This window comes from Peromyscus californicus, unplaced genomic scaffold, assembly GCF_007827085.1.
Source record: "Peromyscus californicus insignis strain IS unplaced genomic scaffold, ASM782708v3 Scaffold_5__1_contigs__length_169319896, whole genome shotgun sequence".
In the NCBI taxonomy this organism is placed as follows: Eukaryota; Metazoa; Chordata; class Mammalia; order Rodentia; family Cricetidae; genus Peromyscus; species Peromyscus californicus.
Window position 1 is genome coordinate 135,407,153 of NW_026294573.1, and position 72,089 is coordinate 135,479,241.

General features: G+C 39.9%; 1 protein-coding gene across 1 annotated transcript; it reads right to left on the bottom strand.

Moving 5' to 3' along the window:
• Nucleotides 1-23,518: 23,518 nt before the first annotated feature.
• On the bottom strand, nt 23,519-47,414 carry Alkal1 (ALK and LTK ligand 1). Its single transcript, XM_052718193.1, has 4 exons — nt 47,231-47,414; nt 26,643-26,696; nt 25,094-25,174; nt 23,519-23,583 (listed from the first exon to the last, which is right to left on the bottom strand). The coding sequence occupies exons 1-4, from the start codon at nt 47,412-47,414 to the stop codon at nt 23,519-23,521; spliced, it is 384 nt and encodes a 127-aa protein (XP_052574153.1).
• Between the last annotated feature and the right edge of the window lie 24,675 nt (nt 47,415-72,089).

Here is a 72,089-nt window from a genome sequence, read left to right on the forward strand (position 1 = left end):
CACAGGAGACAGGATGTGGTAAGGTGGGGCAGAGATAGGAAGTGATAAGGCAGGGTGGAGACAGGATCTCGGCCCTTTTTTGGAGGGTCTGGAGAGGTAGAAAGTGACTGTGGCTGTTCCCTTGCTTCTCTGATCTTTCAGATTTTACCCCATATCAGACTGCTGGATTTTACTGATAAGATTAATAAGATTTATGCTTCATCTGGTGCCCAACATGTGGCACAAATTCACAAAAAAAGCTGCTTGTCCATGGCTTTGCAACTACACACACACACATACACCAGAGCTGCATGCGGGGGCTCCCATTGGTGCTACCTCCCTGCCGGCTAGGATTTTTCTTTTTCCCCCTAAGCCCTTTAAGCAAGTTTGGGATTTTTCTGTTGTAGCCTCTCTGCAGCAAACTCAAACTCTTGGGCTCCAAACACCACTGGACTTAGCCCCTCACCACTGGCCAGCTTTGCCTTTAGGCAGCTTGTGCTGCATGTGCTTCTTCCCCACAATCCCCTGTGTGCATTTTTCAGATATTGGGATTCCTCTCCTAGTGGGTTATGGGCTTTCTCTGGACCCCCTCCTCAGACTGCTGCCACACTAGGTAGCTGCCTTGACATCCACTTGGGCTTCTACTATTCTACACAGCAGCAGTCAGCCTCACACTTCACCATCATCTTCACCATCAGCAGCAGCAGATTTGGTGAGACAACTGGGAATTCTTAAAGGGGGAATAAGGAGAGAGAGAGAAAGAGAGAGAGAGAGAGAGAGAGAGAGAGAGAGAGAGAGAGAGAGAGAGAGAGAGAGAGTTTTTTCCCATGTTAAAAATGAAAAATATTATGATCATGGAAGGAGTTAAGTCTCTGTATGATTATAGAATGGATGGTTTAAAAATGAAACAATTAAATGAAGGGATAATCAACTTAACTGGGATTGGCATAATGTTAATTATCATTTTCATAATTCTTGTTTTATCCCTAAAAGAGTTGGTTGACATTAATGCCAAGATACAAGTCTTAGAAAAACTTATTAAAACATATCATTGAGATATTCAGACCCAGACAGAGGAATTTAAAGGAGAATCAACCTCACCATTGCATTATAAAATTAGAGAGGAACAGCCCAAGGTTATCGAACAACCAACCTTAATTTATCCAATTACAATATGGGAACAACTAACTGCCAAACAACAGGTATCCCCAAGGCTATGTAAGAGCTTACTGGACTCCTATGGAAATGTTAGATTTGATAGTCTCAAATGATATGCATTCAACTTTTGTAGGACTAAAGATACTGAAATCTCCCAAGACCAACTTCTTAGAGAGGGTGATTATGTGGATGTACAAAGACAGTCTCTATATGATGACCACACCCTGGCTCTATGCTGGGCAGCATCTTTGAATGCTTGGGACAGAATTGAAGAAGTTAAAAAGAGAACTGAGTTATTTACTAAAGTTATACAGGACCCAAAAGAAACTTTCACTGATTTTTTTTTTTTACAAAGATTGACTTCAGCTGTAAATAAAGTGATACCAAATTCAGAAGGTAGACAAATAATAATTGAGTCTTTTGCTTTTGAAAATGCTAATTCACAATGCAAAATGACATTAGACCTTTAAAGGCAAGATTAGCACCCATAGAGGAATGAATCTTAGATACAGTCAATATTGAATCTCATAACCATGATGATGCTTGGATAGGAGAGGTGATTTCCAGAGGTTTGAAGAAAAATAAAAATGTCAGGTGTTTTAATTGTGATAAACAAGGTCACCTAAAAATGGATTGCAGATAAGGCATTTCTAGAAAGAATGTTTTTTCTAGGAATACTTCAGACAGAAGGTCCTTGCCCTCTGCAGTATGCAGAAGGTGCTGCAAATGTTGACATTGGACCAATGAATGCAAATCAACAAAGGACAGGCAAGGTAACCCTTTGTCATTGGGTAATGCCTTTTGTGGGGGTTTGGTTTAGTCATTCCCTGTTACATTGGAGGAAATACCTCACCAGAACAATTAAAGGACCTAATGCCTATTGTAAAAAACCATACTGCTCCAGATGGTAGAACAGCTTTAAAAGATAAAACAAAAATTTCAGAAGAAACCATAAAGCAAATATTATAAAGACTAGATTTGAACAAGAGAGACCTCTTGATTAGAAGAGGTGATAGTTCATCAACCAATGTGACCATTCAATCTAAACTAACTTATAAGATTAACAAATGCTTTTAATTTGATCAGATATAGCTCGCCAAAAGGGAAACTCCTCAAAGTTAGGGTTGGGGCAGGGTTTTGTTTTTGTCTTTCCAGGAGAATGAAGGCATCTGACTAAGGAATCTGAAGACCATAGGACAAATGAGACATCTGAAGAAAAAGGACAAATTATCCAGAGAAAATGTTCCAAGAAAAAGAGTAAATTGGCCTATTGGTCTATCACATTTCCAACAGAATAAAATTTCGTAAGTCTTCCCAATGTTTGTTTCTGTTGTTCTCTACAGATACTTAACACAAATGGTCTTTAGGTAGTCCCAGTTCAATTAAAAATTAAAGCTGGCTTTGGAGTTGGAATATGACTCTCTCCTTCTCTAAACCCAAGCATGCTTGTTAAAAGGAAAATCCAAGATCTCTGTCTTATGTCAGAAGAGCCACTTGATATGGGACAGAAGGAAAACCAAAATTAAGCAACTATTGTATTGCTACTAATCTCAGGATTCTTTAGTTTTGTTTTGACTCTATAAAACTTTTCTTAAGGTATAGATACTATATCAAAATTTATAAGACTAATATATATTATATTATATATATTTTAATTTTTTGTCATGATATTAATGGTCATATAGAGAACTAATTTGATAAAAAGGCTTCATCTAGCTACCTATACATGATTTTGGGTTTGAGTCTCTATCAGGGAACTAAGAATTAAGTTTTTTGTACTCTGGATGTACATAACAAATTATGGTCTTTTAACCTCTTTGAGATCTGTTGCATATGACATTTAAAATGTTTAAGTTTTCTGCAGTGAAACATGACCATGACTAACAGCAGCCTTTGAAGTCTTCAAAGGGAGGATGGGTTCCTATAATGACAATTCCACCTGGACTATGGTAATGCCATTAAGCTGACAAACACCACCTAAATATTGGTTTGAACTAGAAACTGCTCAGAACAATTTCAAGGTGGCTGTCTGAGATGATCCAGCCTCACAGACTATTCTAGCCAGCACTTAAGACAAGTCCTGCACTTTCCCATTACACAGAGACTAGACAACAAATGATATATAACTAGTTCTCCAAGGACTTGATAATTATTCCAATTTTTTTTAAGTTTCCCTAAAAATGCCATCATTCCAGACAGCAGGAAGTAATTTTAAGAATATGATGTCCATATTTCTAAGAGGTGGGGCGGATAGTTTTTGGTCATTCAGTGGGTTATGAATATTTATCATCATTTAAGGGGATTGGTTACAAGTTGTTGTTTGTAATGGTCAAGAAGAAAGCCAAACAAAGGCTATTAGATCCAGGGATCTTATTCTAAAAAGAAAAGGGGGGATAGTGAAGAAGGATAAAAGGGTAGATTATTGAATCTACTTTTAAACCAAAAAAAGCAACTACTAGTTTTAAATATTTTTAATTGATATAAATTTTTATATATTGATAAAAATTTAAGGTTATTTTGTTTAGAATATACTATGGAAACATACATTTCCACTCTTGTTCAAGGTATTATGTCTATACAGTTCATTTAACAATATAATATAAATTTCTAGTCATTGAAAGTTATTATTACAAACTATTTAGGATAATAAAGAAATGCTGGTGAGTAGTTAGTCACCTATTACAGTCAAACTTGTAGTCATGTTAGGTATGTTTTCAAAGTCAAACAAAGATATAGTTTAGATAGACAGGTGGTCTTCAAACACTTCAGAGAGCTACAGAATATGGCATTTAAGATGTTTTAGTAACATAAAGTTCTTTTTTTATGACAATGAGACATGTCTGCTCCTGGCAGCATGAGTCTACTTCAGAGAAGATGATGGGCACTGAAGAAACTCCATATGGAGTTTACTTTCTTTGTGGCAAAAGTTAGCCACTGGGCAAGGACATGCCTTTGCCTCAGCTGCTGAGAGTATGCTGTCCAAATTGGACAAGCAAGTCACAGAAGAAAGTGGCTGCAGTACTTTGCCATGAAAAGGTGGGACAGTCCTTCAAAAATCCTGCTTCACAAATAAGTCAGATATTCTAGGCCTGAAGGCCAAAGATGGATTCCCCAACATTACAGAGGAACCTTGGGTGACTCTTCAGGCAGCCAGCTGTTTCTGTCATTTCTTATTTTTGGAAGTTGTTTACTCTATACTTCCTGTTTACTCTGGTAATATTATATCCATCTCAGGTCTCTGAAGGAGTTGGAGACTAGCTAGTTATAGCTTTTCTTTTTAAGAAATTCAGAAGAAACATTCACAAAAGAAGTATAAAGTATATGTTTGAGAAACATAAAAATTAGTTTTGGGCTGGTAATGCAAGTTAATATAGAAAGTGAATTAGGTACACTTTGGACTCACCAAGATAGGATATATAATGGAGCATTTTCTCTGAATTTGTCAAGTTCTAATGGACTAGACATTGTTAATGTAATTATTGTCTGTATATATTTATGTATAAGTTATTGGATTTATTATATACAGTTTTTCTGTTGGTTAAAACCTTCACTTTTTATTTAGACAAAAGAGGGAAATTTTGTGTGATATTTTGTTTGTGTTTTGACAAATAAAGCTTGCTTGGAGTCAGAGGGAAGAGCTAGCCACTAGTTAACCATAGAGATCTGGAGTCTGTACAGACAGGAGACAGGAAGTGATAAGGCAGGGTGGAGACAGGATCTTGGCTCTCTTTGGTTGGAGGATCTGGAGAGGTAGGAAGTGACTGTGGCTGCTCCCTTCTTTCTCTTATTGTTCAGGCTTTACCCTGATATCTGACTCCTGGGTTTTTACTGGTAAGATTAATTATATTTATACTTCATTTTTCTTTATAAGAGTTGCTGTGGTCATGATGTCTCTCCACAGCAATAGAAACCTTGAATAAAATACTGCTCTTGAAGCATGGCCTGGCCACTGCCCTCTTCAACTGTCTGTGGCTGTGACTATCTGCAGGACCTGCACAAGATCCTGCCCTCAACCTTCTATCCAGGAGGGGAATGGGGCTTACAAGGCTCTACCCTCACAAAAGATTTATAGATGGGTAATGATTACTGATAGGAATTATTTTTTTTTCCTCTGGTGTCTATGCCCATGTTCCTGTAAGTAATTTCAATTAAATTTGTTGTTTCACTGGGCTACACTTGAGTTGAATCTTTATTTCTGTTTATGCCTTATCTAGGATGAATATCCATTTGTTCACCTTTACCCAGAAAGGGTTCAGGCAGCAAATGCTTTCATCTTTCTGTGCTACATGAGCCTGACTCAGTGGGGAGGACAGTACTGAGCTTGACAGGAACTCAGTCTTTAGCTAATCTGTGGAGTCCTTTTAGGTTTGCCAACTGATATTTTATTTCCTAAACAGACATTTAGAAGAAGTCAGATTATCTTGTTCTGAAGTGCTTTGTAGCAGAAGAGGCTTGTTGTTCAGATCTTTTCTAATTTGGAAGTACTTACATACACATAACACAAAACCTTGCAAATGAGATGATTTGTATACTTGATGCCAATAGTCTAGAAGCAATTTCATATGATTATGGTGGTATTTTATTTGTACTGAAATGTGATTTTAATTGTATGTTAATAAATAAAGTTGCCCGGGGGTCAGAGCTATTAGAGCCATAGCAAAAGCTGGGCAGTGGTAGTGCACGCCTTTAATCCCAGCACTTGGTAGGTAGAGCTAGGTAGATCTCTGTGTGTTCAAGATACAGCCAACAGACAGTGACAAGGCAGTCATGTGGTTGGTTTTACAATCAATGAGAAGACAGAACAGAAAGTCTATATAAAGACAAACAGACAGGAAGTAGGTCTCTTTTGGAGAGGTCTCTTGGCTGAAGAGGTTAGTTACAGCAGGTGGGTAAGGCTCTTAGCTCTGATCTCTTGGCTTTTGCCTTTGCATGGGCTCTGTGTTTCTTATTTAATAAGACAGTTGGTGACATCTACAAATGGTGCCCAACATGTTGGCCAGAGTTTCCACCTAAAACCTGAGTAAAAAGATTCTAAAATGGAGCTAAAAACATTTCCTAGTTGTCTCTCTCAAGTTAGCGGCAGCCTGTGTGTTTGAGCTACTATGGCGGGTTCCTGGCGTGCAGGCTGGACCTGCAGTATGGCAGGAATGAGGCCTCTGCAAGTGGCACATTAAGCTGCATAGTGGATTTAGCCTTTGCTAGTACAAAACAAAAAAAGAGGTTTCTGGGCTACACACTGCTTGGATAAAAGCATAGACCCACTATTTCTGAGAGTTGGTGGCTCCCAGAGCTGGCAGAAAATGTACCACTGCCATGTTGGGAAGCTGAAGTGGGCGGAGCCAGCAGCCACAGCGCTAGCGCTGTTTCAGTCTTAGAATGCTGCAGTTTAAAGCAATAGGCTCAAGGTAATAGAAAAAATAAGCCACGTACGCTTTCTTAGAAAATTGGGAATCAATCTCCCCCAAGATCCAGCTATACCACTCTTGGGCATATACCCAAGAAATGCTCAACCACACCATAAGAGCACTTGTTCAGCTATGTTCATATCAGCATTGTTTGTAATAGCCAGAACATGGAAACAACCCAGATGCCCTTCAACTGAAGAATGGATAAACAAAATGTGGTACATATACACAATGGAATACTACTCAGCAGAGAAAAACAATGGCATCATGAGGTTTGCAGACAAATGGATGGATCTAGAAAAAATCATCCTGAGTGAGGTAACCCAGACTCAGAAAGACAAACATGGTATGTACTCACTCATAGCAGGATACTAGACATGAAACAAGGATGACTTGTCTGCTACTCACATCACCAGGGAGGCTACCTGGAAAACAGGACCCCAAGAAAGACATAGGGATCACCCAATGACAGAGAAATGGAATGAGATCTACATGAACAGCCTGGACATGAGTGGGGGTAATGAAAGGCGAGGGTTGAGGGAAAGAGAGCTTGGGGGAGCAGGAGATCCCAGCTGGATCAACAACAGAGAGGGAGAACAAGGAATAGGAGACCATGGTAAATGAAGACCACATGAGAATAGGAAGAAGCAAAGTGCTAGAGAGGCCCACAGAAATCCACAAAGATACCCACACAACAGACTGCTGGCAATGGTCGAGAGACAGCCCGAACTGACCTACTCTGGTGATGGGATGGCCAAACACCCTAATTGTTGTGCTAGAAACTTCATCCAACTACTGAGGGATCTGGATGCAGAGATCCATGACTAGGCCCTGGGTGGATCTCTGGGAGTCCAATTAGCGAGAATGAGGAGGGTTTATATGAGCGAGAATTGTTGAGACCAAGGTTGGATAAAGCACAGGGACAAATAGCCAAATGAATGGAAACACATGAACTATGAACCAATGGCTGAGGAGTCCCCACTGGATCAGGCCCTCCGAATGGGTGAGACAGTTGATTGGCTTGATCTGTTTGGGAGGCATCCAGGCAGTGGGACCAGATCTTGTGCTCATTGCATGAGTTGGCTGTTTGAAACCTGGGGCCTATGCAGGATTGTTTGGCTCGGTCTGGGAGGAGGGGACTAGACCTACCTGGACTGAGTCTACCAGGTTGACCTCAGTCTGTGGGGAAGGCTTTGCCCTGGAGGAGATGGGAATGGGGGGGGGTTGGGGGGAAGGTGAGGGGGACGGGAGGGGGGGAACAAGGGAATCCGTGGCTGATATGTAGAACTGAATTGTATTGCAAAATAAATTTAAAAAATAAAATAAAAAAAAAAATAAGCCACGTAAAGATGGCTACCACACAGAAAATCTGGATTATGTTGTCTTTGATATTTGTAACTGAAGAAAAACATTTGATTGCAAAAGCTGTTGAGTTATACCAAAATGTATATTTTAAAGATACCTTGACTTCAAAATTTGGATGTAAGGATATGTTTCTTTGGAAAGGAGGTTCTGCTTTTGTTTCCACAGAAAGACAGAGGCTATGGATTTGTTCCAGATTAAGATACATCAGGTTTGACAAGCCAAGACCACCTGAAAGGTCTCTGATGAGACACCATGGCCCAGATGATCCAACATCTGGAATCGTTTCAAGGCAACTGGCTCAGATGATACAGCCTCATGGACTACTCCATGATCCTTAAATTTTCTTTGTGTCCCCATAAGATGCAGCGCCCCCTCTAGCAGGAAGTAGTAAGAGAAGCTATGCCCAAATTCCCAAATATACCAAGCTGACTTTGGAGATGTGAAAAAGTTAATACCTTCCTTTTTAAAAAAGAAAAGGGGAAGTGCTGTGGGATGGTCTGAATGTCAAGTTGCTCTGATTGGTCAATAAATAAAACACAAATTGTCCAGTGGCCAGGCAGGAAGTATAGGTGGGACTAACAGAGAGGAGAATTAAGGGAACAGGAAGGGAAAGGGAGTCACTGCCAGTCGCCGCCATGACAAGCAGCATGTGAAGATGCTGGTAAGCCACGAGCCATGTGGCAAGGTATAGATTTATGGAAATGGATTAATTTAAGCTATAAGAATAGTTAGCAAGAAGCCTGCCATGGCCATACAGTTTGTATGCAATATAAGTCTCTGTGTTTACTTGGTTGGGTCTGAGCAGCTGTGGGACTGGTGGGTGACAAAGATTTGTCCTGACTGTGGGCAAGGCAGGAAAACTATAGCTACATATGATAATTTAGTCTGACTACATTTTGACTGTGACCCACAGGCTAGGTATGGAATTACTTGTGATCATGTCCATGTTGAAAAAGCATTAGCTTTTGGGAGTGTTTAAAGTTTCCAGTTTTCAGATCAGATTGAGCAAGCCTGAGTGCTTTACTTCCAGCATTGCTAGTGACTGCAGACAGGTCAGTATTGCCTCACTTCCAGAATTGCTAGTTATTGTTTGAATCTTAGATGGTCTTTTAATAAAAAAAGAAACCCAGAGCCAGATATCAGGGTGAAAGCTGAAAGATCAGAGAAGCAGAACAGCCAACCACTAGTTCTTACTTCAATAAAACCATCAGCCTAAAGAGAGTGAGTTCCTGTTTACTCACACCTTATATACCTTTCTCTGCCCTGTCATATTACTTTCTGGGATTAAAGGCATATGTGCTTCCCAAGCAAAGGCATGACATCTCAAGTGCTGAGATAAAAGGTGTGTGCCACCACTACCTGGCCCTGTTTTTTCCCTATACTAGATCAATCTCATGTAGCCCACTGTGGCCTTGAATGCACAGAGATCCAGACAAATCTCTGCTCCCTGAGTGATAGGATTAAAGGTGTGTGCCATCACTGCCTGTCCAATCCAGTGGCTGTCTCTGTCCTCTGATCCTCAGGCAAGCTTATTAGGGTATACAATAAATCACCACATTTCCTCTTTTTTGTCTAAAATAATAAAAGGTTATAATTAATATAAGAAAAACTATATACAATAAGTATATACAATATATACAGTCAAGAATTACATTCACAATGTCCAGTCCATTAACATTTGACAGATTCAGAGAAAATACTCCATTAATTATCCTATTTTGATGATTACAAAATGTTGTACATAATTCACTTTCTATCCTAACTTGAATTACCAACAGAAAACTATCTTTTGATGTCTTCCAAACTTATACACTTTATACATCTTTAGTGAATTTCTTTTCTGAATTTGTTAACAAAAAAAAACTATATCTAATCTTCAACTCCCTCAGAGACCTGAGAATGAAATAATATTACCCAAGTAAGCAGTAAGTGCAAACAAGCAACTTCCAAAAAATGTGAGAAATGACAGAAACATCTGGCTGCCTGGACAGTCACTCAAGATTTCTCTGCAACATTGGGGCATCTATCTTTGACCTACAGGTCTAGTGTATCTGATAGACTCGCCTGTGAAGTCATATTTTCTAAATGGCCTTCCTACCTTGTGTTGGCAAGGTTTAGCAGTCCTTTCTTTTGTGCCCTGATTGTTCATTTTTACAGCATACTGTCAATAGTTGAGGCCAGGACATTTTCTTGCCCAGTGGCTAACTTGCCACAAAGAAAGTAAACTCCATATGGAGTTTCTTCAATGCCCATAATATTCTCTGAAGTATATTGGTGCTGCCAAGAGTAGACATGCCTCATTGTCATTAAAAAAAAAAAAGAATCTGTGTTATTAAAACATTTTAAATGATATACTCTGTAGATCTCTGAAGTGTTTGGAGATGACCTGTTTTTGTAAAATATATTTCTGTTTGACCTTGAAAACATACCTACTATGACTACAAGTTCAATTGTAATAACTACTAGCTTTCATTTCTTTATATCCTTGTTGGTTGGTAATAATAACTTTTAAGAATGAGCAATTTTCATTATATTGTTACATGAGCTGTATAGGTACAATATCTTGAACAAGATTAGAAAAGTATGCACAGTATGATCTAACAAAAATAATATCAAATTTGTATTAATATATAAAATTTGTATACAATATATGAAAATCCAATCCAACACAAAATATTTAGAGCTAGTAGTTGCATTTTAAAAGCAGATTCAATGATTTTTATCTTATCATATTTACACTCTCCCATTTTTATTTTCAGAGTAGATTCAATAATCTACTTTTTATCTTATCATATCTATATCCTTTTTCTCTTTTTCTCTTTTTTTCAAGCAAGAGCCATGAATCTAATCTCCTTTGTTTAGCTTTTTTCCTGACCATTATCAATTAACAACTTGTAAACAACCATCCTAAACAATGACAATTGTCCATAACCAATTGAAAGACCTAAAACCACTCACCACATTTTTGGGTATGTGGGCATCTTGCTCTTAAAATTACTTCCTTCTGTCTAGGGGTGAAGCCATCTTTAGAGGATCCTGAAAAAAAATTGGGGGATAATTGTCAAGTCCTGGGAGAGGTAGTTGTATCATTTGTCCAGTCTCTGCATAATGGGAAAGTGAAAGTCTTGTTTCAAGTCCTTACTTAAATAGTCTGTGAGGCTGGATCATCTCAGCTAGCCATCTCAAAATTGTCCTGAGCAGTTTGTAGTCCAAAGCTGCCCCGGCCAGCGGGGTGTCAACGGGGGCGACCCACCTGAGGGAGAGAATGAGAGGGACGGGGGAGACATGAAAGGATGACAGCAAGACAGTGTGTTCTGATCAAGCTGCAAATTTTATTCTCCTCAGCAAGGCTTATATAGCATGAGAGGGGGCAGGAAGGAGGGAAGGGGTGCAAGACATGCTGTACATGCAGGTGAAGGGGGACATGCAGGTGAAGGACTACATGCAAGTCGTGAGGCTGCTAGGTGGTAAGGTCACTGGTCAGGGCCCATTGTTCTGTTGCTATGCTACCTGACCTGCCTGACCTGTTCTTTATCTTTGGGGGCATCTGGTTTAGGGGAGGGGCTTGTTCTCTGACCTAACTAGTACTTTTCCATGGTCCATGTTTTGTCCCTGACACAAAGCCAATCTTTGGTGGTTTTTGTCACCTTTGTGGTATTATCATCATCCTGATGGAATTGTTGTTGTGGGGTCCCACCATCTTTTGTGAGACCTCAAAGTTACTTTTAGGCATGGTCATGGTTCACTGCAGAAAACTGATAGAGACTCAAGCTTGAATTCATGTACAGGAAACTAAATAAAGCCATTTTTCTGTAATTAGTTATTACTCTATATGACCATTAATAGCATGACAAATATTTTAAATATATGTATAAATCTTGTCAATTTTTATATAAATTCATACCTTAAGAAAAGTTTTAAAGAGTCAAAATAAAAGCAAAGAATTATGAGATTAGTGGCAATAGAATAGTCCCTTAATTTTGATTTTTATTCTGTCCCATATCGGATGGCTTTTTTGACCTGACACAGAGATTTTTCATTTTCTTTTAACAAGCATGCTTAGGTTTACAGAAAGAGTTGGAGCATGCATGCTCCAGCTCCAAAGCCAGCTTTAATCTTTAATTGAACTGGGACTACATAAAGACCACTTGCATTATGTATCTGTATAAAACAAAAGAAACAAACATTTAAGAAGACTTATGAAATTTTATCCTGTTGGAAATGTGATAGACCAATAAGCCAATTTACTCTTTTTCCTGGGATAATTTCTGTTGATGATTTGTCTTTTTTCTTCAGATGTCTCATTTGTCCAGTGTTCATTCTCCTAAAAGACAAAAGCAAAAATCCTTCCCCAACCATAACATTAGGGAGGTTGCCTTTTGGCAAATTATATCTGATTAAATGAGAAGCATTTGCTAGTTGTACAAGTTAATTTAAACTGAATTGTCATGCTGATTGATGAACTATCACCTCTTCTAATTAAGAGGTTTCTCTTATTCAAATCAAACCTTTATCAATTTTGATGGTATCCTTAGCTTTTCTTCTCCTGTGGAAACAAAAGCAAAACCTTGTCCCAAATGTAACACATATCCTGGTTTCCATTCTGAATCTTTAAAGTATATAGGCTTATTTAATTCTGTAGTTTTTTCTATTATCTAATGTCTCTCTGCAGCCATTTTTCCTTTCTTGTTAGCATTGAGAAAATTCAAAGTTAATAAAGCATTATGTAATCTATTTCTTGGGGATTTGTTACCCCTTTCTGTTTATTTAGCATATCCTTTAGAGTTTGATTTGATCTTTCTATGACTGCTTGTCTGTAGGATTGTGTGGTATACCTGTAAAATGCTTTATATTGTAATAAGTAAAAAAAAAAAAAAAAAACTTTTTTATTTTACCAGAGATATACACTGGAGCACTGTCAGTTTTAATTTGTACAGGTATACCCATGATGATCATAACTTCTAGCAAATGCATGATTACAGAATCAGCCATTTCAGAACTCAGAGCAGTTGCCCATTGAAATGCTCAATAGGTATCAATGGCGTGATGTACATATTTCAATTTTCCAAATTCTACAAAATGAAACACATCCATCTGCCACATTTCATTCCTCTGAGTACCCTTTAGGATACATCGTGCTAATAGTGGAGTTTGATTGTAAAAAGAACAAGTAAGAAATATTCTTATAATTTCCTTGGCTTTTTGCCAGGTAATGGAAAAATCCTTTTTTAAACACTTAATATTAACATGATGTATTTTATGAAACTCTGAGGTCTCTAGTGCATTTCCTATCAAGAGTTGATTGATCTTGTCATTGCCTTGTGCTAGAGGACCTGTCAGACCCGTATAGGATCAGATGTGAGTTGTATGTAAGGGGTGATTTCTATTCCTAATTATTTCTTGTAACTGAATACATAACAAAGTTAGTTCTGATTCATCAAGGATAAATTCAGCAGTTTCAATATGTAAGACCACTCTTTCAGCATACTGAAAGTCAGAAACTGTTGAGAGGTTCTGGAAAATCCAATACCATCAGAATAGCATTTAGTTCCAATTTTTGGACTGAATTATAAGGCCTTTGTACCACTTTACTTGAATTTTCTAATTTGTAACCTGCCTTTCCTTATTTGTTTGTATCTGTATAAAATGTAGGGGCTCCAGATATTGGTCTTTCCCATACAATGTGAGGTAGGATCCAGTTAGCTCTCTTTGTGAATTGAATTCTATCACTTTGGGGATGTTTTTTGTTAATCTCTCACAAAAAATTACTGCAAGCTCTTTGCCAAGGTTCACATTCTGCCTATAATTTGTCAGTTTCATCATTAGTTAAAAGTATGACAATTTCTGCTGGGTCTATGCCTACTAATTGATGAAGTCTCAATTTTCCTTTTAAAATCAACTCAGAGATGTTTTTCCACATAGGTTTTTAATTTTTTACTCTGTTTATTTGGTAGAAATATTCATTCCAATATAATATCTTCTCTCTGCATTAAAATTCCTGTAGAAGAATGCTAAGAGGATAAAATAACCAAAATTCAATGAAGCTCTGGATCCAAATGAGCCACATGTGCATCCTGTATTTTCTTTTCCATCAAAGCCAATTCTCTCTCAGCTTCAGCTGATAATTCTCTTGGACTATTTAAGTCCTTGTCACCCTCTACAGTTTTGAACGAATTACTCAGTTCATCGTACTTTACCCCAATAGTGGTCCATAGACTGGAAATGTCTCCTAATACTCCTTGAAAGTCATTAAGAGTCCATAATCATTCTCTCTTAGTTTGAACCTTTTAGGGTTGAATTTTTGTAGACCCACTTTATATTCTAAATAATTAGTAGAATCTCCTCTTTGTATCTTTTCAGGAGCAATTTGTAACCTCCAAGAAGGCAATGGTTTTTTTGTTTGTTTGTTTTTTTACTTCTTCAAACATTCTTTCTAAAGTATCTACAGTTGAATCAGCTAGTAAAATGTCATCCATGTAATGGTAAATTATAGAGTTAGGAAATTGTTTATGTATTACTTCCAATGGCTATAGTACAAAAAAATCAACATTGGCACAGGGTTGGGCTATTTAACATTCCCTGTGGGAAAACTATTCATTGATATCTCTTGACTGGCTGGGAATTATTGTAAGTAGATACTTAGAAGGCAAGTTTTTCTCTGTCTCTTTCTTGCAAGGGTATTGAGCAGAAACAATCTTTGAAATCAATAACTATAAGAGGCTGTCCTTTTGGTAATAGAGTAGGTAAAGGAATTCCAGATTGTAGAGAGCCCATTGGCTGAACTACCTTGTTAATTGCTATTAGCTATGTTACCATTCTCCATTTACCAGATTTCTTTTTAATAACAAATATAGGAGACTCCCAAGGGCTAGTTGATTCTTCAATATGTTGAGCATTTAACTGTTCTTGTACCAGCTGTTCTAAGGCCTGCAGTTTCTCTGTTGTTAAAGCCCATTGCTGAACCCATACAGTATTGTCTGTTAACCATATTAAAGGTAGAGCTGTTGGTGTCTTTAAAAGATCAGTAGCTGTTGTGCCCTGTTCTTGTACAATCTGGGTGGTTGGTGACTGTTCTTTATAATACATTCTAATATTTTTCTCAGAATGTGCTAGTTTATGCTTTGTTTCTGAGATTGGAGGAATGTTAATCTGGGTATTCCATTGTTTTAATAAATTGTGTCCCCATAGATTCATATTAATGTTAGTCACATATGGCTTTAATTTTCCTATCTTTCTGGCCCTATACAATTGACCCATTTTGCATTCTGTTTCACTTGAGATAATTTTCCAGTCCCTAAAAGCTGAACATTTACCTCCTGAAGAGGCCAATTTGGATGCCAAGATTCTGTTGCAATTATTGTTATGTCTTCACCTGTGTCTACAAGACCTTCAATGAGAATGCCATTTGTTCATATTTTTAATTTTGGTCTTTGTTCATTTATAGAAGTTTGCTCAAAAAATTCACTTTATGGTTTCTCCCAATTTTTTTTCTCTCTTCTATAACTATTCTATCACCCAGAGCAGTATGGTTTTTTTACAATAGACATAAGGTTCTTTAATTGCTCTGAGAAGGGGTTCTTTTATGATTGCAGGAAAGGATTGAACCAAATTTTTCAGGGAGTTTCCCAATGGCAAAGGCAAAGGATTACTTTGTCTGTCCCTTGTTGATCCACATTCATTAGACCAATGTTTGCCTTTACCATACCTTCTGCATATTCCAGAAGGGAGGAGTGTTCTCTTGGGTTTATTCCTTGAAAAACACATTGTTTCTAGGATTGCCATGTTTACAGTCCCTTTTTAGGTGACCTTGTTTACCACAATTGAAACACATGACATTATATTTTTTTTCTAAACCTCTGGAAATCACCTCTCCTATCCAAGTATCATCATGGTCATGAGATCCAGTATTAATTATATCTGGGATCCATTCCTCCAAGGGTGCTGATCTTGCCTTTAACAGCCTAATTATCCTTTTGCATTGTGCATTAGTATTTTCAAAAGACAGAGATTCAAATGCTATTATATTCAATTAGGTTGTGAATTTGCTATCCTACTTTTTACTGCTGAAGTCAGCCTTTGGAAGAAATCTGTGAAGGTTTCTTTTGGGCCCTGTATAACTTTTGTAAATGACTCAATTTCTTTTCCTACTTCTTCAATTCTGTCCCAAGCCTTCAAGGCTGCCATTCAGCATAAAATTAAGGTGTGGTCATCATATAAAGATTGCCTTTGTATATCAGTGTAATTTCCTTCTCTAAGAAGTTGGTCTTGGGAAATTTCCATACCTCTAGTCCTACATCATTGTTCAATTGTCTCTTAGCTTCACCTTTCTACCATGTCCTCCACTATGTCTGGGGAAAAGCTTCTAGGACAGCTGTAACCAAATCTTACCAGTCTTGAGAGATAATACAAGTTGACCATGAGTTTAACATCTGCTTTACAAAAAGAGAATGCATACTATATGAGACTATAGCTTCCTTGACTCTCCTCAAATCTAACATATGCACAGGAGTCCATTCAGCTCATACACAGCCTTCTGCATTTGGCAGTTCCTGTGCTGGATAGATTAAGGTTGGCTGTTAGAAAGCCTTAGGCTATTTCTCTGTAACCATATAATGCAATGCTGAGATAAGTTCATCTTTAAATTCCTCTGTCTGGATCTGAATCTTTCTATGATCTGTTTTAACAAGTTTTTCTAAAACTTTTATCTTGGCACTCATATTAACCAATGTTTTAGTGATAAAACAAAAATTATCAGACAAATAATGTTTATAATTAACATTATGTAAATCCCATCAGCATTAATTATCCTCTCATTTAATTGTTCCATTTTCAGACTGCCTAATGTGTTATCAAACAGAGACCAGATTCCCTCCATTGTAAAAATGTTTCCTGGTTTTTAATGTGGGAAAAAATTCTCTTTTAACTAATTCCTCCCTTTAAAAAATTTTTATTGACTCACCAAATTTGCTGATAATGTTGATTCAGATTATGGTGTGGCAGCAGCCTGGGGGGGGGGCAAGGAACCCACCAGGAGAGGAAAGAACCAAAAAAAAACCAGCTAATGTGTGAAAGCATCTAATTCTGGGGTGTTTGGGGCTTGATCCTGGGGAGTTTGCTGCAGAGAGGCTGCAACAGAAACTTAGCCAGTGGGTTAGGTACTCCCAGCCCAGGTGGAGTGGAGATTCCAGCCATGTGTAGCTTTGGCCTGAGCCTTGGGCAAGCAGCTTTTTTCCTGAATTTGTGACACAAACTTTAGGGTACCAAATGTAACATGAATCTTAAAAGGTCTTATTAATAAAAAAAAAAAAAAACCTGGAGCCAGATATTTGGGTGAAAGCTGAAAGATCAGAGAAACAGAACAAGCCAGCCTTGTTCTTACCTCTACAAAATCCTCAGCCTCAAGAGAGAGACTTCCTGTTTACTCATACTCATATACCTTTCTGTGCCCTGCCATCTCACTTCCTTTCCAGTGCTGGGACTACAGACATGTGCCACCATGTCTGACTCTGTTCCCAGTGTGGCCTTAAACTCGTAGAGATCTGGATGGATCTCTGTCTCCAGAATACTAGGATTAAAGGCATGTGCTACCACTGCCTGATCTCTATGTTTAATATAGTGGCTATCTTTGTCCTTTGATCCCCAGGCATGCTTTATTGGGGTACACAATATATCACCACAATAATTTGTCTATGAAATCAACTCTTTTTTAAAAATTGCTCCCAAATTTAATATTGTTGACATGCAAATTTGTTTTTACTAATTCAGATACCTAAGATGAATCTGAGTTTTTTCATCCTTGTTCTAGAATTCAACCTTCTCCACTCCTCAGAAAATACCCTGACTGCTTTGTATTTCTCTCATTAGTACCAAAAAATCTACCAAGACGTCTCTGAGCTGTGCCTTTAACTCAGCCCCACAGCCTCCTCTCTATCTTATTTACTCAGTTCCTACTTCCTAACCAACAACTTGTGCCCACAACCCACTTCTTATCCCTACTCATTCCTCAGCTCCACTACCCTGGAACCCTTGCTAAACTCATTGCAATTGCTTGCTCCTGACCTGTCTATGTTGAAGTCCATACAACAAGAAACTGTGTATCATAAAGTAAAATAAATAGCATCTTAACAGGTATTTTTAATTACCTGAGTAGATTTTTTAAGTATATAGCTTAGAATAAATATTTGAAGTATACTAGTCATCTATGAGAATGTTCAAAATCTAATCTCATAGACTAACATCTCAAGTAACTTACCACTTGAAACTATACTAATCACAAAGCCCTTTGGACTACTTTCTGTCTCTGTCAGCTACATCCCATCAATAAGCTCCTATTTTTCATTATCCAATAGCCTCTTCATTTCTCCAGATAGTTATATGCTGCAGGCCACAGGATTATATCATAAGGACTCAGCTGGTTATGGTAAAGTCACTACCTTGAGGGATCAAGGATTTCCTCCAGAGGAAGCCAAATTCCAAGGAGCTTTTGGTGTTATTTGGCTTGTTATATATCAGCTGTCTTCTGTTATGAAAATCATGTGTTTTCCATAGTTTTCCCAATTGAGTTTTCCCTAAGAAGGGCTAACAGTGTGGACTGATCACTCTCTGGACATACACATTCCAGATATTTTGAGAACAGCCTCAGGAAAGGCTATCTCTGGAATCAGATATCTCCCTTAGCCACTTTCAAGGACTAGCAGTAACAACAGTCCACATGAAAGTCTCCTGATTTAAGGTAAATTCCACAAGAAGACACCACCTAGGCCAGGTGGATGTTAAATAATAGCTTTACACAATTTAGCTCAGATCCTCATTTCTTACAGCCTTACTAACTTTATAGACCTTTATCTCCTTACCGTTAACCAGTTTTAGGAATATTTAGATAACTTTTGTGCTGACAGCTATGCTCAGGCAGAACCCCAGTTCATCATTGGCAGCATCCGACCAGGTCCATCCCCATATGGAGGAAAGTACCTTATCAGAAATAACTGTACTCTCTGAGAACAGACTTAAGCATCCAGGTTACCTGTTTGAGAAAGCCTGGCAGATGTGCCAATTAAGCTTTACTTCCTCCTTTCCCAAACCTTACCTCTAGTTCCAGATGTCCCTTTAACTATCACCAGAGGCATCTAGCTGTACACAGGTTGCCTAGCGACCAAGCACACTTTCCCCCACCCTGCAGAAAAAAACGACAGATAGATTGGAAAGATAGGAGCCACAGGAAAAAAGAAGACAGTTTTATTTTCTCCCATTGACCTAGCAACTTACAGATTCTTAACGTTTTCTACCAATTATGTTTAAGACTATAGTTGAACACATAAGATCCCTCTTCTTAGATATTACCTGAATTTAGCCTTTAGTTAATTCATTTCCCCATTGGTCATGGGGTTGCAAATGATAATTAATGGTTATTGCCCCTCTATGTGATTCTTATCACCCCTCCATTTGACCCTGGAAGCCTGGCTTTGCACAGCCAAAGAATTTACTGCTTGTAAGTGTATATATACCAGGACTTTCAGGGCATGAGGGATGGAGAAGAGAAAAAAGGATGGAAGAACTAGATGGGTAAGAACTTGAGAGGAACAAACTGAGATGGGGGAGAACTAGATTGAAGGGCTAGAACAGAGTACTAGAGGAACGGGATGGAAGATGAGGAAGAGCCAGATGGGAAATAACAATATGAGGAAGAACAAGATGAGAGAGAAGGAGATGAGAGAGGAGATAATATGGGAAAGAACCAGATGGATGAGAACCTAGAAGGGCCAAAACTAGATGAAGGAATTGAGATAGAACCTGGAGGGGACAACAGATAAATGTAAAGAGAAATTGGGCAAGAAAGGAGCTAAAAATGAGAGCAGAGTATAAGCTTGTAGAGAGAGAACTGACAGAATAATAAAGTGTATGGACCAAGGAATTTTGTGTACATAGATTCATTTCTTTTCTTCAAAGATTAATTATCAACTGGCTGTAGATTCTCCTCGGACCCTGGGAGGTGACTATCCAGGAGCTGGACCCCCATAGTCCTTGATAGTTATATGCAAACTACTTCATTTTCCAAAAGTAGTACATATAATTACTGTGATAAATATAGTTAAATTGAAAGCATAATATTCTTTCCCATCGATGTTATATAGCATTAGTGCAGACATAATATCCACTCACATCTCTTACTTTTGAGACTGTTTGTGATGGCTATGCTTGGTTTTCAACCTGAGACACCTAAGAGGGATCCTCAGCTGGGTAATTGCCTCCATCAGAATGGCGTGTGGGCATTTTCTTGATTGCTAAGAAAGACCCAGGCCATTATACACTGTACCATCCCTAGACAGGTGGGCCTGTGCTATATAAGAAAAGTAGAGAGGGGTCTCTAGAGATGGCACAGCATCAAGAACAGCACTTGTTACTCTTACAGAGGACCAGAATTGGTTCCCAGCATATACATGGCAGTTCACAATCATCCATAACTCCAGTTACAGGGAATCCTTCACATTCTTCTAGTATTTGCAGGCACCAGCCATGCATGCAGTGCACTTACATACATGCAGACAAAATATTCATGCTGTCTCAGTTAGGGTTTCTATTGCTGTGAAGAGACACCATGACCATGGCAACTCTTATAAAGGAAGACATTTAATTGTGGTGGCTTGCTTACAGTACAGAGGTTTAGCCCACTGTCATCATGGTGGGACATGGTGCCATCCAGACAGACATGGTCCTGAAGAAGTAGCTATGAGTCCTACATCTTAAAGGCAACAGGAAGTGGTTTGAAACACTGGGTAGTATCTTGAGCATATGTGAGACCTCAAAGCCCACCTCCACAGTGACACACTTCCTCCAATGAGACCACACCTACTCCATCAAGGTCATGCCTCTGAATAGTGCCACTCCCTTTGGAGGACATTTCCTTTCAAACCAGCACATATGCATAAAATAAAAACAAAAATCTTTCAGAAAGAAAGAGGTGGGGGGTGGGGGAGTGGAGGGTGGGAGAGAAAATCAGTTGGCTGAATGTGAGCCTAGGAGCAAGACATGCAGTGTTCCTCCATGGTCTCTCTTTCAGTTTCTGCTTCAAGTTCCTGCCTTGGCTTCCCTTAATGATCACAAGTAAGAAGAAATAATCCCTTTCTTCCCCAGGTTGTTTTAGGTCAGTGTTTTATTACATCAAAAGGGAAATAAACTAGGACAATGGGTCTTGCTATATAGTCTGCTCTGGTCTTGGACTTATGACACTCTTTCCTCAGCTTCCAAGGGATGGTACTTTACATATGACCTCCATGCCTGACTTCTCTGGGGTTTCTTGAATATGATTATTTGTAAATATTTGCCTATAGGTCAAAGACAATAAATGTTAAATTTTATAATGTACTTCCATAATATTTTTGAAGCCAAAGGCACTTGTGATTGTGTCTTTCTCTGACGGACAAAGGAGTGCACATAAACACACAAATACATACCAAATACTCAGTGATAGACAAAGCCAAAGGTGCTAGAAAGTGGGAGTGGGACCTCTCATGTGACATAGACTGACAGATTTTTGTGACACAATATAAACTATTGAAAGGTGATTAAGACAACTACCAATATTTGTGCTGAGTGTGGCATTGTGGTTCACACTTATAATATTGGCACTCAGGAAGAAGAGGTAGAAGAATCTGGAGCTAGAGGTCATCTCTGGCTACAAAGTAAGTTTAAGGCTGTTCTGGGCTACCTGAGATGCTTTCTCAAAACAAAAATGTTCAGCATTTGTACTGTTGGTGCATCACTAAGAAACTCAGGTTTTGTCTGTTCTCTAAAAAGATAGGGCTTTTCAAGTGTTTTGTTGGGGATTTTTCTTGTAATTAAGTGAAGGTAACTGAACTCATTCAAGTATGTTTTTTTTCCTGTTCAAAGAGTGAATCCAGAAAGCACATAATCATCTCCCCCCCGACAAACATATCCACTGTCTAAGAACACCTGGATTTTATTGTATTTAAGTTAAGATGTCAAAACCATGAGATTTATCTCTAAAAACAAAAACTAACTCAGTATACTTGTTACTGATAAATGTGTGTGTGTGTGTGTGTGTGTGTGTGTGTGTGTGTGTGTGTTTGCAATAGTATTGCTTTACTCAAATACCTTTCATTAAAAGAAATGACATTTTTTTCATATACCTGTTTTAATAAAATTCACAGTTCAAATTAATGCAATAAAGACAACAAATTATCAATAAAGGCTTTTAAATATTAAATAAGAATTATAAAACTGAACACAGTATACAAATATCTGTTAAACATATCACTAAAATCATATACAATAAAGTTATTATTTTTCACTGGTACTGAGATATAATTTTCACAATTAAATGTTTCCTATGCAATGTTAACCATATAAAAATAATATTCCTAGCAAAAATATGACACAGTTTTAAATATTCCATTTAAAAATATATGATTTAAAGTCTCTTTTAAAATGATACTATGAATTTTTGTTTACACAAAGGTAAGCTAAGAAAGCCTCCATTCTCCGAAGAATACCACTCATCAGTTAAATCAAGAAAGCCTCCATCCTGCTGCAGGACGCCACTCATCATTTACTCCTGGGAAGTTACTATATGTAGGTTCATATGAAGCTCAACATTAAATATGATTCCATATACTTTTTCTTCAAATTAGATTTGCATCTTATAAAATGTCTGAAGTAAAAAAGAGAATAAAAATAGTAAGAACATGGTTTTCAACACACATAAAATATTTTGACATTTTTAATAGTTACATTTTATAATATCTTTTTTTGAAATATAACCCTGAGAAAGCAGGCTCATGTGCTGACAGAAAGGAGGGGATTTTGTACAGAAGGAAAACGATGTTCTTCCTGTTGACAGCAAACAAATAACTCACAAAATATTCCTAAAACATATTTCACTGGAATATTGTGATTATAATCTCTTGATAAATAATCTGAAACAGGGCTGGAGAGATGGTTCACCAGCTAAAAGTACTGTTTGCTCTTCCAGGGAATCCAGCTCTATTCCCAGCCCCCACATGGCTGCTCACAGCTCCAGTGCTAGGCATACACAAGGGTAAAAAACCCATACACATAAAAGTAAATATAATCTCAAATATATAATAATCTGAAACAGACATTTACACAGAATATTATCTTACTTGATGTAACTGCTTAGAGGACATTTTAAATTAACTGAGCAGAATAGCACATTTAGAATCAAGTTTGAAGCAGACTAAAAAAGCCCATTAGTAAGTGCCACAGGTGTTGTGTTATGCCAAGATTAGCTCCTGGGCTTTTAGACTCTTCAAAATTTTCTCTTTAAAAATTATTTTTTTGTTTAAGTTCTTAGTTTTTGAGACAGGGTCTCACTAATAATGTAATGAGGTCACTCTCAGACTCCCCTGACTTAGTCTCTTGAGTGCCAGAATTTGGAATTTGGGATTGCAGGAAAAATTTTCTTAAAGACAGAGTATAAGGGTTGGTGGTACAACTTAGCATTTTTCTCCTGTGTGCACATCCTGAATTTGATCCCCATCACCTTGGGGGTGGGTGAAAGGACAGGGAATAGGTAACAAAAACACTCTTAGGATAATAAAAATAAATAGGTAGATACTCACAGGGTAAGTTTCCTAGGTCTGGGAGCACAGTGGACTCACAGCTAATCTCATCAGCAATCTAGCACATCTTTTATAATCTAGAAAGGCCATTTAAAGGTAATAAAACATATAGTTAATCATTGCAAATGAGAAAGAAATAATGTTATTGTCATTGATTGATGTCACCATCATAGCTCTAAAAGCACCTAACATTTTAAATGCTCAACATGGGTTTTGTTCTTCATTCCTCTTAAAAGATATGGAAATTTGATGCCTTCACTTTATAGATGAGAAACCACCTTCAAATGTGACTTATCTCATAGTAGCCAAGTGGTTTACTTCTCAAAACTGCCTTTTCTCCACCAAACTATGCTGTCATCCAGTGTCATTGCCTTGAATCTCTTACTGGCAAGTTGAGGTTTTTTTTTTTTTGTTGTTGTTGTTTTTGTTTCTGTTTTTGTCAATGTGATACAGACTAGAGTCAACTGGGAAGAGGAAACCTTAGCTGAGGGATCACCTCCATTAGGTTGTCCTGTAGGTAAATCTGTGGGGCATTTTCTTGATTAATGATTTACTAGGGAGGGCCTAGACCACTGGGGTTGGTATCAACCCTGGAAAGGTGTTTCTGGGATGTATAAGAAAGCAGCAAGTCAACAGAATCAAACCAGTAAGCAGCATTCCTCCATTGTCTTTGCTTCAATTTTGGCCTTGAGGTCCTGCCTTGAATTCCTGTTGGCTTCCATCAGTGATAGAGTGTGATGTGGAAGTGTAAGCTGAAATAAATCCTTCCCCACACTTGTCAGTGTTCTATCACAGCAACAGAGAAGCAAACTAGAATGAATCTAGTGTGCTTAATTTTCCCTAGTCACTAAATGTAAGAGTTTTTTCGTTTTTTTTTTTTTTTGTGGAAAAAATATAAAAATCTGACTCAACATTCTAAGTAAAGTTAAATACTCCTCAAGGTCATCTAGATGACTAGAAACAAAATGCTCAGAAGTCACTCACTTTAAAAAGAAATTTTAGATTTAGAAAGGAATTTGGAACAGGCAACTCAACTACCACATATTATCATAACTGGGCATTTTGAATAATAGCCCTTTCATGCTATGTTTGGAATTATTATTAACTCCATTAACTTAAGTATTCAAAAGAACTCATTGCCCAACAGGCTATCATCATTCAGGGAAACCCAGCAAACACTGTACAAATGACATTATATAAAAACATTTACTTCAAAATAACTTCAGAAGAGATGTTGACTTGCACTTTATAGTCAGCTCACTTTTTTTTTTCATTTATATGAGAAGTCACTTTATTTATACCAAGGAATTTGAATAATGATAAAAGGTTTCTGTCCTGACAAACATTCTAGTCTTTAAGAAAACTTGGCTATTTTCAGATTTGGAAATGCTCCCAACCAGAATCCGATCTCTCTTTATAGTTTCAACAGTACACACAACCTTGAGTGCTGAAAGGTTATAAATAGCATCCAATGCAATGTTTAGTCTATTGTGTCCCACCCAAAGACAGTTGAAGCTTGAAATTATATGCATTCATTGTTGGATTAGTTTTTTTTTGTTTTTTCTAAAATCTGCCCAGGCAACTTACAAGCTGGCATTGAGCAATCCCTGGTATTGTGATAAAGTCGATGGAAGTGTTTGCTACATTCAGCTGAAAATGTAACAGGCCCTAGAGAAAGGGAAAGAATGCTTATTATAAACACAGGCGTGTTCCCCAAACAAGTTTCTAGCACTCTATGGACGGAGATGGTGTAACTGTAGATTCCATCCTTCCTGCCCTTTAAAGAACTGGCCTGAGAATTCCTTCCTTTACCCAGACTCTATGGGAGGCGCTGAACTTTGATCTAAGTTCACTCTACATTCTCAGTATATCACATCATGGAACCTTCTGGACTAGTAGAACTCTGGAGGAACTGAAAGGGGGCACTCCAGACAGAAGGGGAATGCAGAGAGCAAACCAAGAGGGAGTGGCTTTCTGGTCCCTTGATTTTTTTTATACTTATTGGGAAGTAATGTTTCTAGTGATGACATTTGTTTTTAATTGAAGCAATGTGTGTTCCTTAGTGGAAGGCATTACTGTGAAGGGGGTAGGGCCTTGAAACTGCAGCAAAACTTTCCTCCTTCCGCCTGGTCCACAGCTTCTAACACTTAGTGCTGCCTTTCTCATCGGCACCCTTTGAAAGTTACCATCTGGGTATAGTTGTGTTGGACTGTAATTCTAGAACTTGGGATGGGAAGGTAGGCCATGAGGTTTCAACAAAAAAATGCAGGCAACTGAGGAAAGCTGCGAATAGGAAATGTGGCCCTCCCCAGGGAAGAACATACCAATTGCTTGTTCAATGCCAAACGATTAGCCCCCAAAACATGCACACAGGTAACATTATATGGACTCAATAGGTTATATTTAAGAATGTATATATATACATACATATATGCATGCAATAGCAATTGATGAAAAATGGGGTGATTGATTTGAAGGAGAGTGGGGAGAGGTATACGAGAGGGTTTGGAGGGAGGATAAGAAAGGGAGAAATGTTATAATTAAACTGCAATTTTAAAAGTAAACAAACAAACAAACAAACAAAAAAGCATCCAAGCTGGGTGTGTGTGTAACATAAGCTCATCTGTCTCCTGTTTATAAAGCCTCAATCACTGGCTGAAGCAGTCTAAATTCTTCAGCATGCTCCAGAAGGTTATTTGCCATCTGGTTTGTTCACACACCTTCCTAGCCCACTAGCCAAATGCACCTCCTTTTTAAATTTACCCTTCATCCCCAGTTCATCCACACCATCTGACTGTCCTCTCCCACTATAGCCTTTAAGTCTTGCTCAGTAGGTTCCTCATGAACAGACTCTCCTACTTTAAAGTCAAACTTAGAAAGCATGTTCCACTGCAAGCCCTCATAGTCAGATCTCAGTAAATTATCCTTTTTATTTTTCTTTAAAATATCCTTTATGTTCTATTGCTTATCATGTTCTAGTGCATATTACAGATCATACAAGTTAATAGTTGACTGAAAACCCAGCTGAACTCAAGCTTCTTCTAGACATTAATCTCCATAGTTTAATTGTCTTATGGATTCATTCTACATAAAACCGTTCATTTGTAACTGAGTCACTGAAATAGTATATGCTTACCTGTGAAATGCTTTATGAATTTGTCTTTCAAGGTCAAGTCTCTTGGGAATATTTCTGAAAAGAAAAAAAACCTTCGTAATTTCCAGGGTAGATTTCCACTATTAAAACATAATTATAGCACTAAATACATAGATCCATGCAGTATGCACAGCAGATCTCAAATCCCTGGGATCTGGCCCTAACCATTCTCCAGGGCTCTAGAGCTCTAGCAGAACTTATTGCTTCTCTACACCTCTCCCATAGAACCCTACAGACCTCTTACCAATGTAGAGCTACTTCTGAATATGTGATTTTCGGGTTTCCCAGAGCTTCCCCAACCGTGTTCTCCTGTCTTAATGAATGGCATCATTTTTTTAACCCTTGCATAGCTGTGATGATTTGAATGATAATGGCCCCCATAGGCTCATAGGGAGTGGCATTATTTCAAAGTGTGACCTTATTAGAGAAGGTGTGGTGTTGTTGGAAAAGCTGCATCACTAGAGGGTGGGCTTTGAGGTCTCAGATGCTCAAGCCAGGCCCAGTGGCTCACTTGCTCTTCCTGCTGCCTGTCAATCCAAGTGTAGACTCCCAGCTACCTCTCCAGCATTATGTCTGCCTGCATGCCACCATGCTTCCTGCCATGACAATAGTGGACTAAACCTCTGAACTATAAGCCAGTCCCAGTGTAATGTTTTCCTTTATAAGGGTTATAATGGTTATGGTGTATCATCACAGCAATAAAACCCAAACTAAGATAATAGCCCACCTCACCAAGTTATGCTTGACTGCCCCTTTTCTTCTCCACTTCATCTAATCGAGTTAGTTTATGTACTCCATCTCCAAACATTCATATGGGGTCTTGCATTTCTATCATCTACTAACTCTGGCTGGCCCAGCTATCATACTTCTGTGAGTATGCTTGGAAAACAGCCTCCTAACCTGTCTTGTCCTCTCTATAATGCTTTCTCCAGAACAACAGCTAGAGCAAGTGAGCTGAGATACTCTTTAGGTTATTTATGAGATGGACCCATTTACAAGCTTTAGCTTGGAGTGAAACACAACTTAAAGGTCAGACTTCACTTCAGACTTCACTGGTACTCGCTAAAACATGCCATCCAGAAAATGCAGTTTATAATGCATTAGGAGCACACACAATGAATGTAGTAGAGGAGAAAAATAAACTTAATAAATACTTGAACCTCAGGGTTTGTTGCCAGTTGTCTATTTACTTTTTCTTAAGAATATGATTTGCAATTACTGTCTTAGTTAGGGTTTCTATTACTGTGAAGAGATGCCATGATCACAGCAACTCTTATGAAGGAAAACATTTAATTGAGGTGGCTTAGAGTTCAGAGGTTTAGTCCATTATCATCATGGTGGCATGCAGGCAGACATGGTGCTGGAGAAGTTGAGAATTCTACATCTTTGATCCACAGGCAACAGGAAGTAAACTGAGACACTGAATATGGCTTGATTATATGTGAGACTTCAAAACATGCTTCCATGATGACACACTGCCTCCACAACAAGCCACACTACTCCAACAAAGCCACAGTTCCTAATAGTGCCACTTCCTTTGAGCTTGTGGGGGGCCAATTACATTCAAACTATCACATTCAACTACTTGGCCCTCATAAGCTTGTAACAATATCATAATGCAAAATTCATTTAGTCCAACTTTAAATGTCCCCATAGTCTGTCACGTTCTCAACAATGTTTTAAGGTCCAAAGTTCAAAGTCTCTTCTGAGATTCATGCAGTTTCCTAACTGTAATCCCATATAAAATAAAAATAAAAATAGATCACATTCTTCTAACATACAATGGCACAGGATATATATTACAGTTCCAAAATGTAGAGAAGGGAGCATAGTGAGGAAAGACTGGACCCAAACAAGACCAAAAACCAACTGGGTAAACTCCAAACTCTGCATCTCCATGTTTGATGTGAAAATACTCTTCAGATGTCCAATTCCTTTCAGCTTTGTTGACTGCAGCATACTTATTTCTCTTGGGCTTGTTCCACTCCTTGTTAGCAGTTTCCTTCAGCAGATATCCCTTGATTCTGGCATCTTTAACATCTTGGGTTCTCCAAGGAAATCCAGGCTTCAACTTCACAGTTTCATACAATGGACTCTCTGGCCTCCATTCAGGGACACCCCTGACACATAACTGACCTCAGTGGCTTTCCTTAGTTGAGGAAGCAAATTCCATAGCCCCTTTCTTCTATCCTTAACTCCAGAACCATGTGGCCAAAGCTACCATATTCCACTGCTTACTGAACCTGAAACATAGCCCCCTTGTTCACTTATATCTTCACCAACTTTCTTCACTGCCGAAGCTTGGCTGTTCTTGAACTTGCTCTGTAGACCAGATTGGCCTCAAACTCAGAGATCCACCAGCCTCCACTTTCTGAGTGCTAGGATTAAAGGCATGCACCACCACACCCTATTTTAAGCTTTTCTTTAATTCCTTTTTGCTAGTTGGAAAGTTAGTTGGGTGGGATCTTACTCTGAGGTCACCATTTCCTTTATTTCATTTCTTAATCTGTTTACCTCCTTGAACACAGGACTTAGCTCCATTCCACTTTCTGATGTCCATTTTCTACTCAAATTGTACATTTTGTGTTTTTCCTTGCTAAACTTGCTCCTTTTCATTATGAATCTGTATAAGAGTGACCAATAATAACAACACAACAGAGTCAATATTAGGCTGTTTTGAGATTTCCTCTGCCAAAAGAATTATTAAAAACTCTTCACTTTAGCTGGGTGGTGGTGGCATATGCCTTTAATCCCAGTACTCAGGAGGCAGAGCCAGGCAGATCTCTGTGAGTTTGAGGCCAGCCTGGTTTACAGAGCAAGATCTAGGACAGGCACCAAAACTACACAGAGAAACCCTGTCCTGAAAAAGAAAAAAAAAAACAACTCTTCACTTTAGCCTCAGGAAGACTCTTCTGACAAGGACAAAATGTAGTCACTTTCTTTACCAAATATCACAAGAATGATCTCTAGGCAACTTATTTATATCCTTCTCTTCTAAAAGCTCTTGAATCAGGCCCCCACAGTTCATCAAATCACACTCAGCACCAGGGTCTTTCATGTTGTTACTAGGATGGCCCATTGAGCAGCATTTAAAGTATTCACAACTGTTTTTCTAATCCATAGACCCATGGTTCATATTCCTTAAAACAAAAGCATGGTCAGGCATATCACAGCAATGTCCCAAGCCCTGGTTCCAACTTCTGTCTTAGTTAGGATTTCTATTGCTGCAAAGTGAAAAGATACCATGACCATGATATGGTGACATTTTATTTGTACTGAAATGTGATTTTATTTGTATGTTAATAAATAAAGGTGCCTGGGGGTCAGAGCTAATAGCAAGCCATACCAGAGCTGGGCATTGGTGGCACACACCTTTAATCCCAGCTCTTGGGAGGCAGAGCTAGGCGGATCTCTGTGTGTTCAAGGATACAGCCAGCATGGAGATACATGCCTTTAATCTCAATACCAACCATAGAAGACCTGGAGGTCTGTACAGATGGGCAGAGATGAGGAGGTCATGTGGTTGGGTTTACAACCAATGAGAAGGCAGAACAGAAAGTCTATATAAAGACAAACACACAGGAAGTAGGTCTCTTGGCTGAAGAGGATAGCTGCAACAGTGAAGGGTAAGGCTCTTAGCTCTGACCTCTTGGGCTTTCATCTTTGCATTGACTCTGTGTTTCTTATTTTATAAGATGATTACTTCTACACCATGGCAACTCTTATATAAGGAAAAAATTTAATTGAGGTGACTTACAGTCCAGAGGTTTATTCCATTATTATCATGGTGGATCACAGTGGCATGCAAGCAGACATGGTGCTAGAAAAGGAGCTGAGAATTCTACGTCTTTGATCTACAGGCAATAGGAAGTGAACTGAGACAGTGGGTGTGGCTTGGGCATATATGAGACCTCAAAGCCCACCCCCCCCACAGTGCCACACTTCCTCCAACAAGGCCATACCTACCTGACAAAGTCACAGCTCCTAATAGTGCCACTCCCTATCAGCTAATGAGAGGTGGCAATTACATTCAAACTACTACATTTGCTTATTTATTTTGTGTATGCTTGATATAGCATGCATATGGAGGTCAGAGGACAACTTTCAGGTGTTTGGTTCTCTCCTTCCAGCATGTGGGTCCCAGATATTAATCTGAAGTCATCAGGCTTGACAGCAAACACCCTTACTCACTGAACCATCTCACTGGCCCCACCAATTGTACATTTAGACTTATGACTTCTTTATAAACCACACATAACATGAATGCAGCATGGAAGACATATTTGTCACCTATAGATGACAGAGTTCATGGAAATGGAGCAATGTTGATGGAATCTCAGGGGGTCTATGACAGCCCTTTATATCCCAGGAGGTGAGAAGTAGACAAGACCCTTTCTGACAGAATAACTACTATTGCCAGAAGTGTATAAGTTCAGAGCATGAGTGAGTGAAGAGAGAGGAGGCAAGAGTTCAGGGATCCAAGCTTTGCTTCTATGTGACAACAAAAACCTGCACTTTAGAAATAATCAAAAACTAGTTGTTTGGAGCTGGAGAGATGAATGAATGGGTAAGAGCACTTGCTGTGCAAGCATTAAGATTGAGTTCAAATCTCCAGTTCCCATGTCAAAAAACTGAGCACTGGTGTTTAAACCTATAACCCCATCACTGGGGCAAGAGATGGGCAAATCATTAGTACTCAGTAGCTGACAGAACATCCTAACCAAAAAACCATGCTTCTGATTGAGACCCCATCTCAAGGAAATGAGGCAGATAATGATAGAGGGAGATATTCAATGCCCTCCTCTGGCTTATACGTGTATACACATGGATGCACACACCTGCACAACCACATGCACACACAAGACACACTGATACAACAGTGCTATCTACATAGTCTGCAAATTACGTATATGATAGCACATGCATCGCTTCTTATCACACAAAGTTTTTCTTATTTCTACATGTCCCATTGACCAATCAGAGCATTTCGGAGTTTCTTATAAGTACATCAGACTTTGTTTTCCAATAGAACATGGTATGCTTGAAGCAGTTCCTATGTTGTATGCAATGACAATGTCTACTTAGGAGCTACAGAGGAAGAGTAGAATAGTTATAGCCACTTTCTCAGATTCTACATATAGATAAAAATAGATGCATTTCCCCTAAGAAATGACACTATCCAGTTAAACGTACACATCTGTGATTCTTGCATCTTGAGACTCAACCACTGTATACTGAATATTTGTGAGAAAGTGTGTCTGTACCAAGTGTGTGCTGACCTTCCCCTTGTCATTATTCCATAAACAATATATAATAATACCTATTTACATAGTATTTAAATGGTTTTCAATATTATAAGTAATCTAGAGATAATTCAAATATTCAGGGAGCACATATATGGTAATATGTAAACACTTATACAACAGACTTGAGCATCTGTGGCTTGTGGTATCTACAGAGGATTTTTGAACCAGTACCCCATAGATACCTAGGAGAAACTGTGCTGTTTTAGTTTCCCAGAGCTACCATAACAAAATTCCACAAATTGGATGTGATACATTTCCAGGAACTTATTGTCTCATAATTCTGGAGTCTAAATGTCTGAGATCAGGGTGTAAGCTAGGCAAGTCTCAGTGAAGGCTCAGGATAAAGCTCTCTCCAGTCTGTTTTCAGTTTCTGTTGTTATTAGAGCTCCTCGCATTCTGTGGTGTCACTCCAGTCTTGCTATTGTCTCCATGAGGTACCCTCCTATGGCTTCATATGGCCCTCATCTTATAAGGATTCCTGTGAAGTTGAAGTAACGGTCCTCTCTACCACACTCTGACCTCATTTTAACTAATTGCCTATACAGTTACCCTACTTCCCAATAAAGTCATTTTCCAAAGCTATGGGGGTCAGGATTAGAACATATTTTGGGAGGACATACAATTCGATTCATATGGAAATCTGAGCCCACTAAACAAACTGAAGTTTTATGATGTGAGGTTCTATTAACATTCTTTGGAAAAGAAACTAGCATTGGTCAAGTTGGCTACTGTGTGCTGTAAAGATTCACCCACCTGCAAAGATTTACCCAATGAAAGACTCCTTTTAATAGAACACGGTCTATGATCGTCATTATTGTTTTACCATTTGACAGTCCCGTACATTTACATAATGTAGAACATGTTCCAGGTCACTTAGAGTACTTTAGAGTGTTTCAGTCAAAATGCTTAGGTTTGTAGTAGTTTTCTAAAAGCCTTTGGAAAAAATATAAATCAAGAAATTATTTTCCCTTCACAACTACTTTTAAAGAGACAGAATTATTAATACTATGAAAAACAAAATGTTGAAAATCTCAATCAATTTTAAGAGAGTTTTTTTCATTTTTGTTACTCCTTGACAAAGTCACATACAAATACAATGTATTTAGATTATATCCACTCCATTTCCTCTCTCCAACTGATAAAGAATCTCCCCCATCCTCCCAACGTCAAGTGCTATATTTTTATTTTTAAATTTTATTTGTTCATTTTTATGTGTATAGGTATTTTGCCTACATGTATGTCTACATACTGCATCATTCCTTATGCCCAAGGAGGCCAGAAGAGAATGTCAGATGCCCTGTAACTGGAATTACAGAGAGTTGTGAGTTTCCATGCTAGTGCTTGGAATCCAACCCAGGTTGTGTGCAAAAGCAGCCAGTTTTATTAATCACTGAGCCATTTCTCCAGCTTGAAACTGCTATATTTTTAAAATAAACTTTTTATTATTGAGCAATTTTAGAGGTACATAAAATTTCACACTGTTTGGTATTTCCAAGCACTCTACACCAAGTGTGGATACAGTACATTCTTGCAGTTAGTGAACACATATAGATAAGATACTGGATCACGCATTAAGGTCCTTATTCTCTGAATTTTCAGGTATGCTTACTTTTCACTCAGGGTCTTATTTCCATCCTAGAGTCTCATGTTACAATCATCATGTCTTCTTGGATTCTTCTAGCTCTGGTTTTTCAGTTTTTCCTTTTGCTGTTGTTACTGTTTTGGACAGGATGATCAGCTGATCTAGAAGTTGTTGTGTAGGCTAGGTTAACCTTCTACTTGTGATCTTTGTACTTCAGGCCCTGAGATCTCAGGTTGTTGATATCACAGTCGGATATTTCCAGGATCTGGATGACTTCAACAATTTCATGTAGTCCTGGTAAAGAATGTAGCAGAATGCCCATTTTTATTTGTGTTTTTCTAATGATTAGACTGGAGTTATGAGTTTAAGGAATATCTCACAAGTAAGATATAATTTTAATCTGATCAAGGGTACAGATAGCATAATTATGGTTGTTGATGTTAGCCTTGCTTATCTAGTATAGGTATCATTTGTCAGGTGTGTTTCCATGGTAAAGTTTCTGCTTGCCCTTCTCTAAAAGGACATCACTATATTATGTATACATGTTGGGGAGATAGGTTCTTTTTTCCCTTGAGTATGCTTTATATGAACAATTTAGAATCCTGCGTGGAACATTTCTCCCTCAGTCAGTCATTTATTTATACCAATGTTGACCAGTAGATGTTTATTTTTACATTGGGTTACAATCTAACACTATTTTCTTTATTCTGTTGCTGCAATGAAATAGATTCAGTTTGGGCCATTCTGGTTTTTGACATGTTTGACATTGTAGGAGTTATTGTTATTGTTTTATATTTATTATATATTATAATATATATTATATATAGTTATTATATTGTCTTATATATACTACTTTCTATTTTATGGCTCCCTTGGAGGCTCTAGGCTCATCCAGCACAACCTGCCCTGTGGTTTCCCTATTCCTGGAATCAGGTTTGTTGACAGGGAAACCTGGTTCCTTTAATTGTAAATGGTTCTAAAACTCAAGAACTGAGTGCTTAGGCACTCCTCACTGCTGGATATGTTACTTCTGTGCCCTCTCAGCTGATACAAGGGAACATGTAGTGTGAAGGAGTGATTTGATTTTACTGTACTCAATGTTTAAATAACTTCTACAGTTCCATTAGGGTTGTAGATAGGATATACTTTTAAGATGTATAGAATTTGCAACATTTCACTGATAATATTATGAAGACCACATAAAATAATATAAAATGATCTAACCCCAAGTACACAGTCATATTTGTGCAATTTTGAGCCAGCACTCTGTACCCAGTAGTGTCCTCCTTAAGACCCACGGTCAAATTTTGCTTCTTCAATCAAACTAAAATTCTCATCAAAGTTTTCTTCTATGCACTGAGATTGAAAAACTTGGTCATCTTCAAGTCCTTCCAAGTCTTATGTTACAACATATGAGGACAAAATGCTAAATCATAGTACACATAGACCAGACTACTTAAAAATGCACAATGAAATTTCAATGTAAATTTTCTTGTTTTTAAATTACAGCACAATTCATGTGTAATTTAAACTTTAGCCATTTAATTAGAAGACTGATTTCATGAAAACAACTTTTTTAGTAACTAATTTAACATAGTTAGACGCCTCTTGATTAAAAATTATCATCTCCATAGACTCATAAAAATAATATTTTTATAAAAATGTTAAACACTTCAGACCAAAAAGAATTATAAATAAGTGACAATAGAAAGCTGTGCATTAGAAACTACAGAACTAGGCTAGATATGGTGGCACATACCTTTAATGTCAGCACTTTTGAGGCAGAGGCAAGTGAATCTCTGTGAGTTCAAGGCTACCCTAGCCTACACAGTGAGTTTCAGGACAAACAGAACTACATATTGAGATCCTGTCTCAAAACAGAGGAGGAGGAGAGAAGAAAGGGAGGGAGGGAGGGAGAGAAGGGGGAGAAGGAAAGGAAAGGGAAGGAAAAGGAAACCACATAACCCAGTGCTGAGGATGCTTTTATTAGACCTGGTAGGTAGAAGCCTTAGCAATAGACTTAGCCACTGGAAACCAGAAGAGGCTACTGATCCAGTAGGAAATAGATGCCCAGTCTAGGACCACTGTGTGGCATAATGGAAATGGCCCCCATGGGCTTATATATATGAATGTTTGGTCCCCAGTTGGTGAAACTGTTTGGGAAGGGTTAGAAGATGTGGCTTTGTTGGGGAAGGTGCATCACCAGTGATCTGCTTTGAGGATTCAGAAGACCACACACACAGTTCCCACCTCTCAGTCTTGTGCTTGTAGATCAGATCATAAGCTCTCAGCATTAGTCCAGCACCATGCCTACTAGCCTGCTGCCATGCTCCCCACCATGATGGTCATGGACTCACCCTCTAAAACTACAAAACCCCATTAAATGCTTTCTTTTATAAGTTGCCTTGGTTGTGGTGATTTTTTGTTACAGCAATTGAAAAGGAACTAAGACAACCACAGTATCTAAGAAGCAAAAGTTTGGGTTTACTGTGGTCAGAAACAAAGAATAGAGAATGAAGGTTACTGTGAGAAAAGGTCAGGTCTAAGGTTCCTGTGTTGAAAACACAAATCATGCAGTTATGTGAAAGTAGAGAAAGGGAAGAAAGAGGAAAGGAAGTATCCCTTATAGGCAACAGGTAAAACTAGAGAGGTGTACCTGGTTATTCAGAGGAATGCTCTGAGAAGCCTGGATGACTGAAAGCTTGTCAGAGAAGCAAGTAGGAACAGGCACCAAAATTAGGGGTTCACTTAATGAAAGCAAGGGGGGTCAAAAGTACCAAAGCTTTCTGGAGGTCAAGTGAGGTAGAGATCAACTGCCCACTGCCCACCAGGAGTGATGTCATGCCCACTCTGTGAAGAATATTTCTACTTCACAGGCAGGCACAGGTTGGGAAGGATAGATTTGTAGGATAATCTCTTTGTATACTCTGAAGATGTGTCTCTGCCAAAGCACCTTCTTATTGGTTTAATAAGGAGCTGAATGGCCAATAGCTAGGCAGGAGAGGATAGGCGGGACTTCCCAGGAGAGAGAGGAACTTGGGAGAAGAATCTGAGAGGTGGAATTTTACCAGTGAGATGCAGAGCAAGTTGGATGTACAGTTTGGAGGAGGGAGGAGAGATAAGGAGCCACATGACAGAACATAGATTAATATCAACGAATTAAGCTACAAGAGCTAGTTGGGAACAAGCCTAAGCTAAGGCTGAGCTTTCATAATTAATAAGAAGTCTCCATGTCATTGTTTGGGAGTTGGTGGTCCAAAGAAATTCTGGCTACATAGACTCACAAGTGAAAATGGCAAAGAATATCAGATTTTTGTCCTGTGAAAGGTTTAATCATTTTTTTCTTTTCTAGATTTCCTTTTTTAAAAAAAAATTTAAATTTAGATGAAAGTAGAGTTAGTTCACATTTGTCTGTAACATACTAAGTACATTTTGTGGCATAAAGATACATCTTTTGGGAGTTTAAACACACACACACACACACACACACACACACACACACACACACACATCTCTATTTTTTATGTAAGTGGCCTAGACAATCAAACATAATGGTTATGCCATCTAGAATAAAATAAACTACTTATAAGATTCATATTTAATCATCTTTATTTATAAATCACTAGCCTAATAATTGCAATTACATTAGCTTGGCCATGGCTATATAACCACCTATGACTGCAATTAATCACTGATAATGGGAGAAGAATCAAAATTACTTCTGAAGAGAGTCAAATGCTGTCAGATTTCTAGCTGTGATTCTGAAGGTCCCAGTTCGAATTCCTTTGGAGATGGAATCCACCCTGAATGGAATACAGATCAGGAGGAAAAGTCATACCCAAGGAAGGGCAGGAGGAAACCTCATAGTGAGCAGATTCCACTGCACACTGGAGGTGGTCCACAGAAATTTCTTGGTGAGAAGCCATCTCTACAAGCTTCGTACATGTTTCCTATGGGAGCGGGAGGGAAAAGAGGATCCCAGTTCATCAAAAGAGTCCTTGTCTCTACTGGAAATCATGGACCAGAGATGGGATGAAGAGCTGAGTTGGCAGAACAAGGCCAGGACCAGATATTTTGATTCAGCAGGGAGAGGGCAATAAAGACATGCAACTACCTAGGTCACTCTTGTTATCAGTGCTGCTGGATTCCTCCTCTGAAGACACTGGCCAAGGAGGCCTAGGAAAGCTTCTGCCAGAACTAGAATAAAATGTGCTGTGTTTTTATAGGGTAGAGCTGTAATGGGATGTGATTGATCTGGTGGAGGGGTCATTGTCTGGCCTTGTTCCCACAAAGGTAATGGAGGTGCAATGTCAGCAGGTGCTATCAGAGGATGAACCAGCCCATCACAGGTGGGATCTCCTTGGTTGCTAATCAGGTGGTGCAGAGCATCTGCTCTTCCTCCACCTCTTCCTCCTTCCTGCAGCAAAGCTAGAGAGAAAAGTTCTTGCTGCTGAAAGTCTGCTCCACAAGGCAGGACTGCATGCAGGGTGAGCAGCCAAGGGCAAAAATCACTCTGACATATACCATATTTAGAGCATCAAGAGTGTGAAGATCTTTGCCTAAACATTCAAATCTAAAGACCATTTCGGTCAATTTTTGTCTGGTGTGAGAATTTTCTCTTCTTAGAACAATGAAGTTTTTAGTACCCAAGCTGCTAATGGTGATGTATCTTTTTCCCTCTTTGATGTCACCTGCCCTTGAACAGAAGAAATGGTTCTCTCCAATTCCTCAAGATCGTGGCTTTCACCTTCTGTGGCTCTCCAGCTCTTCAGCTTCTTGGTGCTCTGTTCTACATTGTAAATTTTCTCTTCTGATCTGGTACTTTCCTCTCTTAATTTGCTGTGGGATTTTGTTTTGTGTCCGGAAAGACTTCAGCTTTACTTTACTTCTGGCTAAGCCACTGACCCTCACTGTCTGTGCATTTCTGCTGAGAAGATGCCTCTTCAGTCTGAAAGGTTTTACTGTTCTCCATAAGGTAACACTTCGCTCTAGCTCCTTCAGATACCTGCATGAAACTTGCCTTCTTCCTCCTTCTGGGGATTTTAAAGAAGCATCTAACTCTGTTTTGTGACTCTGTTCCTTCTGAGTTCCTTTTGGCATTGAACTGAGCACAATTTTGTGATTCACTCTACATTCGATTCCAGTTTGCCTTCATCAGCCATACCTTCTTAAAAAGTGGCAACCCAATCCTTATCATTAGCCAGCTAACACAGAATGACTGGAGGTTGCTTTCTTTATTGTGACAGCTTTTCTGCACATTATTTGGACTCTTAGTTTGTTTTCTATCTATTCAGAACACCTGTTCTTCCCATATTTCAGCTTTTTGTAGAAGCCTTTTCTGGCTTTCCTGAAGTTGGTAACTCTCATTCATGGTCACATTCACTGATTCTTTAGGTCATTCTTCATTTATTTAAACTACCCTGAGCATCATTTTGGGTCCAGCTATTTATGATCTGGGAGCTTCAGCCTATCTACTAGTGACAGCATCCTTTTTAAAATACAGGCCATCAATCCATCCTGTGCAGAATGTTCAGACATCTTTTTTTTTCTCTAGAAACTGAATTTCATCATATTTCAGTGTGGACTTCTCTCTCCAGCATCTCTCCATTTGCCTCCAACTTCCTACTTCTGTTGACTCCTTCCTGGGTGCCTCTCAGCCTTCTTGTTCTTTTCAAGCAATCCTACCTTTCTCAAGTAGTTCATATTTTTTCTTCACATTTTCTTCAATGACTCCTAAAGGCTCTAGAACAAGTGTTTTCCTTCCACATGAAGCAGCCTATTATGGAAAGCCTCTCCACACAACCAAGAGAGCAGTAAACAATAGTGACACACAGCATCAATTCCTGTGAGAAATGTTAGGGACTGTGGTCTTGTCTTCACACAGTAGTGCCACACCCTGCACACTTCTCCTAGGACCAGCACCAGTAGGTTTCTAGGGGAGCCCTGGGCTCCTGTGTGGGTCTAAGCAGCTGCATAGGTTGCCTGGGCTTCCAGTGTCCTCCAGGACACAATAGAGAGCACAGAACACATAACATTATCATCAGAACACTGGGTGATGCTGGGGTAGGGGCTCTCTGTCTGTGAAAACTAAGATTAGGGATACCCATCACTGTGTCTGTCTGTAAGTGGGTTCTGGGGATTTAAAGGAGTGCCTCCTAATGCTTGCACCCACTGAACAATATCTCCAGTGACTACTGCTGTAATTTTCCATCTAATACTTTCTTTTTAAATTTTCATTTATTTATTTTATGTGTTTGGGTGTTATCCCTGCATGTATATCTGTATACCGTGTGCACACAGTGCCATCAGATACCAGAAGAGGGCACTGGATCACCTGGAACTAAAATTTCAGACAGCATGAATCACTATGTGGGTGCTGAGAATTGATCCTGTGTCCTAAGACCAGCCTGTGCTTTTAACCATTGAGCTACCTCTCCAGTCCCCTGTAATACTTTTAAATCTTGATTGGCCATAGGTATCTGAACACTTTAAAAGTAACACTAAGCATAAGGTCAGGTCTACTGTACTTCACATCCACAGTGGTTCATGTTGCCACAGAGACAGGAGGGAAACATCACTTGCCTATCTGTCTCCTAACAGCAACCTTAGAAATCTGCACCTAAACATTAAGAATTTACTTACAACCATAAAAATGAAAAGCAAAGAGGAAAAAGTATGGAATTTTAGGGCTAGCAAGATGGCTCAGTAGGTAAAGGTACTTGCTGCCAAGCCTGATGACCAAGTTCAATCCCTAGGACCTACATGGTAGAACTGACTCGTACAAGTTGTTCTTTGACCTCCATGTGTATACCCCAGCAAATGCATATGCATACACATATGCGCACACATAAATAAATAAATAAATAACAAATGAAATAAAAATTTTTTAAGAAATTTGAAATTTTGTAGCTTCCTTAGGTGATCTCTGATTAAAAAGTAATGTTCTAGGAGAAGGAAGCAACACTGGGTGATTCTATTGACTCCCTGCATGGACTTTCTCTACTTTCCAGTGAGATAAATGGATCCTTTAAGCAGATAACTGTTACTGCCAGAAGTACTATGAATGGGGAGAAATCCATCCATGTAAGTGAGCTCTGGTCACTTATAATGAGTGTTTATGATTGTAGCATCTGGCTACTGAGCCCAACAGACAGCAGATATCTGGTTAAAGCCCCTGCCAAATACAAAAATGGAGCAAAATCATATGTGTCCTTTCCACCTTGACCTCTTCCCACACTCACAGTTTTCAGTCAAACAAATAACTCTAAGCAATTCTACAAACATTAACATGTGTTAAAAGCAAAGGGGATGGACATGCTTGTTTGACTATAGTAATCATTTCCCTCTGTAGATGTATAATAAGTATCAGGCTACGAACCTTAATTATGTTTAATAAAAATGTTTTAAGAAAGAACCCACAAAACCAGGCATGATGGCATGTGTCAATAATCCTGGTACTCAGGAGGCTGAGGCAGGAGGATTGGAGTTTAAGGTTTCCCTGGACTATAACAAGACTCTGTCTGAAAAAAAAACAGACAAATTATACATTCTGTCTTGGTAATATGCAAAGCAGTAAAAAAATGTTTTCATTATTTCATTTGGAAGAAATTGTTAGGCACCAGGTATTAAAGTAAGACTGCCTAATTGGGCAGAGGGAATCCTCACAGATTTACAACAAAAGTAATTTGGATTGTACAAATAGAATTCCATTATTATACAATTGCCAGCAGTATCCAAATATATCTAGGTTTTTTGAGATTTTTTTATAAATATAACTGTGGTACATGTTTAGCTATTTTTGAAAACAGAGAGATATCATAAAGGAAGAGAGATTGTGATATTAGGAAATATATACTATCTCTTCAGACATGCTTCCTGATGTACAATCCTAGGAATGTCTAAGATAACCCTGTCTTTTACATGCTAATGATTTGATCAAGGACTAGAAGCCTTTAGAGTGCTCCAGGATGGGAATTGGTCACCAGAAACAAGAAGGCAACATAGAGGGCTGGTCCCAGGGAAGTGGGGAGAGCTAAAGTTCAGTTGAACACCAACATTCAGTAATTCAATCATTCCTACCTATGTAATGAAATCGTCACCAAATCCATGAGATGGTGGGATTTTAGAGTTTCCAGATAGCTGGGCACGTGGAGAACAGTGAAGGGTAACTTCCACTCAGAGGACATGGAGGTCAGTGACTTCCCCAGCCTTCATCTCTTTAACCTTTTTCATGACAAACAAAGGTGGATATAGTGTTTCCCTGAACTCTGTTAATTGCTCTAGCAAATTAAACCATTTAAAGCCCAGTTTGTAGCTGATTGTCAGGAAAATCAGACTGGAGTTAGCAGTTGTGCAGAGCACTTGAAGTGAAGCTGGGAGGTCATGGTTAATCACATCTCAGATAGGTGCATGCCTGAACCTTAGAATTGAATTAGGCTGCAGACATTGTGCTATCCTGTCTTCCACCCCACTCCCCCACAAAATGTCACATCTCACACACACACACACACACACACACACACACACACACACACACACACACACACACTGGCCAAAACCCAAACCAGTTTCCCAAAATAGTTAATTCCTGACTTTGTACTATGGCTCCTTTCTCTTAGACCAGTTGCTTTCTTATATGGCAACTTCTGCCAGCTCAGGCCATAAATGCCTAACAAGTGACCCATTTGGAGTTAAATAAATAAATTATTTTGTAAAACTTTGGGTCACATTTTCAAGATGTCTTGATTTTGTATTTTCCTATATTACAATCCTAATTAGCCCCAAATTAATTTAATTTTCTGTTTGTGAATAGGTTGACTTCACTCACATTCAACCGTCAAAATGTCAGATTCTGAGACTTGAAACTAGGTGTGTCACACTCACATTCAACCGTCAGAATGTCAGATTCTGAGACTTGAGACTAGGTGTGAAAAGGAATCACTCTTGAAGTTGGATCCTCCACATAGAGAGCATCAGGATTGAGTTGGATTCGAAGACACCGGCTGGTGTCCACTGCAGAGTAGACTGCTTGTGGGGAGAAAACCCTACGCCTTTTAATGTCACGGAAGTCTTCCATTTTGGTTGCTAGGGCAGAAGAGTGTAAAAAGGTAGTTGTTTTTACCTCAGAATCCAAAATGTGCAAACAGAATTCCATCAGGCAAAGGTAAGAGAAGCACATTTGGGGACACTGAACAGCTGAGGTGGAATAGGGACAGCATCTGTACGAAGTCAGCACTGAGCCTGAGACTGCCACAACCATGGAAAGAGAAAGAAAATCAGTCAGAAAGGATAGGAATGTCCTGGAGAGAGAGCAGAATCCATCTTCACTCTTCTTAAATGTTTAAATGAAATATACATCAATCTTCCTAGAACCTCCTTTCCCTTTCTGTTGCCTGCAGGAGATCTGTCTGATTCCCAGTCCCTCATTGCCTTTGAGAGGACTTAAGACTTCTTGGAAAAGTCAAGAAAAGCCAGTGCAGATTTATGACTGGAGAGGGACCACATCCCACACTACTTAATACAGACTGTCATTTGCAGTTGTTTAGAATAACTTCCCCAATGGGATCTTCAGTTTCTCTGGAGGCTCCACCGTCAGCCTGGTCTTACATTTAAACAACCCCTATGAGACACCAGCCTTAGAAATTCTATAGAAATAATGGAAGTGTGTATAAGTCACAAAACGGGGGGCATCATAAAGTCAAAACTTCCCCTTTTTACTTCTGTTTCCCCATATTTCATGCCAATTTCCTTCTGATCTCAAAATCTTCCAAATCCATTGCCTATTTTCAGCTTTCTGATCTTGTCTACATGTCCATGCATGAGTGCCTAGAACCCCCTTTTCCTGGCAAAGTTTGGGGTAGGGTTCCATTACATTCCTTTCTACTACTGTGAAGATGGACAAAAGAGCTGGTTTCGGAGGGCAGGAAGAGAGGCTATGAAATGGGACACTGAAAGGGCCGGGAGACAATCTGGAAGTCACTACAACACAATGACTTGGACACGAGTGGTGGGAAAGACAATAAAATGAAACAGCAGGGTCTAGGCATTTGAGGCACCAGTTATTAGCTGAACTGAGTTGAAGAATGACAACTAAAAGAAGTCACAATCAAAAGTCTATCAAATTGATCTCAAACATTGTTGAATGGCTAATTCAATTGACAAGTACATTCACGAATGGCAGACATACTATAAGGATGAAGATAATACCACAGGTGGTTAATCACCAGTGTTCCCAGGAGCCTAATACCCCTCCCCCTTACTCAAACAATAATTCTAGGGAAGGAATTCTGGCTGACAACTCTTGTTACAGGCTTTGGATTTACTGTCCCTTCTGCCTAGGAATGACCCTCCCACTTCCAGCCTTGCCTGACTTGGGGAAGCTGGCCAACTTACTGAAAAGGAATGATATATAACTCAATGTCATGATACTGTGTAATACAATAGTTGGCCTTCCTGGCATAAATCATAAACGCCTTGGAATCTCAGAAATGATAGTGTGTTAAGAAGTTGACTGAGGGTTGGCAGTTTCTGAATAACTTCAGAATGGGTCTGGTGGATTAGTTGATCGGCACTGCCAGTGATTCAATCTTATCTATGTAATGAATCTTCCACAAAAACTCAAAAGCACTGAGTTCAAAGTTTCTGGATAGCTGAACACACAGATTCAAGGAGTTGGGGCTGAGGTGGGGTGGGGTGTTTACTCATACAAGCCCCTTTCCCTAGACCTCATCTTATGCATCTCTTCATCAGTATCTTTTATAATACATACCATTTATGAGCTACTCCAGCAAATTAGTTCAAATCTGAGGAGAGAGTATGGGAAACGTGATTCTTAGTTAGAGACTCAGAACCACAGGCATGAACACCTGGGATCTGCATTTGGCACTGGAGTAGTTCTCAACTTGTGGGTTCTGAGGCTCATCTTCAGGAGATAGTAAGTGCCAGAACTCCAGAACTAAGGCAAATTAGAACCCCAGCTGGTTCTTACTGCAGAACTGCTACTGCGGTGTGCAGGGAAATCTCCCACAGTGCAGTGCCAGGGATGAGCTGTGTGGTCAAGGCACAGGAGGGGAAACTGGGTCTGAGACAGTTTTTTCTACTTTCATGGACAGCAAGGATTCCTAGACTTAAGCCTGAGAACACAGGGGTGGGGTGTAGGGGAAGAGGAGGAAAAGTGAAATGTGGAGCACAAGAGACTTCTGCTACCCTCACATGAGAGTCCAGTCGGCGTTCCAAGGCATTCTCAAACAACCCCTGGGCTTGGTCCTCTCTCTTCAGAATCACAGTGGGAAATTCCAGGCTCATCCACAGGGATGACAGTCCTTGGCCTCTAGGACCTAGGAGATGTTTCCTTCTGCATGAATTATGATCCCTGCTGCTCCTGTGAGAACATCCAGATGGGAACTTGTCCTCTCTGTATTTATGTCCTTGTTTTTCCCTGATCCGTGTCAAGAGTTCCATTCACAGATAGCCTCAGATGTAACCAGCCACCCTCTCTCCCCGTGTAAACAAAATACAGTAATCAAAATATTAGGTCACATCAAACAGCTGTAGAAAGCAATGGATTTTGAGGATGAGCCATAGCTCTTCTTTTTTCCCCCAACTACATTGTTTTGTCTTCTCTGTCATTTGGGAGAGTGAGTACTTCGGGTTAAACATAGGACCTTACTACATTGTTTTTAAGTCTTCTCTGTCATTTGGGAGAGGGAGTACTCTGGGTTACACATAGGGCCTCACATCTGCTAAGAAAATGTTCTACCACTGAGCTACATCTCCCAATTCCCTTCACTGTCTTTAACTAGAGAAAATATGTTAAACTAAAATAAAACAGGTAAAGTTCATGTGTTAACCATAAATGATTTTGCAATTTGAGATTTTCTCACATTCTTTTTGTATTCCAAAGTGACACTGGATCCTGACATAAATATTTTTGTTAGCAATAATTTTTAAGTAAAAGTGTATAACCAATGCCATCGCATCATGGTACACTCCCTCCTGTGGTGACCACCCCTGAACCCTCTTCTGGAAGGCTCTCAGATGAGTGGGCTTGGGCTAGAGCCACACATTCACCTCCCATGCCTTCCCATCACTTCTGTCTGCTGCTCTCCTCACTTGGCTCACTCAGTTTGTTCATGTGCACTGCTCTCCCTGAAATGTGCAGTGAAGGGCAGATGCATCCAGCTTCCTGCAGATCTGCATAGACTCAGCTCTCTGAATGATGGGTAGTTCTTAGTAGAAGCTGTGGAGTGACTAAGTATCCCCTTATGCCAAAACTGTTAAGAGAGGTATGATTCATCTGTTACCTCAGCACTTGGAAGACTGAGGCAGGAAGATTTCTGCAAACTCTAGGCCAGAGTAAGTTCCAAGCAGCCTGGGCTGTACAGTGAGACTATTGTGTGTGTGTGTGTGTGTGTGTGTGTGTGTGTGTGTGTGTGTGTGTGTGTGTGAGAGAGAGAGAGAGAGAGAGAGAGAGAGAGAGAGAGAGAGAGAGAGAGAAAGAACCAGAAAAGAAACTAAGAACCCCCCCCCCCATGTTTTCTTTTTTTTTCTTTTCTTTTCTTTTTTTTTTTTTGGCTGCTTAGTCAATAAGTTTATTATCTTTGTGAAAAAATCTTCATAGAAATAAAACCTACACTACTTAGGGTGGTATGTGCCCGTGACTCTAAGGCTGAGCCAGGAGAATGAGGAGTTCAAGGCTACAAAGTGAGACCCTGCTTCAGACAAAAGGGGAAAAAATGAAACGGAGGGAAGGGAGACACAAGGAAGGAAGGAAAGAAGGTGGACAGGAGGGAGGGAATCAAGGAAGGAAGGAAGGAAAGTAGGGAGGCAGGCAGGGAGGGAAGGAGAGAAGGCGGGAGACAGGGAGGGAAGTGTGGAGAAGAGACCTTGGCTGTAGGGGGAACTCCAGGGCATTCCTATGCTTTGTCCTCTCAACAAGTTCAGTGCAGGCCAGGGAGACAGGCCTCTAACTTGCTCTGTGTCTACAGACTTAAGCAGAGACACCCCAGTGGCTCCTCTCTTCCTCACCACCTTGTTTCCAGCCAGCACCTTGCACACTCTCCCCAGTAGTCCCCTACACTTCCTGTTCCCAGGCTTTCTCCCTTTCCTTCTCATCACACATCTCTGTGTGTAGGTGTCTCATGGTCCTCCGTCCTGACTTTTCCTACCTTCTTCCTATGCATCTTAGTAGCAGGAATGTCCAGAACTGGCATGGGCACTTCTAACTGGCCCAGGAAGAGTGTAAGCCAGCATCAGCCACATTAGCTTACTGAATTCGCATGCCAGTCACCCATTCCCGGGGGCCAGCTTGAAAAGGGGGAGAAGGGGACATTCTAGAATGTTCAAATGACTAAGGACGGCCATGTTAGTTAAACTCCAAAAGACTCAGAGCTGAGGTGTTGACAAATGCGTAGGTTGTTTGTCATCCTGGCAGGTGAGGCTGCAGCCCAGGTCTAGCAAGGAGCATATAAAGCTGATTTCTTTGCCAGCCAGGTTTTGTTATTGACATCTCAACCAAGGCAAATCTAGTAAGCTGGTTACTTCATTCCTAGGGAAGATTCCTGAGAATCTACAGGTGTCCAACCTCTGCTGTGCTTAATTCAGCCTTACCAAAACCAGCTTGCCCAGCTGTGAGAGTGCTGAGGCTCAGGAAAGGGCAGGTCGAGAGGGTGGGCTGGACTTACCTGCGCTCCGGGAGGCTCTGGTAGCCTGGTGAGTCCCAGTCACCGGGAGGAAAAGCTGTGGCTTGAGCTCCACTAGACGCATGGCTCTGCGTCCCCGGGGCCGTCCCTGGGTCCCGGGTGGGGACAAAGCCAGCGCCAGCAGCAGCAGTGCGGGCAGCCGGGCGCTGGGCTTAGCGGGCCGCATAGCCTTGGCATCCAGAGCAGGGAGCGGCAGGCTGGCGCGGCACTGGGACTTAGAGGAGCGCGAAGCAAGATCTATGCGCTCTGGGGCGCGGGGCGGGGACCGGAGGCGGGGCGGTGCTGGGGACCCGGCAGGCTAGGGCGGGTCAAGGCTCAAGACCCTCAGAAGCACAGGCCGCCTCCCTTGGGACTCTTTCCGTGTCCCCAGGGTTTGGGGCAGAGATGGCGCCAAAGCTGCACAGCGAGTCCCAGGGTTTCCCGGGTCCTAGACCTAGATTGTGGGTCTCTGGGTCATGGCCTCCACTGACCCTCCGGATTGAAAGAACCCACAACTTCTAGTTCTGGACAGGAGAAAGGGGGATGGGATATCTCCTGGCGGAGGCAAGATGAAGAGCTCTTTGGCCAGGAGCCCTGCTTTGCCCCAGAGCTGGCCAGGTGGGCACACCTGCTGTCCCTGCTCAGGTACCAGAGTCCCCATCTCTACCTGGGCCCCGAGAAGCCAGAACCGGGGTGCCCCCAGAAGATCTAAGGAATAGCACTCAGGACAACAAAAGCCAAGAGATGCCAAACCAGGGCATGCCTGGGTCCCTGTGGACAGGTGACCAGAGACCCACATGACTGGCATTTTTAGGCTTTGAAACTCTTACCACAAAGTTCTGGCGTTAACATCGATAACGGGAGGCAGGGTACATTCGTTTAAAATGAGAGCATTTCTGATGAAGCAGTGCTTTGTCAGTTACAGTTTGAGCCATTTCGTCTGCCTGTCTTACTGCGTTGTATTAAGTATATATGTCGACATGCCCATGGCTTGATTGCTAATTATCTTCTCATAACTAAAGGCAATAGAAGGCTCTGTGGTTCCTTAGTCATTGACTGACTCAAAATTTCTCTTCAAAGATATCTTGTCTGTCTCAAACTGAAAAAAATAATCTCAATTTACTCTTTCAGTTGGCCTAAACATTGTTTTCAAAAATGCACAGGAAATTGGAGTGGGAAGCACTTTTCTAAGAGCTTTATAGAGTCATGCCTTTGACTGGAACTCTTTCAAGAAAGTTGTTGTACAAAGACTCAGGATGCTTGAGGAAGCACAAACCCCCATGTTTCCTAAGCAAGCACCATGGAGTGTAAAAATGGCTTCCAATCCCTGGGCACCAGCCACTCCAGGGAAGACCTGCCCAACTTGGCCCCAGGTTCTGGCCACCGGGCAGGTTCCCTGCTAGCCCCACCGGGAAGGATCCCCTTCTCCAAGACCCCTGGCAGACCCTGCAGTCTCCACGCCCTGCCCCCACGCCCATCCGCCTGAGCCCCAAGCCTCTTCCTGAGACTTAGAGGCCGGCCCCCAGCTCCCATCTTGCTCCGGACTTCCCTTTTGCAACACTGACTTCCCTTTTGGAACACTGGTCTGTCTGAACCAAGTGTGCGGATAAGGCCAAGAACGAACCACAAGGAGATGGGCAGACGTCAAGGCAGAAACATATACAACAAAATGAATAGCAATACAGCATCACCAGGCCCTAGCCCTCCTCCAACACCTAGACCTGAACATCAGAAATTGGAAGAAGCAGAAGAAAACAGCCTTATGAATGACATCATGAAGAAGCTAGAGGCTTGTGTAGAGGAAAAGACAAAAAAATGTGAAGAACGCTGTAAACAACTAGAGGAAAGGGCAAACAAATTAGAAGAAATCAATAAAGTCCTGGAAGAAAACAATAAAATACTGAGAGAAAATCAAGAAAAATCAATGAAACAAATGAAGGAAACAGTCCAAGACCTGAAAAGGGAAATAGAAAAAATGAAGAAGACACAAACAGAGGGAATGCTGGAAATAGAAAATCTGAGAAAACGATTGGGAACTTCAGATGCAAGCATAATCAACAGAATGCAAGAGATGGAAGAGAGGATCTCTAGCGTTGAAGATACAGTAGAAGAAATACATTCATCAGTCAAAGAAAACACTAAAGCCAACAAAGTCATGAACAAAAATGTCCAAGAAATTTGGGACACCATAAAAAGACCAAACCTAAGAATAATAGGGGTCGAAGAAGGAGAAGAATACCAACTCAAGGGCACAGAAAATATATTCAACAAGATCATAGAAGAAAACTTTCCCAACTTAAAGAAGGAAATGCCTATGAAGATACAAGAAGCTTATAGAACACCAAACAGACTAGACCCCCCAAAAAAGTCCCCTCGCCATGTAATAGTTAAACAACTAAACGTACAGAATAAAGAAAGAATATTAAGAGCAGCAAAGGAAAAAGGCCAAGTGACATATAAAGGCAAACCCATCAGAATAACACCCGATTTCTCAATGGAGACTTTGAAAGCCAGAAGAACCTGGACAGATGTAATGCAGACACTAAGAGACCATGGATGTCAGCCTAGACTAATATACCCAGCAAAACGTTCAATCACCATAGATGGAGTGAACAAGACATTCCATGACAAAGCCAGATTTAAACAATACTTATCCACAAACCCAGCCCTACAGAAAGCACTAGAAGGAAAATTCCAACCTAAGGAAGTCAGATACACCCTCGAAAACACAGGCAACAGATAAAGCCACAGCAGTAAACCCCAACGTATAGAAGTACCCACACATCACCACCAAAAAATAACAGGAATGAACAATCACTGGTCATTAATTTCCCTCAATATCAATGGACTTAATTCACCTATAAAAAGACATAGGCTTACAGAATGGATACGAAAGCAGAACCCATCTTTCTGCTGCATACAAGAAACACATCTCAAATTCAAAGATAGATACTACCTAAAAATAAAAGGCTGGGAAAAGACTTTCCAATCAAACAGTCTTAAGAAACAAGCGGGTGTAGCCATCCTGATATCCAGCAAAATAGACTTCAAACTAAAATCAATCAAAAGAGATCAAGAAGGGCATTACATACTCATCACAGGAAAGATCCACCAAGATGAAGTCTCAATTCTGAATATTTATGCCCCAAACACAAGGGCACCCACATATGTAAAAGAAACATTACTAAAGCTTAAATCACATATAAAACCCCACACATTAATAGTGGGAGACCTCAACACCCCACTTTCACCACTGGACAGATCTCCCAAATTGAAACTTAACAGAGAAATAAAGGACTTAACTGATGTCATGACTCAAATGGACTTAATCGATATCTACAGAACATTCCATCCTAACAAAAAAGAATATACCTTCTTCTCAGCACCCCATGGAACCTTCTCTAAAATTGACCACATACTTGGCCACAAAACAAATCTAAACAGATACAAAACAATTGGAATAACCTCCTGTGTTCTATCAGAACACCATGGTCTAAAGTTGGATTTCAACAACAACAAAAACTACAGAAAACCTGCAATCTCATGGAAACTGAATAATACCCAACTGAATCACCAATGGGTTAAGGAAGAAATAAAGAAAGAAATTAAAGACTTCCTAGAGATCAATGAAAATGAAGACACCACATATCCAAATTTATGGGACACTATGAAAGCAGTACTAAGAGGGAAATTCATAGCACTAAATGCCCACATAAATAAGTTGGAGAAATCTCACACTAGAGACTTAACAGCATACCTGAAAGCTCTAGAACAAGAAGCAGCACAGTCTCCCAGGAAAAATAGATGCCAGGAAATTATCAAAGTGAGAGCTGAAATCAATAAAATAGAAACAAAAAGAACAATACAAAAAATTAATGAAACAAAGAGTTGGTTCTTTGAGAAAATCAACAAGATAGACAAGCCCTTATCCAAACTAACCAAAAGACAGAGAGAGAGCATCCAAATCAACAAAATCAGAAATGAAAAGGGGGACATAACAACAGACATTGAGGAAATCCAGAGAATCATCAGGTCATACTTCAAAAACCTCTATTCGACAAAACTGGAAAACCTAAAAGAAATGGATAACTTTCTGGATAGGTACCACATACCTAAGTTAAATCAAGACCAGATAAACTATTTAAATAGTCCAATAACCCCTAACGAAATAGAAACAGTCATTAAAAGTCTCCCAACCAAAAAAAGCCCAGGACCAGATGGTTTCAGCGCAGAATTCTACCAGATCTTCAAAGAAGAGTTAATACTAATACTCTCTAAATTGTTCCACACAATAGAAACAGAAGGAACATTACCAAACTCCTTCTATGAGGCTACAATTACCCTGATTCCTAAACCAAACAAGGATACAACAAAGAAAGAGAACTACAGACCGATCTCCCTCATGAACATTGATGCAAAAATACTCAATAAAATACTGGCAAACAGACTCCAAGAACACATCAAAACAATTATCCACCATGATCAAGTAGGATTCATTCCAGGGATGCAAGGGTGGTTCAACATACGAAAGTCCGTCAATGTAATACACCATATAAACAAACTCAAAGAAAAAAACCATATGATCATCTCACTGGATGCAGAAAAGGCATTTGACAAAATCCAACACCCCTTCATGATAAAGGTATTGGAGCGATCAGGAATACAGGGAACATACCTAAACATAATAAAGGCAATTTACAGCAAGCCAACAGCCAACATCAAATTAAATGGAGAGAAACTCAAAGCAATTCCACTAAAATCAGGAATGAGGCAAGGCTGTCCACTCTCCCCATACTTATTCAATATAGTACTTGAAGTTCTAGCCAGAGCAATAAGACAACATAAGGAGATTAAGGGGATACAAATTGGAAAGGAAGAAGTCAAGCTTTCCCTATTTGCAGATGACATGATAGTATACTTGAGCGACCCCAAAGATTCCACCAAGGAACTGATACAGCTTATAAACACCTTCAGCAACATAGCAGGATACAAGATCAACTCAAAAAAATCAGTAGTCCTCCTATATACAATGGACAAAGAAGCGGAGAAGGAAATCAGAGATACATCACCCTTTACTATAGCCACAAATGACATAAAATACCTTGGGGTAACACTAACCAAGCAAGTGAAGGACCTATATGACAAGAACTTTAAGTCCCTGAAAAAAGAAATTGAAGAAGATGTCAGAAAATGGAAAGATCTCCCATGCTCATGGATAGGCAGGACTAACATAGTAAAAATGGCAATCTTACCAAAAGCAATCTACAGATTCAATGCAATCCCCATCAAAATACCAACACAATTCTTCACAGACCTGGAAAGAATAATACTCAACTTCATATGGAAAAACAAAAAACCCAGGATAGCCAAAGGAATCCTGTACAATAACACAACTTCTGGAGGCATCACGATCCCTGACTTCAAGCTCTACTATAGAGCTACAGTAACAAAAACAGCTTGGTACTGGCTTAAAAACCGACATGTGGACCAATGGAATCCAATTGAAGACCCTGACATTAATCCGCACACCTATGAACATATAGTTTTTGACAAAGAAGCCAAAAGTGCACAATGGAAAAAAGAAAGCATCTTCAACAAATGGTGCTGGCAAAACTGGATATCAACATGTAGAAGGCTGCAAATAGATCCATATCTATCACCGTGCACAAAACTGAAGTCCAAGTGGATCAAGGACCTCAACATAAATCCAGCTACTCTGAACCTGCTAGAAGAGAAAGTAGGAAGTAGTCTTGAACGCATTGGCATAGGAGACTACTTCCTAAATAGAACACCAGTAGCACAGACTCTGAGAGAAACAATCAATCAATGGGACCTCTTGAAACTGAGAAGCTTTTGTAGAGCAAAGGATACGGTCAACAAGGCAAAGTGACAGCCTACAGAATGGGGAAAGATCTTCACCAACCCCACATCTGACAGAGGACTGATATCCAGAATATATAAGGAACTCAAGAAATTAGACATCAAAATGCCCAACAGTCCAATTAAGAAATGGGCTATAGAACTAAACAGAGAATTCTCAACAGAGGAAACTCAAATGGCCGAAAGACATTTAAGGAATTGCTCAACATCCCTAATCATCAGGGAAATGCAAATCAAAACAACTCTGAGATACCACCTTAAGCCTGTCAGAATGGCTAAGATCAAAAACACTGAAGACACCTTATGCTGGAGAGGATGTGGAGCTAGGGGAACTCTCCTCCACTGCTGGTGGGAATGCAAGCTTGTACAACCACTTTGGAAATCAATATGGCGCTTTCTTAGAAAATTGGGAATCCATCTCCCCCAAGATCCAGCTATACCACTCTTGGGCATATACCCAAGAAATGCTCAACCACACCATAAGAGCACTTGTTCAGCTATGTTCATATCAGCATTGTTTGTAATAGCCAGAACATGGAAACAACCCAGATGCCCTTCAACTGAAGAATGGATAAACAAAATGTGGTACATATACACAATGGAATACTACTCAGCAGAGAAAAACAATGGCATCATGAGGTTTGCAGACAAATGGATGGATCTAGAAAAAATCATCCTGAGTGAGGTAACCCAGACTCAGAAAGACAAACATGGTATGTACTCACTCATAGCAGGATACTAGACATGAAACAAGGATGACTTGTCTGCTACTCACATCACCAGGGAGGCTACCTGGAAAACAGGACCCCAAGAAAGACACAGAGATCGCCCAATGACAGAGAAATAGAATGAGATCTACATGAACAGCCTGGACATGAGTGGGGGTAATGAAAGGCGAGGGTTGAGGGAAAGAGAGCTTGGGGGAGCGGGAGATCCCAGCTGGATCAACAACAGAGAGGGAGAACAAGGAATAGGAGACCATGGTAAATGAAGACCACATGAGAATAGGAAGAAGCAAAGTGCTAGAGAGGCCCACAGAAATCCACAAAGATACCCACACAACAGACTGCTGGCAATGGTCGAGAGACAGCCCGATCTGACCTACTCTGGTGATGGGATGGCCAAACACCCTAATTGTTGTGCTAGAAACCTCATCCAACTACTGAGTGATCTGGATGCAGAGATCCATGACTAGGCCCCGGGTGGATCTCTGGGAGTCCAATTAGCGAGAATGAGGAGGGTTTATATGAGCGAGAATTGTTGAGACCAAGGTTGGATAAAGCACAGGGACAAATAGCCAAATGAATGGAAACACATGAACTATGAACCAATGGCTGAGGAGTCCCCACTGGATCAGGCCCTCCGAATGGGTGAGACAGTTGATTGGCTTGATCTGTTTGGGAGGCATCCAGGCAGTGGGACCAGATCTTGTGCTCATTGCATGAGTTGGCTGTTTGAAACCTGGGGCCTATGCAGGATCGTTTGGCTTGGCCTGGGAGGAGGGGACTAGACCTACCTGGACTGAGTCTACCAGGTTGACCTCAGTCTGTGGGGAAGGCTTTGCCCTGGAGGAGATGGGAATGGGGGGGGTTGGGGGGAAGGTGAGGGGGACGGGAGGGGGGAGAACAAGGGAATCCGTGGCTGATATGTAGAACTGAATCGTATTGCAAAATAAATTAAAATAAATTAAAAAAAATAAATAAATGATTCATCCTGCTCAAAAAAAAAAAAAAAAAAAAATGGCTTCCAATTCCCAGGCAGCCTTAGAGAGTCCTTAAGAGACCTTAGTAGAAGACATAAACTTTCTCACGTCTCATCACAAGTGAAATGATGAAACATTACAAGTTCACAGGCATGGAAAAAATTCACACTTAAATTTAATTAGAAGTATCGGAAGTTGGGTGTTACTCTGCAAAACAAGGCATGTAAAGCAGGGACTGGGGTGCCAGAGTGTGAAATAATGCTGGAGAAAATACAAAAGTGACAGACATGCACCTCAAGTCGCTACACGTGAAGAAGGCTGATGGTTTGTTTTTTGTTTTGTTTTTTTGTTTTTTTCTTCTCCATGCCAAATGCAAAGGGAGGCAGCAAACCAAGGAACTTCACAGAACTTAACAGTTGGTGAGGCTTGTTGTTCAGGTTTGGGCAGTGTGGGGCAGAGCAAGCCCCATGTTTTCTCTCAGACTGAACATTAGTGGCCTTCTATACTACATGTGAAAGAGAGCCGATTCCAGATCTCTATGTGGTGGCACAGGGCTGTGGTATCATGTTGGAGGCTGAGAAGGCAAGATTCTTTGACCCTGGGGGGTTAAGACCAGAATGGGCAACACAGTCAAAACTCCTCAGAAAATTTAAAGATATTTTAAACAGCAGACTTCCACTCTTCTTGGCATTCAGTTCTGCTGGAGGGACCAGTAGGCAGGGTAGGTTTAAAGCAAACAGGCTTTCAGTTTGGCAGAAATTACTTGACTGCAAACCATTGGCCAGGCAGGGTCGGAGCCACTGCAGTAAATTAAACAAAAAATCCTTGTCCCTGTGAAGTGTTAGCTTCACGGATTTTAGCTGCGCAGCATAATGGTTTTGACATGAATAAGCAGAATGCCCACAGTGAAGTAACTCTGTTTTGAGACTTGACTTTGTGACTTACAGCCATCTATTTAGAACAGGACACAGGACACATAGTAAATGTGTGGTTTGAACCAGAATGGTCCCAATATGCTCATATATTTGAACATTTGTTCCCGTTAGTGGACTGTTTAGTGATGATTAGGAGGTGTGGCCTCGCTGGAGGAAGTGTGTCACTGGGGGTGGAATAGAGATTTCAAAAGCCCACACCAGTCTCTCTCTCTCTCTCTCTCTCTCTCTCTCTCACTCTCTCTCTCTCTCTCTCTCTCTCTCTCTCTCTCTCTCTCTCTCTCTCTCTCTCTCTCCTCTGCTATTTATGGATGAAGTGAACTCTCAGTTACTGCTCCACCACCATGCCTGCATGCTTCTGCTGTGCTCATGGACTAACCATCTGAAACTGTAAGCTAGATCCAATTAAATGCTTTCTTTTCAAAGTTGTCTTGGTCAGGGCATCTCCTCACAGAAACAGAACAGTAACCAAGACAATAACTCATGTTTTAATAATTCTATCTGCTTGTTTTGTAGGCAGGGTCTCACTCTGTAGCTCTGGATAGACTGGAACCCAATAGGTAGACTAGGGTGGCCTTGAAGTCATAGAAATACTCCCATGTCAGCCCACTGAGTTTTAGAACTACAAAAATTTTGCAGCCAGCTAAATAACTCAAACTTGGAAGTGTACATTTATAAATATACTTTTTAATCCTCAATGCTCAAGGTTTCTTCTTTTGTCCAACAGGCTCACACTAAGCAATCAGGGTCAGTCTAGAATTTGCAATTCTCCTACCTCACACCCTTAATGCTAGTGTTATAAGTGTGCACCACAAAACCCAGCCATTTGTTTTCTTTTAAATTATCTAATAAATAAAACAAGTTACATTCCTCTACGTTATTGGCACCAATGCTCTCTGGGCTGGGACCTGATTGGCACAACATGACAAAACACAGCAAAGGGCCAAATCATTCATAAATGCCAGGCCAGCTCTGGTCCCCCCCCTCCCCGAAAATGCAGAAAGAAACTGGTGAATTCAGTCAACATAATAAGTACATTTTCTCCCTGTGTGGTAAAATCAAGATGAAAAAGACACTCTGTGGCTCCTTCAGGGCAGCAGAAGTCAGTGGTGGCTGAACCACTTTGCTATTGTGGTCAAGTGCTCATCAGAAGTCTGATGTGGAAGACAAGTAGAATCCTGTGTAACAACTAAAACATACCTATTAAAGCACTACATAAACCTTACTCACCATTGCAAATTATGGTCACAAATTTAATACATTGAATTTGACAGGTCAAAATAAAAAATTTAAAAGAAAATTAGAGAGAAAAATCTATTCTTAGGAATTTCCATAGTTTTTCTTCCTTTTCAGTTTTCTTTCCTGTGCTTAAGATCAAACCTAGGGCCTTCTATATGCTAGACAAATACTCTATACACAGCCCTACCCAAAAGTAATAGTAATATTAACAAATATTCTTAATATTACATTTTCTTATTGAAAATTTTACACATGTATACAATGCAACATAATCATATCCACTCCACATTTCCCTTCTCCAGCTCCCCCCAAATCCCTACAGGTCCCCTCAAGCTTCATGTCCTTTAAGTTGAGAACACACTAAATTCAAGCAGTGATGGAGATGGAAGTGTGGCTATCCACTGGAGTACAAGATATATACCAAGGGCTGGGGCAGGAAGAACGGAATGACTCTCCTTCCCCAATATAGCTGCCAATATCGCTTCCCCAAATTTTGGCTAGATTGATTGTATGCAAGTCATGTGCAGGCTGCTGTGAGTTTATGAGTGTGGTAACTAGGTCAAGTTCCAAAGTTTGTATTTCACAGCACTCCTTTCCATCATCTGGCTCTTACATTCCTTCTGTCTCCTCTTCTGTGATGTCCCCTGAGTTGTGGTGGTGACAATGGGGAGTGGGATTTGTTGAGAAGGGTGTCTTATTTAGAACAGAGCACTCAGATTCTTTTTCTCAGCAAATTGACCAGTATGCATCTCAGCATTGACTCCTACCAACTGCGGAGGAAGTGTCTCTGACTAAGGTTGAGAACACTCCAGGTCTATGGATAGGAACATGGATATTTAAAGGCAATTTGACAGTAAGACCACTTAGCAGAATAACAATAGGAAATCAGACATTATGACCTATGACATCCTGGGACAGCCATGAAAATTTTATTAGGATTATAGTTCTAAGCACGAAATTACCTCCAGGGCAAATCTCTCTCACCTGCCAGTCCCACAGCCTCTCAGACCTGACCAAGTAAACACAGAGACTTATACTGCTTACAAACTGTATGGCTGTGGCAGGCTTCTTGCTAACTGTTCTTACAGCTTAAATTAATCCAGTTCTATAAATCTATACCTTGCCACATGGCTCATGGCTTACCGGCATCTTCACATGCTGTTTGTCATCGTGGCGGCTGGCAGTGTCTCTCTGACTCAGCCTTCCACTTCCCAGCTTTATTCTCCTCCTTGTCCCGCCTATACTTCCTGCCTGGCAACTGGCCAATCAGTGATTTATTTATTGACCAATCAGCAACACACTTGACATACAGACCATCCCACAGCACTTCCCTCCTTTTTTTCTTTTTCTTTTTTTTTTTTTTCAAAAAGGAAGGTTTTAACCTTAACAAAGTAAAATTACATATAATTTGGGAATTTGGGCGTAGCTTCTCTTACTACTTCCTGCTGGAGGGGGGCGCTGTATCTTATGGGGACACAAAGAAAATTTTAGAATTATGGAATAGTCCATGAGGCTGTATTGTCTGAGCCAGATGCCTTCAAACCATTCTGGATGTTGGATCATCTGGGCCATGGTGTCATCAGAGACCTTCAGGGGGTCTTGGCTGGTCAAACCTGATGTATCTTAATCTGAAACAAATCCATAGCCTTTGGCTTTCTGTGGGAACAAAAGCAGAGTCTCCTCTCCAAAGTAACATATCCTTATATCCAAATTTTGAAGTCAAGATATCTTTAAAATATGCATATTGGTTTAACTCAGCTTCCTTTACAGTCAAATATCTCTCTGAAGTTAAGAATCCCAAAGACAACACAATCCAGATTCTCTGTGTAATATTCATCTTTACGTGGCTTATTTTTTATATTAATTTTACTGTCTCTTTAAAGACTTTGTTTTTTAAAACTATGTATTTGTTTCTATAACTGTATGTATCACCTTTTTTGTCTCTTTTAAGCCTACGTATATTTTACACACATTATAAACTATTACATCTGAATCTGTCTTATTGTGAATCTATTGCTTTAAACTGCAGCATCTGTGGCTGCTGGCTCTGCCCACCTCAGCTTCCCAACATGGCGGTGGTAAGTTTTCCACCAGCTCTGGGAGCTATCATGGGTCTATGCTTTTATCCAAGCAGTGTGTAGGCCAGAAACCTCTTTTTTGTTTTGTACCAGCAAAGGCCAAATCCACCACGCAGCTTAATGTGCCACTTGTAGGGGCCTCATTCCCACCATACCGCAGGTCGAGCGGGCACACTAGGAACCCACAAGTAGCTCAAACCGGCAGCTGCCCCCATTTGAAAGAGACAATTAGGAACTGCTTTTAGCTCTGTTTTAGAATCTTTTCTCAGGTTTTAGGTGGAAACTCTTGCCACCCACGTTGGACGCCATTTGTAGCTGGAGTTTTCCTGCCTGGCCCACAGTCAGGACAAATCTCTCTCACCTGCCAGTCCCACAGCCTCTCAGACCCAACCAAGTAAACACAAAGGCTTATATTGCTTACAAACTGTATGGCCGTGGCAGGCTTCTTGCTAACTGTTCTTACAGCTTAAATTAATCCAGTTCTATAAATCTATACCTTGTCACATGGCTCGTGGCTTACCGGCATCTTCACATGCTGTTTGTCATCGTGGTGGCTGGCAGTGTCTCTCTGACTCAGCCTTCCACTTCCCAGCTTTATTCTCCTCCTTGTCCTGCCTATACTTCCTGCCTGGCCACTGGCCAATCAGTGATTTATTTATTGACCAATCAGCAACACACTTGACATACAGACCATCCCACAGCAGGGCTCAGATCCAATCAATGCATGGCTAATCACTCTATAGTGGTTGTACCACCATTGTACTAGTGGGCACTTCTTGCCTGACAGGTTGGTTTGAAGCATACAGGATGCAGTGACAGATAAGGCCATTGATGTCTCTTCTCCACAGCTGCCTGTAGAGCATCTTCTGGCACTATGAAAGAAAGCCAGTTGTGCTGGTTAGTTTGTCAGCTCAACACAAGCTAGAGTCATCAGGGAAGATGGAAGTCAATTGAGGAATGACTCCACTAGATTGACATGTAGACAAGTCTGTTGTTAGTTGTTTTTGCTCTTTTGGCTCTTTTAGGGGGCCCACCACCCAGCTCCCAAATAAATTACACACAGAGACTTATTCTTAATTATAAATGCCTGGCCTTAGCTTGGCTTCTTTCTTCCAAGGTTTTCTTAACTTTAAATTATCCCATCTACCTTTTGCCTCTGGGCTTTTTACTTTTCCTACTTCTGCATATCTTACTTTCACTTTTACCCCATGGTTGGCAATGTGGCTGGCTGGCTGGCTCCTAGCATCCTCCTCTCCCTGTTCTCTTGCTCATTCTTCTTTTTCTCCCAGATTTCTACTTCTATTTATTCTCTCTACCTGCCAGCCCTGCCTATCCTTTCTCCTGCCTCACTATTGGCCATTCAGCTCTTTATTAGATCATCAGGTGTTTTAGACAGGCAAAGTAACACAGGTTCAAAGAGTTAAACAAATACAACACAAAAGAATGCAAACACATCTTTGCATCATTAAACAAATGTTCCACAGCATAAACAAATGTAACATGTCTTAGAATACTATTCTTTTTTATTTAAAAAATGTACTTATTTTGTATACCAACCACAGATGCCCCTCTCATCCCTCCTCCCATTCCCCTCACCCGTGTTTAGCCCCCCCCCCAAATCAACCTACCCTAATCCCCTCCTCCAAAAGGGTAAGTTTTCCCATGGGGGGACAGCAAAGCCTGGTACATTCCGTTGAGGCAGGACCAAACCCCTTCCCCCTGCCTCAAGGGTGAGCAAGGTGTCCCACCATAGGTAATGGGATCCAGAAAGTTGGCTCATGCACCAGAGATACATCCTGATCACACTGCCAGGGGCCCCTCAAACAGACCCAGTAATACAACTGTCTCTGTATGCAGAGGGTCTAGTCTGGTCCCATGCAGTTTCCACAGCTGTTGGTCTAAAGTTCATGAGTTTCTATGCACTTTGTTCAGTTGTTTCTGTAGATTTCCACATCATTATCTTAACTCCCCTGGAACCCCTCTTCCCACTCTTCGACTGGGCTCCTGGATCTCAGCCTGGTGCTTGATTGTGGATCTCTGCATCTGTTTCTATCAGTTACTGGATGAAGACTCTATCATGACAGTTAGGATATTCACCAATTCTGGTACTCTTATCAATGCTGATAGTATTTTAATCTGGGGTCATCCTTGTGGATTCCTGGGAATTTCCCTAGCACCAGGTTTCTCCCCTACCCCATAATGTCTCCCTCTATCAAGATATCTCTTTCATTGCTCTCCAACTCTGTCCCTCCCCCAGCTCGACCATCCCATTCCCTCATGTTATCATCCCCTATCCCCAACCCTGTATTGTGCCCCCTCATTCCCAGTTTACTTGTGTAGATCTCCTCTGTTTCTCCTTCCCAAGGTGATCCGTACATCCTTCTTAGGGTCTTCCTTGTTTCCTAGCTTTCTGGAGCTATGGGTTGTTGTCTGATTATCATTTGCTTTACTTTTAGTATCCACTTATGAGTGAGTACATACCATGTTTGTCTTTCTGAGTCTGGTTACCTCACTCAGGATGATATTTTCTAGTTCCATCCATTTGCATGCAAATTTCATGATGTCATTGTTTTTTACAGCTAAGTAATATTCCATTGTGTCTTAGAGGTTAAGAGCATTGGCTACTCTTCCAGGGGTCCTGAGTTCAATTCTCAGAAACAACACGGTGGCTCGCAACCACTTATAATTAGATCTGGGGCCCTCTTCTAGCATGTAGGTATACATGCAGGCAGAACATTGTATACGTAATAAATAAATCTTTAGAATAATATTCAATAGCACAAGTCTGTGGGTCATTTTCCTGATTACTGATTGATGTGGTAGGTCCCAGTCCATTGTAGGTAGTTCCACTGTTAGACAAGTGGTTCATGGTTGGATAAAGAAGACAACTGAACAAGCCTGTGTTCCTCCATGGCTTCTGCTTCAATGCCTGCCCCCAGGTTCCTGTGTTGGCTTTCCTCAATGGTCTGTGACTCGAGAGATGAAATCCAAATGAACCCATTCTTTCCTAAGTTGCTTTTGGTCATGGTCTTTATCACAACAATAGAAACAAACTAAAACAATAGTTTCTTGGTCTAACTAAAATTTTTAAAAATATGTGGTCATCTCCCTGTATCTTCCAAAGTCAGTTTCCTGAGCAAGATGAATGGAGGTCCTGCTCTAGGCAAGCTAGCAGTATTGATTTGAGGTTATCTGTTAGAATTTCATAGCTTGGTTTCATTGTAAGTTTGGGGAACAGGCCAGTAAGACAAAAACTTAGGAGAACTTCCAAGAAGATAAAATCCTATTGTAAAATTTATAGAAGCAGGCTCTTTTAATATCAATAAAACTGCAATACCCACATCTGCTCTCGTAGTATGCTACATTTCACTGTGGCCTTCTTTTTAATTGAAATCTGTTACATATGTTTTAAGATAATGTCCTTCACAGTTTTTGTCATGCCTTTGTGCTCAATGTACACACACACACATGCACACACACTAAGTTGCAAGATTGTTTGCTAACTAACTTGAATGTCACTTAATACAAATGTATAAACAGAATTATATGACTGTGGGGAGCAGATGAAGTCCTGAGTGAATGAATATTGTTAACTTGAGCAAAGTCATGTCAAGGACCCCAAAATTTCTGACCCATATGAATGGCAAAGCCTTCCCTAAGTCAGGCTCAGGGCAATGGCAAGGACCTCACCTAGGAGTATGGATGTGATGAACAATTGACCTTTAGCTGAAACCAGTATGTGCAGAAACTATCAACCATAGCCACCTCCTCCTTGTTCAGCTGTTTACCATAAACCTATCTCTTCCATCAGCTGTGCTAGCATGTCTGTATTGGAGAACACAGCACATACAATCCCAGCTTTACTGCACATGTGTCTGTGTCTGTCCTTTCTTCAGTCCTTCACTGCCCTAGTCAGGTGAACCCCAAAGCCATGCAGGGCATGACATGTAACATTTTCCTATAAGTACAATTGTAAAATATTATATCTTTCCTTTATTATATCATAGGCTTACCCCTGCTTTTTGCTCTTCTGGGTTTTGAACCCAGAGCATCCCACATGTCAGATAAGGGCTTATCACTGCGCTACATTCAGATCCTACTTTCCATTTTTAATGTAATTAAAAATGCATAATATTCTTCAAAGAATTATTTATCTTTTTAAATGCTTGCTATAGTTTTTACCTTGAACACACTACAAAGCCCATGTGTTGAAGATAATTTCTGCGTTGTATAAAGTTAGGAAGTGGTAGAAATGCTAAGAGGTGGGTCCAAAAAGAAGGATCTGGGTCACTAGATCTGTGATCAAGAGGGGAATATTGACACTCTGAATCCTCTTCCTCTCTCTCAGACCTCTATGGGCAGGAAATGAGCAGCTTCCCTGGCCACATGCTTCCTCTGTAATGCACTGACCCACTGCAGGTCTAATAGCAATAGGTCAGAAATTTCCAGTGATCAGGTAAATAGACCTGTCCTCTTTCAATTGAATTACCTGAGATACGTGGGCACAGTAATAGAAAATAGGATATTCAAGCCAAGATGGTCAGATGGAACTCCCATTGTACATCCCTGCTCTTCAGCAGCCCACATCACCAGTGGAGGGGTCTAGGTAGTTCTTGCATCACCTGGCTCTTCTCTAGGAGATATCAGTAGAGATCAGTGTCAGACCATTCCACATGAAGTAGGGCATCAGTATGTACACACTACAGTAGTTTGTTTGTATTATTATTTACAGTTTAACTTTGAATTGCATAGGTCTTTAAATTTTAAGAAATACATTTAATTTTTCCTCTTTTTTCATCTATCAACTCCACAGAGTTTGCAATGTATGGTGTAGATGTGGTTTCAATATTTATATAATAGTTAAAAAAGAAAAAGTAAGGTGAAAAGTAAGAAATGTCATTTATAACTTAAGGTATTGACATATTTATATGACATATTTATAAATTACCATATTTTCTTTAGCAAACTAGTGTTAATGCTGCATACAGTTTCATAGATAACATGATTCTTTTGTTTGGTGTACTGAATAGTAGGTAATATCTACTTTTAGGTTTATTTATATTTCAATTTATTTATTTATTGGTTTTTTTGAGACAGAGTTTCTCTGTAGAACCCTGGCTGCTCTGAAACTCACTTTGTAGACCTGGGTGTCCTTGAACTCAGAGATCCACCTTCCTATGCCTACTGAGTGTTCTAACTAAAGATGTGCACCACCACCCAGCTCTCTATCTTTCTTAAATGAAGAATTTTCTTTAGAAACTGTTTAAAGTAAGGGGGAATTCTGTCAAGAAAAAACAAGTAGAATATAGATTCCCAATTGGTTACTGCTCTATAGGCAGTGGGACCTGGGAGAGGCAAGCCTAAAAATGAATTGGACTAAACTGTCATGCAATAGTCAACCTTATTCAGGGTATCAGCCAATAGATACTCTGAGGGTCAAGAAGAGTCACATGAGTAAAGTGTCCAATCACAAGGGCAAGCTGCAGGTGGCAGACAAGCCCAATACAGCAAAAACAAGTTTTTCCAGAGAGACATATGAACAGATTACAGTAGCCAGTAGTAATGAATAATCTGAAGTAAACTCAGACCTATCTGCAACACCTGGAAGGGGTGCAATTCCATGTTTTGTAGAAATTGAGGTCATATGACTCTTAGTTTCTTGGAAATTTCTCACAAACACTCAGAAATCTCCTAACATGACTCCATCCTTGGACCATGTTCTGACACCCAATAAACTAGAATTTGAGGAAAATGTGCCTAAAAGAACACAAGGCCCCACTGCCGTTTGAACAGTGGCTACTTATTTTAATATTTTTCAAGCTGTTATTCATTGAATCTGGGTTTCTCTCTGAATTCCACACAGAGCAAACACAATTCTGTCATAAAATACCTGTTTTCTACACACAAGTTAGGACAAACTACAGCAAAAAGAAGTCAATACAAAGTCAGCAGGGGCTGTGTGATCTGCAGTGGGCAACATGTACTTTGCAAAACTCTGCTAAACAAAAGAATTGAATACATGGACAAAACAAATGAGGGACAATTAAGGAATGAAATATCTTAAATATTAATCAAGAAATGGTACTGTACTTTCTAGGAAAAAAATTACCATTACATGATACAGTAACACAGTAATGAATTTAATGAAGGTTCATGCATTGGAAAATTATTCACGTAACAGCTGAGAGCTAGGAACAGCAGATGCCAAAAGCCTTGTAGATCCCATAGTGGTGGTGGCTTTTGCAGACTACTTCCTTTGCCCCAAGTCCCCTGTCTTAGACCTTTTCCTGTTGCTGTGATGAAATCCCTTGGCAAAAGCAACTTTAGAGAGAGAGCATTTGTTTGAGTTCGTAGTTCATGGATTCAATCCATCATAACAGGGAAGTCACAACAAGAGCTTTCAAGAGCTGATCATACCACATCTACAATCAAGAAGCAGAGAGAGCTGAATGTCTATGTTCTTTTTTCCTCCCACTTTTATAGTCTAAGATCTAAGCCCAGGGCATGGTGTAGCATATTTGATTACCTATGTAAGACCTGTTCAAGCTTGGTCCCATCAACATTTTATCATAAATGAGAGAGGGGCATATGAAATTTCTGTTCCCCAAGGAGCTATTGGAAGTTGATGGTTTTATTGGTACAGAGGGAGACAGTTCTTCAGTGATGTACCCACTGGTAATTTGCCCATGTTTCTGTAACTACCCCTTATCCACAGCCATATAAGTAACCCTAATTAAACTCATTCAAAACAAAATATTTGAGGGTAGAATTAAGACTAGTTTAGAAGAGGAAGGGGGATCAGCAGGAGTGACAGGAGGACAAGTGAGAGGAAATGGAGGGAAATATATATATATATATGAAAATGTTATAATGAAGCACATTTTCATGTATTATTAATATATGCCTCCCCCTTTTTTTCCTAGGCTCTAAATCCAGAATCATGTGACCAGTGGCCAGAGCTGCCAAATTCTACTATTTGCTGGGACTGAAACTTGGCTGCTCCTTTCAATTACATTTGCATCAGTTTTCTGTTGTTAATGGTTACCTTTCCTGCTTAAGCTTTCCTTTAACTCCTTTTCACAAGCTGAGCTAGGTGGGGTCTTGCCCTGAGGTCACCACTCCCTAAAGTCCATTTAGCATCAAGCTTTTCTTTAAGGTTTTTATCTCTCTCTTTTTTGCCTCACAATGTACATTTATATTTCTCCTTGCCCCACTTGCTCTTTTTCACTGTAGATCTGTATAAGAATGACTAATAACCATGATACTAGTCTGTCTTGAAATCTCCTCTGTCAGCAGCATTAACCTAAAACTCTTCAATTAGTCTCAGGCAAATTTTTAGGACAGGTAAAGAAAACAGCTGCATTGCCAATATATCACAAGAATGGTCTCTTGGACACTTGCTTATATTCTTTGCCTCTAAAATTTCAAGAGCTGAACCCCCAACTTAAAATCTCCCTCATACTGCCTTCTATGCTCCTACTACAATGGCCAATTAAGTACCCTCTTAAAATATCCAACTGATTTTCTAGTACAAAGTCCCAAAGGCTTCCATATTACTCCAGCAAGCAGCATGGTCAGGTCTACGGAGCAGTACCCCACTCCCAGTATCAACTTCTGTCTCAGCCTTTGTTCTAGTGCTGGGAAGAGACACTATGACTAGAAACTATTAAAAAAGAAAGTAAGTATTCATTCTTTTTCAAATCACCACACTTGACCTTTTCTGACAATTACAAGGTCACCAACTTTTCCATCATAGTTTGTATTAAAATTTTCGAACTTCAGAATGAAATCAAACTTGTCCTGAAATTTTCCTGATGCCAGCTTATCCACAGGAATTACTCAAGACCTGCATGCATTTTGTCATTTTGGATATAATCATGTTCTACCTTAGCATGAATTTTACTTTCTTCAAGGCAGTAGAAATAAATGGAACATCCTGTGTCCATAAATTCACAGTAAGTAGTCCTGAGCAGAACTGTTCCTTCTCTGTAGACTCAGCTGCAGACAGTCACTGATCCAGGCCAGCACAGTAGAGCGGCTCGGGTTGTCACTGGTGACTGATATTGAACACATATCAGTCTCTGTTCTTGTCTTGAGGAAAAGAATCTGGTCAAAACAGGCTAAGGGGGAGTTTATTTAACAAAGTGATTCCCAAGCAAAGCAAGCACTGCACAGAGACTGGATGAGATGCTCTGAAGACAGCAGAGCGCACATTATAGTGAGTTTTTAGTTTTATAGATGTTTTCATGAATATTCAGGAAGTAGGTAGCACATTCACTGAGGTAAGGTAACTGTTTTCCCTTCCCAAATCTTGATGAAACACATCTCCCTTAGAAATCCTTTCCATGATTCTCTAATGAAGCCTAAAAAGTGAGAGGGAAGACAGCAAGACCACAATATAAATATTATAATGAAGGTGAGGTCTTCTGCAGATGTAAGTCATGTTTCTGCACAAGTGTGGGAAAATGCTCTGGTGCCTTAGGTTATTTTCTGTTGTTGTTGTTGTTGTTTTCTTGGTTTGAATCTCAAACCAGGCTGGCCTGGAACTTGCAGACTATCCTTGAATGCACAGAGATTTGCCTCCATCTGTATCTGGCAAACTAGGATTGAAGGCATGCATCACCATGCCTGGTTTCACCTTGGCTATTTATATAGCAGGAAAAGCCGTCTGCCTCCTGGAGAACTTTTAACCACAAAGGAGCATTCTGACCATTAGAAAACAGAGCTGCCAAGTTAAAAGTGTAATTTTCTTCATCAGCCTCATGGCTGTGTGTCAGTTAAGAAAACAAACTTCATCATGACAGCTGGCCAGGGTTTACCAATGGCTTGCCAGGCTGCACAAACAGGAAACAGGACTTAGGCTGTAGGACTCTTCTTCCTAGGAGCTGCTTCTGCTGCCCTCCCACCTCTGCCCTCCCACTGGTCTCCGGTCTATCTTTGTCCCATTTAAACCACCCAACCATGCCTTCACAATGCCTTCAGATATGCTTCATGCTAAACACTCTTTCTCTCTGCCCATCTCTCTTTCTAAATTGATTTAGGAAAAAGAAGACATCCTGTTTGTAAGATCTAAATGAAATGCATTTGGTGGCAAAGATATCAAATTGCTGTCTCCTTTAGAGCACTTCTTATTCATATTCCCTCTCTAATTGAGGGCAGGCAAGAAGGGATCTTCCAGTATATAAATGCTACACTTTTCTCCTTAGGTGAACTGTGCTTATTGATTGCATGTTGATTGCTCCCATACCCAAAGGGAAGAAACAGACTACACATCACAGGAAAGCTGCTCCAGTTACTGTTATGGCTTAGATTTCTTCCACAAGTTCATGACCAAAAACTTTGATTCCTGTAGTGACAGCAACATTGGAAAATGACATAAATTTTTAGGAAGTGAAAGGCTAAGTATCTCTGCAGCCCCCTCTTCTGTCTCTCTCTCTCTCTCTCTTTCCTGACTCTGGTGAGCACTTGCTCCAACATGCAGGCCACAGTGTGCCACCCTTTCCAGAGCCCAAAGAATAAGATTGCTTGACCTTGGGCTGAAGAACTCTGAGACCAAATGAACTTCTGTTTACCTAGTAAATAGCTCAAGCTTTCATTATAGCAGCACAAAGCTGACCAGCAGAGTTATAGCCATACAGAGATGAAAACTCAATACCAAGTGGCTTAGGTGAATACATTGAGAAGTGCTGAGGGATGTCTTTCAGTACGTTGTGAATACATGTTTTCCTCATTGGTTAATAAATAAGCTGCTTTGGCCTATGGCAAGTCAGCTTAGAGGCAGGCAGGAATCCAAGCAGAGAGACAAGAAAGAGAACCATTCAGAGCTGGCTGTCCTCTGCTGGGCCAGGAAAACCATTCTTCTGCTTCTGCTTGATTCCTTAATAAATTCATATCTTCAACATTGAAGAATGTGTCTAAGGAAGGCTTGTGATTGCAAATGAGTTTTTGTTTCTCATATTTCTCAGAAAATACCCCTACTTAAAGCATGACAACTTAACTGTTAAACCACTTGTTAGACATAGAAGACTCTAAGACTGAATGATGTCTTAACTAGAGTGGACATGTGGGTTCATATTTGGATAACTCCAAAACTTGCCTTTGGTAAATGTTCTTTTTTAGTAGACACTTCATTCAGAGCAAGGAAGACTCACCCCATTAACTTCCTGTAAAGAAAAGTTTCTCTCTGTCCCACCCTGTCCCACAGCTGCTCAGTTCCAAGTAAACAGATAGAGGCTTATATTAATTATAATCTGTATGGCTTATGGCTCAGACTTCTTTATAGTTAGCTCTTTCATCTTAAATTAACCCATTTTTATTAATCTATATGTTGCCACATAACCATGGCATTACCAGTCTGCTGCATCTTGTTGCTCCTTGGTCGGCTGGATAGTGTCTCCTCTTCCCGCCTGTCTCTTTCTTGTCTCTCTGCTTGGATTCCTGCCTGCCTCTAAGCTGACTTGCCATAGGCCAAAGCAGCTTATTTATTAACTAATGGGAACAACATATATTCACAGCATACAGAAAGACATCCCACAACACTTTCCCTTTTATGTCTAATCAAAAAGGAAGATTTTAACTTTAACACAATAAAATTATATATAATAAAACAGTTATCAAGCACGAATTATAGTTACACTATCTAGTATATTTGTATTTGGTAAAATTAAAGAAAATATTCTATCTCTTCTATATTTGTGAGTCTAAAGTTTTATATCTAATTTATCTTTTATCATGACTAAGGAAAACTATAATTATAATTATCTAGTCTTCAACACCATCAAAGACCCAAGAAGGATGTAATATTAACTAAGTAAACAGGAAATGCATTGTAAGCAACTTCCAAAATTCTAGAAATGACAGAGACATTTGGTTGCCTAGGCAGTCACCCAAAGTTCCTCTCCAAGGTTGGGGCATCCATCTTCAGAGTCTCTGGCAGACTTTTTTGTGAAGCAGGAAATTTGAAAGATTGTCCCCCCTATTGGCAGAGTACATAAGTCGCTTTCCTCTGTGTCCTGCAGAATGTTTGGCAGTATCTTCTGTGAAGCAGGAGCTTAAGGACCATGTCACCTTGTTTGACAAAGTTCAGTGATCACTTTTCTAATGGTCCTGTATGTCCAGTTTATACAATATACTGTGAAGCAGTCCAGGAAAGATCAGTTTCTTGCCCAAATGGCTAACTTTTGCCACAAGAAAAGCAAACTCCACATGGAGTTTCATATCATCTTCTCTGAAGTAGATTGGTGCTGCCCAGAGCAGACATGTATCAATGTCCAGAGAAGTCTAAGTTCTTAAAAACATATTAAATGCCAAATTCTGTAGGTCTTTGAAGTGTCTGAAGATTACCTATCCATCTGAAATCTATCTCTTCATATCTATAAAACCTAATTAACACAACTATAAGTTTAATTATTAAAATGACTATTAAGTTGTATTTCTTAATTACATATTACATTTTTGAATAAGCTACATAAACATAATACTCTAAACAAGAGTAGAAATATACATATAGTATAACAAAATTAACTTTAAATTTGTATCAATAAACCAAATCCACATCAATGTAAAGTATTTTGAGGTTAACAGTTGTTTTTTTTGATCAAAGTAGATTCAATAATCTATCTTTTTTCATATCCCCCTTTTTTCTTTAGAAAGATATTGCATTTATAATCAATCCCCTTTCAATAAAAACATACATACATAAACAATACTTTGGGGATTTGAGTGTAGCTTTTTATACTACTTCCTGCTGATTGGGGGCACTAGCAATCTTATAGGGATCCTGAGAAAATTTAGAATTATGGTCAAGTCTTGACTGTAGTAATCTGTGAGGATGCATCATCTCAGCCAGTTTCCTCAAAGCTGTTCTAGATATTGGATCATCTGGACCATAGATCCTCTTGGAGACCTCTCAGGGGGTCTTCCTTGATGGAACTATATTAACCTGGAAGGAATCCACAGTTTCTCATCTTCTGTGTAAACAAGAACAGAACCTCTTTTCCAAAGGAACATATCCTTATACATAAATTTTGAAGTCAAAATACTTTTAAAATATACATAGTAGTTTAACTTAGTAGCCACTATAATCAAATGTCTCTCTGTAGTTAAAAATCCCAAAGTGAATAAAATAATATGTGGTATTCAGATGGTATCTGGGATATCACACTGCATTCAATATGTTAGTAGATGGATATTTTCCAAATGTTACTATCCTACTGTTCCACCCTGAAAAATGGGCATTTTCCTCAGAACACTGATGGGGTCTCAAACACTGAGGGCCAGGCAGGGTAAGAGACATAAGCAGCAATATTGCCAATATATAGCAGTGACCCATTCTACATACTTTTCTTTCCTTTGTTTTAGTTCCCATGGTCAGCCACAGACTGAAAATGTTAAAAGGAAGATGACAGAAATAAACAAAACACATTTTAAACTAAGTGCCGTTCTAGCAGTATGGAGAAATCTCAAGTCACCTTACTCTGTCCTTTCCAGGATTTGAGTCATATGCTGATGATCTGTTAGCCACTTAGCTGTTGTAATACCCAGTAACCCTCATCTAACTTAGTAATGCCTCCAAACACAAAAGGAGTGATGCTGGCTATTCAGATTTGTCAGAGGGAAACCATATGTGTTTCCTGGTAGTAAGAAGAATTCTTGATGCAATAAGGGAAAAATTATATGCTGATGTTGCTAACAGTCAGAAGAGGAGAAAGATAAAGAACAAAAGACTGATGTTTCTTGTATTACTTGCTACTATTCTAGATAGAAAATGTCACAGCCTTGTTGTGTGCTAAATGCTCAATTACATTAAAAATGCAAAACTAGCATAATGAAGCACCCTTTCATCATAGCCATGAAGCTGGGGCAGGGGGATTATGAGTTTAAGCTTATCAGAGAAAAGTTAGAAAAGTTTGTTTGTTTATAGGAAATGTGTTCTGTGGGAGACCAGCTCCCATATTTTATCCCAGAGTACTCTTGAGAAGGGAGGGATAAGAGATTTAGATAGAATGATAGAGGGAGAGAAACATACAGAA

Excerpts from the sequence above, each read along its gene's own strand:
- Alkal1 (XM_052718193.1), bottom strand. The coding sequence starts at position 47,414 with ATGCGGCCCGCTAAGCCCAGCGCCCGGCTGCCCGCACTGCTGCTGCTG. Across the intron at positions 26,697-47,230 it reads CAGAGCCTCCCGGAGCGCAG|AAATATTCCCAAGAGACTTG; the intron begins GTAAGTCCAGCC and ends TTTTCTTTTCAG. Across the intron at positions 25,175-26,642 it reads ATTCATAAAGCATTTCACAG|GGCCTGTTACATTTTCAGCT; the intron begins GTAAGCATATAC and ends CCCTTTCTCTAG.